The sequence below is a fragment of the Dermochelys coriacea genome, chromosome 2 (assembly GCF_009764565.3).
Source record: "Dermochelys coriacea isolate rDerCor1 chromosome 2, rDerCor1.pri.v4, whole genome shotgun sequence".
In the NCBI taxonomy this organism is placed as follows: domain Eukaryota; kingdom Metazoa; phylum Chordata; order Testudines; family Dermochelyidae; genus Dermochelys; species Dermochelys coriacea.
In genome coordinates this window covers 3180094-3247421 of record NC_050069.1, presented here as the reverse complement: position 1 = coordinate 3247421, position 67328 = coordinate 3180094, and the positions used below count along the sequence as shown (strand labels likewise).

Genomic DNA, 67328 nt, shown 5'->3' with positions numbered 1-67328 from the left:
GCCGAACCCCAGTGTGGGTGCTTCCCTTTGGCCCTGGCTGCAGCTGGGATTTATCTGGGCAGTGGTGCTGTGGCCCTGAGCCAGTTGCCCTGACCCACCCCAGAGGTGGCTGCATTTCAGTGGTGGGCACTGTGAATCCTTCTGGGAGAGCTGTGGGCCCTGCGGTGCTGTAGCCCCTGACCGCGTCGCCCACACAGTGCAGGGCTGCTGGGGCCACGCACCCCAGGCTGGGGCTCCGTACCGGGCACGGTGGGTGCAGGCCCTGCCCTAACCCCCCTTTCCCTTCCAGCTGCCAACCATGATGAACGTGAAGGACAAGCGGCCTTGGCTGCTCTTCGCCCTGCACAACCTGGGCCTGTTGGGGGGCTGGGCCATCCTGCTGCTGCTGTCCCTGTATGAGGAGAACTTCACCCTGCTGTGACCCCTGCCCGGCCCCCCATGGAACTGAGCCCACAGGGGGAGGTGGGGCTGCCTCCAGGGGGGAGGGGCACAACCAAGCAATGGGCATGACTGAGGGGGGGCTGCTCTTCACTGATGCCCGTGGACTGTCTGCAGAGCATCCTGTGCCCCTGTCTGTTTGTGCTATTTATTGGGAGAGCAACAACCCCTGGGCCCTGCGCGGGCACTCAGAGGGATGGCACCCTTCACACCCAGCTTCCCAGGCCCTGCGCGGGCACTCAGAGGAATGGCACCGTTCACACCCAGCCCCCCAGCCCCTGCATGGGCACTCAGAGGGATGGCACCGTTCACACTCAGCCCACCAGGCCCTGTGTGGGCAATCAGAGGATGGCACCATTCACACCCAGTCTACCAGGCCCTGCGCAGGCACTCAGAGGATGGCACTGTTCACACCCAGCCCACCAGCCCCTGCACGGGCACTCAGGGATGGCACCATTCACACCCAGTCCCCCAGCCCCTGCACGGGCACTCAGGGATGGCACCGTTCACACCCACCCCCCGGGCCCTGTACGGGCACTCAGAGGGATGGCACCGTTCACACCCAGCCCCCCAGCCCGTGCGTGGGCACTCAGAGGGATGGCACCGTTCACACCCAGCCCTCCAGGCCCTGTGCGGGAACTCAGAGGGATGGTACCTTTCACACCCAGCCCCCCCAGCCCCTGTGCGGGCACTCAGAGGGATGGCACCGTTCACACCCAGCCCCCCCAGCCCCTGTGCGGGCTCTCATAGGGATGGCACCGTTCACACCCAGCCCCCCAGCCCCTGCGTGGGCACTCAGAGGGATGGCACTGTTCACACCCAGCCCCCCAGCCCCTGCACATGCACTCAGGGATGGCACCGTTCACACCCACCCCCCGGGCCCTGCATGGGCACTCAGAGGGATGGCACCGTTCACACCCAGCGCCCGGGCCCTCCCTAGGGCAGCCACGCCAAACACAGATCTCAGGGACACTCTTCCCCCACCCCAGGGATCGCCCCTCCCACAGCACTGCTCACCCAGCGCAGCCCAGCTCCCTGGGGCTTGGCTCAGGTCCTGTGGCCCTGCCCCCACCCCCCAAACTACCCCAGGTGCCCTGCAGGTCATGCAGCTGGGCAGCCCCTCTGGACAGGGATGGCCTGGGGCTCTCTGAAAAGGCCCGTTGTTTGCTTAGTGCCCAGCCCAAGGGGGCCCGATTTCTGCAGGGGCCTCCTGGCGCCACCACCTCACACAGCCCAGCCATAGATCCCAAACTCCCCCCACAGGCCCTCTGCCCCACGCTGATCCCACACGGCTGCTCAGTGAGGGAGCCACGTGGGGCGGCTACCTGCTCACACTCAGCCCTGCCTTGCAGGAGTGGGGAGAGCGGAAAGGGCTGGGAGGAGGCTGGGGGATCCGTGATGGCTCATGCCAGGCCTGAGTCCCCCAGAGATCAGCCTGCCCGATGGACAATAAAACGATGCGTCTCCCAAGCTCTCTCTGCCTTGCTGTGGTGAAGGCTGGAGCTGTGATGGGCCCGGGGCAGGGGGGTGGGACGTGCCCAGGCACCTGTGCCAATGGGGCCCGTAAGTGGCTGAAGGTTCCAGCCCCCTCTGGCTGCTGCTCAGAGGCCGTGCTAGGGGCTGGCAGGTCACGGGGCCGGTCCCTGGGAAGGGGCACAGCCTACGCAGGGAGTTTTCTTTTCCCCCAAGGGGTGCTCCACCCCTGCTCTGCTCCTGGCCCAAGGCCTGTGGTGCTGGGGATTGGGGCCGTGCCCCATATGCACCAACTCCATGGGTGCTCTGCACCCCTCAGCCACAGCTGTTGAGACAGCTTGGGAGGCACTGGAGGGAGCCCTGGCAGCCAATGAGCCCTGGCTGAACACACACGGTCCCTCTGTGTGCCCAAGGGCAGCTGGGAAACCAAAGCCCCCTCCATGGGTGTAGTTTGATATCTATTTAGGGGGTCAGGGGGGTTAATAATATATAGAGGCTTAATTTCTGGATTTACCAAATGTTAGTGGTAGTTACATTATAATGGACTTGAAATCACAAATACAGTTTACATTATTTAATCACCTTTTTTATTTTAACATAATTATTTGCCATGTTTACCAGTTACCACTGAGAAATCAACATTAGCATAGAAACAAATTCTTGAATAAAGAGAACCGAGCATGCTCATGTAATTATGAATCACGTCTCCTGGTTTGAGAGTCACATAAACATTGTCTTACTATAGAAATACTGTCTTTATCTTCATGTAGAAGCAATCGTCTTTCCCTTGGGTTAGCTTTTCTTGGTTTTCAAGTAAAATAATTAGATGGGCCTAAATTAAAACAGAACATTATTTTACTCAAGTTCAAACTTGTAAAGGTCACATAGTCACTTCTCTATAGGTACTTTGCATCACCCTCTAGAATCTAATCTATCCCTGCCATAGGTTTTTAAAGGTTTCAGAGTAGCAGCCGTGTTAGTCTGTATTCGCAAAAAGAAAAGGAGTACCCGTGGCACCTTAGAGACTAACAAATTTATTAGAGCATAAGCTTTCGTGAGCTACAGCTCACTTCATCGGATGCATTTGGTGGAAAAAACAGAGGAGAGATTTATATACACACACACAGAGAACATGAAACAATGGGTTTATCATACACACTGTAAGGAGAAAGAAAAGGAGTACTCTTGGCACCCTAGAGACCAACAAATTCATCAGAGCACAAGCCTTCGTGAGCTACAGCTCACTTCATCGGATGATGATGTCCATCTGTTTGCATTTGGAGAGGAAGATGATGTCTGTCTGTATCTGTGTGAGTTTTTTCATGAAGTTGACAGATTTCCACTCTATACGGCTAAATTCAGTGCCTTGCATAATGACAGGTTTCAGAGTGAGCTGTAGCTCACGAAAGCCCACGCTCCAACAAATTTGCCAGTCTCCAAGGTGCCACAAGTACTCCCTTTCTTTTTGCGAATACAGACTAACACGGCTGCTACTCTGAAACTGTAAGGAGAGTGATCACTTAAGATAAGCCATCACCAGCAGGGGGGGGGGGGGAGGAAGGAGGAAAACCTTTCATGGTGACAAGCAAGGTAGGCTAATTCCAGCAGTTAACAAGAATATCAGAGGAACAGTGGGGGGTGGGGTGGGAGGGAGAAATACCATGGGGAAATAGTTTTACTTTGTGTAATGACTCATCCATTCCCAGTCTCTATTCAAGCCTAAGTTAATTGTATCCAGTTTGCAAATTAATTCCAATTCAGCAGTCTCTCGTTGGAGTCTGTTTTTGAAGCTTTTTTGTTGAAGGATAGCCACTCTTAGGTCTGTGATCGAGTGACCAGAGAGATTGAAGTGTTCTCCAACTGGTTTTTGAATGTTATAATTCTTGACGTCTGATTTGTGTCCATTTATTCTTTTTCATAGAGACTGTCCGGTTTGGCCAATGTACATGGCAGAGGGGCATTGCTGGCACATGATGGCATATATCACATTGGTAGATGTGCAGGTGAACGAGCCTCTGATAGCGTGGCTGATGTGATTAGGCCCTATGATGGTATCCCCTGAATAGATATGTGGACAGAGTTGGCAACGGGGCTTTGTTGCAAGGATAGGTTCCTGGGTTAGTGGTTCTGTTGTTTGGTGTGTGGTTGCTGGTGAGTATTTGCTTCAGATTGGGGGGCTGTCTGTAAGCAAGGACTGGTCTGTCTCCCAAGATCTGTGAGAGTGATGGGTCGTCCTTCAGGATAGGTTGTAGATCCTTGATGATGCGTTGGAGAGGTTTTATTTGGGGGCTGAAGGTGATGGCTAGTATCGTTCTGTTGTTTTCTTTGTTGGGCCTGTCCTGTAGTAGGTGACTTCTGGGTACTCTTCTGGCTCTGTCAATCTGTTTCTTCACTTCAGCAGGTGGGTATTGTAGTTGTAGGAATGCATGATAGAGATCTTGTAGGTGTTTGTCTCTGTCTGAGGGGTTGGAGCAAATGCGGTTATATCGTAGCGCTTGGCTGTAGACAATAGATCGAGTGGTATGATCTGGATGAAAGCTAGAGGCATGTAGGTAGGAATAGCGGTCAGTAGATTTCCGATACACGATGGTCACATAAACACCACCCTATATTAGCACCGTAGTGTCCAGGAAGTGGATCTCTTGTGTGGACTGGTCCAGGCTGAGGTTGATGGTGGGATGGAAATTGTTGAAATCATGGTGGAATTCCTCAAGAGCTTCTTTTCCATGGGTCCAGATGATGAAGATGTCATCAATGTAGCGCAAATAGAGTAGGGGCATTAGGGGACGAGAGCTGAGGAAGCGTTGTTCTAAGTCAGCCATAAAAATGTTGGCATACTGTGGGGCCATGCGGGTACCCATCGCAGTGCCGCTGATTTGAAGGTATACATTGTCCCCAAATGTGAAATAGTTATGGGTCAGGACAAAGTCACAAAGTTCAGCCACCAGGTTAGCCGTGACAGTATCGGGGATACTGTTCCTGACGGCTTGTAGTCCAACTTTGTGTGGAATGTTGGTGTAGAGGCTTCTACATCCATAGTGGCCAGGATGGTGTTTTTAGGAAGATCACCAATGGACTGTAGTTTCCTCAGGAAGTCAGTGGTGTCTCGAAGATAGCTGGGAGAGCTGGTAACGAAGGCCCTGAGGAGGGAGTCTACATAGCCAGACAATCCTGCTGTCAGGGTGCCAATGCCTGAGATGATGGGGTGTCCAGGATTTCCAGGTTTATGGATCTTGGGTAGCAGATAGAATACCCCAGGTCGGGGCTCCAGGGGTGTGTCTGTGCGGATTTGTTCTTGTGCTTTTTCAGGGAGTTTCTTGAGCAAATGCTGTAGTTTCTTTTGGTAACTCTCAGTGGGATCAGAGGGTAATGGCTTGTAGAAAGTGGTGTTGGAGAGCTGCCTAGTAGCCTCTTGTTCATACTCCGACCTATTCATGATGACGACAGCACCTCCTTTGTCAGCCTTTTTGATTATGATGTCAGAGTTGTTTTTAAAGTAATTTTAAAGTAATAAAATAGGTTTTTAAAGTAATTTCTCAACGTGCTGGATCTAATTCCCATGGAAGTCAATAGGAGTCTTTGGCAAAGTCTACACAACACACTTGCTGTGGTATAATGACATCACTCGGGGTGTGAAAAATCCACACACCCCCATGCTACATAGTTATAGTGACCCAACCCCCCGCAGGCACTGCTATGTCAGGGGGAGAGCGTCTCTCTTCCATTGGCTTAAAGCATCGTGACAAAGTGGGACCGTTCTTAATGTTTCCTCTGAATACTGTAGGAGTGCCTCTGTTTCCCCTATGCATTTCTTAGGTCTCTAAGTGGTGGGATAAGGGGGTGTAATTGTTGCAAAGGGCCAGTGTACGTAAATGGCCGACACTCTGTCTCCTGGCAGCTGATGGCCTGGTCCCTTCCCTTCCCCCCTGCCAGGTGAGAGCTAAAGGGTTGGAGAACAAAGGAATCAGGTGCCCTCCTGGCCCGGGAAAGGGACAAAGCCCAGAGGAGGGGGGGCTGGAGAGAGTCAGTTTGGGGCTGGCTGGGGAAATGGAGTGAAGTGCAGATGGGGTTGTCTGGCTCACTGCCCCCCAAAATGGACCCGGCTGAGGGGTCCTGTTCTCTGCACCTACAAGCTCTGTTTTAGACCATGTTCCTGTCATCTAATAAACCTTCTGTTTTACTGGCTGGCTGAGAGTCACGTCTGACTGCGGAGTTGGGGTGCGGGACCCTCTGGTTTCCCCAGGACCCCGCCTGGGCGGACTGGCTGTGGGAAGCGCACGGAGGGGGCAGAGGATGCCGAATGCTCCGAGGTCAGACCCAGGAAGGGGTAGCTGGGAGAGCTGTGTGTCCTGCAGACAGGCTGCTCCCAGAGAGGAGACTCCCCAGAGTCCTGCCTGGCTTCATAGGAAGCAGCTCCAGAGCATCGCCCGGGGACCCCGTGACAAGCATCTTCTCCAGACCCCTACAGCAGTGCAGCTCCATCTGTGAAATTGACAAGAATGGGCATGAATTTGGTAGAGTCCTACCAGGACGTGTCTAAAGACCCCTCTTGATTCTGTACAACTGCTCCATTTGGGTGTCCAGCAAACCTGGATCTGCTTGAGAGCGAGGACCTGAAATCCCAGGAACTTCTGTTGAATTCAGCTTTCAGTTTGGCCCCAGACTCTGGCCAAGCAGGCGGGAAGGGAAGAAAAGGGAAAGCAGCATCTACAAAACAAGATTTGTATGGCCCACTCCAAACTGAGATCTCTAGCTGCACATACGTTCTCCTTATGGTACCCATATCTTACCCTTTGCATGAAGCAGATGCGTCTGCATCGCTTTCCACAGAGTTAACGGTATTTTTAATAACCATATTATATTAATTATCCTTACAAAATGGAAATATAACCCTTATATGACCAAATAGGTCTTTCAGAAAGACCAGGAGCTAAATTTTCTCTTTCCCTCTGTCACATTCTCCTGGGATGGGAGGGCTGCTATCTTTTGTTGCTGTTCAGTAAAACAAGTCTAAACTGTATTTTCAGCCCAAAACAGACCATGCCCAGTGTAACGATGCTGGTTTTGACGGGACCCAACTGAGTGCCAATTCAGGACAAATTGCTTCAAGCAGGGCAGTTACAGCCCAAGGCTGGGGTTTCTATGCCCACCAAGGCAAACCAAACCAGCCAGACAGAGAAGACTTTGGTTTTACCCCACTGGCTAATCACAAGTCACACAAGCAATTCCCTTAGGCACTCCAGTTTTCCCAATATCACCACCAGTGCCACTCATTATGGGGACGAATGGTTATGAAAACCAATACCCCAGTAAAAGAAAAAAGGTTCTCTCGATCCCAAAGGACCAAGCCCCAGACCCAGGTCAATATACAAATCAGATCTTACCCACAAATCATGCTGTTGCCAATCCTTTAGAATCTAAAACCGAAAGGTTTATTCAGAAAAGGAAAAAGATATAGATGAGAGCTAGAATTGTTTAAATGGAATCAATTACATACAGTAATGGCAAAGTTCTTGGTTCAGGATTGCAGCAGTGATAGAATAAACTGCAGTTTCAAATCCAGTCTCTGGAGAACATCCTCAGCTGGGATGGGTCATTCAGTCCTTTGTTCAGAACTTCAGTGTAGCAAAGTCCTTCCAGAGGTAAAAGCAGGACTGAAGACCAGATGGAGGAGCTGCAGCAACTGTTTATATTCTGTTGCCACATGGTCTGTGTTTCTTTGTCCCAAAGACAAGCTGTCTATAACATGGCCTGGAAAAACCTCAGAGTTCTGTCCATAGGCAGGTCCCTGCATACCTTGCTGTATCCCAAGGCGTGTCTGCCTTCTCTCAATGGGTCAGTTGTATAGAGTTTGGTCCTTAATGGGCCATCCAGCAGGCTAGGCAGAGCTGACACCAACTTGTCTGGGGTGTCACCCAGAAGCATTGCATAGGTTTGGAATACAAACAGTATAGAGCCAATACTTATCTTTAAATACAAAAATGATACATGCAAACAGATACCATAATTCTAACCAGCAAACCAAAACCTCGTCTTAGATGCCTTTGACCCCCTTTATACATGATTTGGTGCCACTACAGGTTCTTGGTTGCAAAAATGTTCTATATGGTCCCAGTTCAAGTCAATAACGTCACACCCAGTAATTATGCTTTGCTTCAGCACATGCAATGCCCACATCAAACCATTGCTAAAGCCTGTCCCCTGCCCCTCCATGCCAGGGGCACCAGGATAGTGAGCAAGAGACACAGTCTCACAGGCATGCCCAGCCGTGCCCTCCAATCCAGATATGGGGCAGGCAGGCTCAGCCTGGCAGGATTCAAGAGCTCAGATGTGGGGGGGATGTGGATGCACAGGGGCTCAATGGAGGATTCTGGGTAAAGGGGGAATGGGACTCTACAGGGGGGATCCAAGTGAAGGTGGTTGGAGCTCAGTGGATGGGTATCTGGGTGCTGAGGGGAGGGCTTAGCAGATGAGGTCCAGATGCATGAAGGCTGGGCAGAAGGGGGGGGGGGGAACTTCCCATACAGTGACCCCTCCCCCCCATGGGTAAGGAGCGATGGGGGCAGGAAGCAGGGGGGTAGTGCGAAGCTTCCTGCAGCCGGGGGAGGCTCCTGGGGGTAGGTCTGACCACCCCAGTGGCTCCCTGCAAGGGAAGTCCTGTCCCCCCATCTAGCAGCTGAGTGCTCCCCTGGGTTGGGAAGCAGCCCGGCTCTCCTCACTGAAAATAGACATGGTCCATGTGGGAAACTGACCAGAGGGAACAGAGCGCCCCCCACACCGCACATTCCTCCTGCCCCCCTAAGGGCCTGGCAGGAGGGGGCAAGCAGTGACTCCAGGGGCTCTGTGCCTGCTGGTCACTTTCCCCACGTGAGCTGTGAGGGAGCTGATCCCTGCCCTTCCCTTAGGCAGCCCACATGGGCAAACTGATCAGCAGGCATCTGGCATCCCCGCCCCCCCAACCCCCGTCTGACGGCTCCTCCGTGGGGGGACCAGGGCTAGGGGACAAATCTGGGTGCTCCCCTGCACATCCCCCCTGCAATGCACCCAGTGTGTGGGGAGGCATGTTCCCCCATAACATGCCCATAATCTCCTCCCATGCCACTCAGTGAGAGCCATGCTACGGGTGGCCCCTCTGTGATAGCCCGGTGCGCCCTGCCTACTGCTCCTGGACCCAGCCCTGCACCCCCACCTGCAGGTCCTAGGCTAAGCCCCCTGTGCCTGCCCTGCACCTACTCCCCCCGGTCCCGGGCTCAACCCCTGTGCCTGCCCCACCAGTGGTTTCCCCAGGAATTGAAATTGGGGGGGTGTTTGAATTTACAGGGGGTATGTGTCAGGGCCGATGAAGGGTGAGACCGTGAGGGTGAAGGTGGGCTGTATGGCACCATAGTAAAAACTGAAAAAATGTTTCATGACCATTTTATTAGATTTAATTCATGTTTTAAAATCACACAAATTAAAGTTGGCTACTCAAGCCTTCTATGAAGCACAACGTCTACATCCTTCTTGGTTTCTTGTTATAATTTTGCACAACTCTGTTAATGAACTTCTTGAATGCAATGCGCTCATCTTTGGTGGCTTCTCATGCGTCCAGTACTTCCATTCCTTCAATTGATATGCTCATTAGTTCATTCACATGATCAGGCAGAAGGCGACTTCTTTCAGAACACAAAATTCTATTCAATGATGAAAAAGAAGGCTCAACTGTAGCTGTTGTGACTGGAGTAGCAAGAGATTAATTCCTACTTCTTTCAGCCCAGGAAAGAGAGCACAAAGATCAGGTCGAGCTACTAGTGATGATAAAAAAAAAAGAAGTTGAAGTCAAATCTTTATTCATTTGTTGTATGATATTCCACTGTGTGTTCAAGTTCTCTATTCTGTCCTGAGCAAATGGCAGCCCCATTGCTGGTAGTGCCTCACTCCACCCAACTGTCGGTGTTTTATAGGACAGGCATCTGTAAAAGCTACGTAGAGGTCGAGTAGAATCTAGAAGTTGCTGTTGTAGATTTTTAAGAATCAAGGCTGTGTACTTTTTCAGTTGTCTTAAACGCTTCTTGTCTTCTTCACTTAAGGATTCAACATAAATGCCTTGATTGGTCAACTTCTGGACTGAAGTCTTTGCTTCTTTCAGTACTTTTTCAATGGATAGCTCTCTGATTGATCCAAATGTAGCCTCTCTTGCTGGACAAAGATCTACTACTGTTGTAGCAGATGCCTGGATGTCATTGTTTAATGACCCAAGTGGTTTCAACAGTAGACTTACGAGAGAGAGAATGGCAATAGTCTTCTTTGAACGTAGTAGCAAAAGTAATCCACCAGCCTCACTACTTAGATCCATCCCATCTTGGTAGATACTTTCCAAAGCCAGTAATAATGGCTGGAGTAATTTTAAGACAACAGCCAGGGATCGCTCATGAGAAAGCCAGAGGGTTTTCCCAGGTTGGACTAATTTGAACTTCAGTCCCAGTGCATCTTCTATATTTTCCAAGATATTCAGTCTTTTTGGACTCTTGCTGAAAAAAGAATATAATGAAGACATTAAATTTATAAAAAGAAAAGGAGTACTTGTGGCACCTTAGAGACTAACAAATTTATTAGAGCATAAGCTTTCGTGAGCTACAGCTCACTTCATCGGATGCATTTGGTGGAAAAAAAACGTTTTTTGTTTTTTTTTTTTTTTTTCCACCAAATGCATCCGATGAAGTGAGCTGTAGCTCACGAAAGCTTATGCTCTAATAAATTTGTTAGTCTCTAAGGTGCCACAAGTACTCCTTTTCTTTTTGAGAATACAGACTAACACGGCTGCTACTCTGAAACCTGTGATTAAATTTATAGCTTTTTTTAATGTCTTTTGAAGATTTTGCAGCTCGTACTAGTGCTAGTTGGAGTAGATGGCCTCTGCCATGTGTATAGGAGAGATTAGGGTTACACTTTTCTCTGAGCAAAGCTTGTACTCCACCATGTCTTCCAGAGAAGTTTGCAGCTCCATCAAATGCACAAGCAGCCATCTGTCTGGGATCCAATTGACAAGCATTTAACTCTTCTAAGATGTGGGTTGTCACAGATGCAGCCGACGTGTCTTCTATAACTTGAACATCTAGAAATGCATCTACTGGCCTATCCCTGACATCAAGATAACGCACACTTGATTTAACACACTACGACTTAACACTTGATGCCCATTTGCATCGGTGCATTCATCAGCCATGGATGCAAATTTTTTGAATGTGGTGAGAGAGTTCTTCACTTTTTCAACTGCTGAGTCTTTCACTGTTGCACCGCATGCTTCTAGCCAGTCAGTTGAGTTTCTTACAGAAAGACAGTGAGCATTTGCTGGTCTTGTTTGGAACTGGTGTTCAACTACAGGATGAACAAGTGACAATGCACTTAACATTGGCCTCCAGTTTGTAGTGTGTGGTATCTCTTGCTTAAATAGAAAGTAGGATGCCATGTTTGTTCCCATGAACTGTGTTGTGTCTCCAGCATTCTTAACAGCCTCATTAAGTACGTCTAAAATTGGCTTTGAAAGGGGGGCTTATAAGGCTTTCTGCATGTTGATGCACTCCAGAGGCCTGGTGTTTTGCAGCCTTTTCACGTAGCTTGTCAGCACTGGCTTTGCTGATCGGTCTGACAAACCAAACTCCTCCACTTTTACCAATTGTAGCATTGGGAAGCGTTCCTCCTTCATAAGCTTTTTGCAAGAGGGCACCAGTAGCCATCTTTTGTAACTTCAATAAATAGGAACACTTTGACAGACAAACATCAGGAACTGCCTTTAGGTCTTGGAGACACCGTTTCTTCAGTAGGTAGCTGTATTTGTGCTTTGGGCTGGTCGGATATAGATACACCACTTGAACCTTCAGATGACATGTTGATATATTCTTGGTTCTTCATGTGTTCTTCACCTTGGTTAGTTTTTGAGGCCTTTGAGTGGAAAACTGTTGTATTGTTTTTTGTCTTTTCATTTTCACTTTGACCTGCAACATATAAAAGAGATATGAATAAACTAAATGTTGTGTTAGGATAATGCAAATTTAACATCATGATAATGCAAGTTACACCAAAACACAAAACAGGTCTAGATTTCTAAAAAAAAATATAAATTTAAAAAAATGTATTTAATTTAAATTGACTTTTGAAAAGTAAGCCATCATGGGATAAGAGGGAAGGTCCTCTCATGGATCAGTAACTGGTTAAAAAATGGCAAACAAAGGGTAGGAATAAATCATCAGTTTTCAGAATGGAGAGAGATAAATAGTGGTGTCCCTGAGGGGTCGGTACTGGGACCAATGCTGTTCAACATATTCATAAATGATCTGGTAAAAGGGGTAAACAGGGAGGTGGCAAAATTTGCCGATGATACAAAACTACTCAAGACAGTTAAGTCCCAGGCAGACTGTGAAGAGCTACAAAAGGATCCCACAAAACTGGGTGACTGGGCAACAAAATGGCAGATGAAATTCAATGTTGATAAATGCAAAGTAATGCACATTGGAAAACAATCTCAACTATACATACAAAATGATGGAGTCTGAATTCGCTGTTACCCCTCAAGAGAGAGATCTTGGAGTCATTGTGAATGGTTTGTGACAACATTCACTCAGTATGCAGCGGCAGTCAAAAAAAGCAAACAATGTTGGGAATCATTAAGAAAGGGATAGATAATAAGATAGAAAATATCATATTGCCTCTATATAAATCCATGGTACATGCACACCTTGAATACTGCATGCAGATCTGGTCACCCCATCCCAAAAAAAGATATATTGGAATTGGAAAAGGAACAGAGACGGGCAACTAAAATGATTAGGGGTATGGAACAGGAGGAGAGATTAAAATGACTGAGAATTTTCAGCTTAGAAAAGAAACGACTAAGGGGGGATATGATAGAGGTCTATAAAATCTTGACTGGTGTGAAGAAAGTGAATAAGGAAATCCTTCACATAACACAAGAACTAGCAGTCACCCAATGAAATGAATAGGCAGCAGGTTTTAAAAAAACAAAAGGAAGTACTTCTTCACACAATAAAGTCAACCCGTGGAACTCTTTTTCAGGGGATGCTGTGAAAACCAAAACTAGATAAATTCCTAGAGAACAGGTCCATCAGCGGCTATTAGCCAGGATGGGGAGGGATGCAACACCATGCTCCGAGTGTCCCTAGCCTGTTTGCCAGAAGCTAGGAATGGGCAACAGGGGATGGATCACTTGATGGTTATCTGTTCTGTTCATTCCCTATGGGGCACCTGGCCTTGACCACTGTCGGAAGACAGGATATGGGCTATACGGACCATTGGTCTGACCCAGTATGGCTGTTCTTATGTAAACATTAATTATAATAATAAAAATGTTTAGTACAGAAACTCCCCAACATAATGACCTCTCAAGATAGCAATGATGTGAGATAACAACCTGGGCAAATAACGCATTTTAAAAATCTTGGCCTACTAGGAAACATATGTATATAAATTTCCATTCCCAGTCACAAATCTAGCATTCTGGAGCAAAGTCATTAAAATATAGTCCAAAAAACGTTTATTTAATGTGCCCCTCACTTTCCCCTCCACTGCACCCCACTCACCGGTGTTGTCCTTGGTCAGTGGAGACTCAGAGTTCAGAGCTGCTTTCACACGAGTTCACCTCCCATGTGGGGGGCAAGAAGGCACCTTGCTCGTTCCTCCAGCTGCCCACTGTTCACTCTGGCCATTGCTGTTCGTTGTTCCATCGTTTACGCCACTGCTCTGTTGCCAATGGCCCTGCCCCGTCACCATCTGCTGCCACCAGCCCCTGTGCCTGCCCCATGCTCCCCCCCGGTCCCAGCCCCTGTGCCTGCCCCACGCTCCCCCCCCAGTCCCAGCCCCTGTGCCTGCCCCATGACCCCTGCCCCTGTGCCTGCCCCACGACCCCTGCCCCTGGGCTCAGCCGCTGTGCCTGCCCCATGCCCCCCTGCCCCTAGGCTCAGCCCCTGTGCCTGCCCCACGCTCCCCCCCCGGTCCCAGCCCCTGTGCCTGCCCCACGCTCCCCACCCAGTCCCAGCCCCTGTGCCTGCCCCATGCCCCCAGCCCCTGTGCCTGCCCCGCGCCCCCCTGCCCCTGGTCCCAGCCCCTGTGCCTGCCCCACGCTCCCCCCCGGTCCCAGCCCCTGTGCCTGCCCCGCGCCCCCCTGCCCCTGGTCCCAGCCCCTGTGCCTGCCCCACGCTCCCCCCCCAGTCCCAGCCCCTGTGCCTGCCCCATGCCCCCTGCCCCTGTGCCTGCCCCACGACCCCTGCCCCTGGGCTCAGCCGCTGTGCCTGCCCCATGCCCCCCTGCCCCTAGGCTCAGCCCCTGTGCCTGCCCCACGCTCCCCCCCGCTCCCAGCCCCTGTGCCTGCCCCCCGCCCCTGGTCCCTGCCCCCGGCTCGGTCACGGCGCGCGGCCGGCGCTCGTGGAGCCGGGCGGGGAACCCAGGCGTCCTGGCGCTGCGGGGCGGGAGGCTCGGAGGGACCCGGGTTCGAACCCCCGCTGCCGGGGGGCGGGGGCGGGGGCGCAGGCGCAGTCTACCCCTTCCGCGGCGGGGCCAGGGCTGGCCCTGTCTCTATGGTCCCGGCTAGCCCCGCCCCCTCGCGGCCACTCTAGCTCTGTCGTCGCTGCGCTCTATGGTGGCCTGAGCCCGGCGCGGGACCCGGCGCTTCCGGCGGCTGCAGGAGGAGACTCTGCCGGGGGTGGGGGGCAGGTGAGGGGCTGGGGGGCCTGGGCCGAGCCGAGCCGGGGAGCGGGGCCGTCCGTGGCTGCAGAGGGGTCTCGGGGGGGCCGATCCCGGGGGGGAGGGGGTAGCTGTGTGTGGAGGGGTCTCCGGGGAATGGGGCTCCCTGGGGGGGTCTGTAAGGGGAGGGGTCTCCGGGGAATGGGGCTCCCTGGGGGGGTCCGTAGGGGGAGGGGTCTCCGGGGAATGGGGCTCCCGGGGGGGGTCCTTAGGGGGATGGGTCTCTCGGGGATGGGGCTCCTTGGGGGGTTCGTAGGGGGAGGGGTCTCCGGGGAATGGGGCTCCCTGGGGGGGGTCCGTAGGGGGAGGGGTCTCTCGGGGATGGGGCTCCCTGGGGGTGTGTGTGGAGGGGTCTCTACCGCTTCTGTTTCCTGGGGGTCAGGCCCCTGGCAGGGGGCTGCGGTGCAGATCCCTGGGTCCCTCCAGGGGGAGGTGGGGTGCTGCCCCCCAGGTGACAGGGCTCCCTTGCTACATTGTTCACATCTTGAGCCGATGGGATCTGCTGTGACGCCGGGGGGTGGGGGGTAGCAGACTGGCATAGCCGCCCTCCAGCCTGTGTCCTGGGCCCCAGGGAAGGTGTAATGCCGAGCCATGAACATGTGGGACTGTGCCCTGGGGAATGGTCCTTCCCACCCTGCAGCCTGGGGGTTAACAGCCCCCCTCGTTCTGTCCCAGCATCAGGCTCTGATTGGCGCCGGGAGATTCCTTGGCTAAGGTGTTGTGGAGGGTTTCATTGAACCAGGTCTCAAATCTCGCTTGGGAAATTTGGCTGCCATAATGTCTTCAGCCCAAGAGCCAGTGACTCCCCCAGAGGAGCAGGGTGAAGATGTTCCCTGGGGGAAACATTTATCTCACAGTTGGCAGGAGGCTCAGGCTGCCAAAGCAGGGCCTGTTCTTATGGCCAAGGATCTGGTGTGCGTACGGGAGAAGAATTGGTCTCTGGGATGTCACCCTTTTGCAGTGCTAGGCTCTCTCACCATCTCGCAGGGCCTGGGACAGCAGTAGTCTCTCTGGCAACCCTAAGGTTATCAGTGGTTCTCACAGCCGATTTGTCTTTCTCTTTCCTTTGTGTCCCTGGGCAGGTTCCGCGGGGATGTATGCGGTGTACAGACAAGCCCACCCCCCGACCGGGGTGGAGTTCTCCATGTACTGCAACTTCTTCTCCAATGCGGAGCGCAACCTGGTAGTGGCAGGAACATCTCAGCTCTATGTGTACAGGCTCAACCATGACTCAGAGGTATCTTGTCCTCTCGCGAAACCATCCAGCAATCCCACCCAGCCTTCTGTGTCTGTCTGTGCTGCAGTTGTGTTTACAGATCCTATCTATGTGCGTCTACGGCTTGCCTGTGATACCAGGGACAGGACTCAGTGACTCAGGAGATCCCTTACAGTCCTGTGTTCCTAACTCAAATCCAATTTGTGTTTTAATCAAATTAAAGCATTATATTTTTTGACCCCTGGGACCTCAGAACTAATTCTCCTCTGAGTGGAGGTGCATAAACATAAAAGCTTTGGACACCTTCCATGAAATTTTATTCATAAATCACAAAGGAGAGAGGAAATCTGGAACAGTGTTTGTAAATTATTATTATTATTGTTGTTGTTTATTACTTGTATTTCCATAGTGCCTAGGAGCCTTAGTCATGGACCAGGACCCCCTTGTGCTAGGGTCTGTACAAACAACAAAAATGCAGCTCCTATCTCAGTAAGCTTCCTATCTAAATATAAGACAAGATACAACAGATGGATATAGACAGACGGAGGAGTACAAGGAAGCACTGAGACAGCATTGTTGAGCATGATAGGCTGTGGTCTCAGCCCACCAGCAGCCTAACTGTTAAGATTTTTGTAGGCCTCATGGCAAAGGAGAACTTTGAGGAGGGTTTTGAAGGAGGGTGATGAGGTAGTTTTGTGGATGTTTACAGCGAGTGCCTCCCAAGCATGAGGGAAAAGCAGGGCAAAAAGCATGAAGGAGCTTGTTTGAAAATTACTTCTGAGGGAATTCTGCACCAAAAAAATAAAAATTCTGTGCACAATATTTTAAAATTCTGCAAAATTCTGCATATTTTATTTGTCAATAAATGTGGAGGCTCTGGCATGGCAGTGGGGAACACAGGCTGCTGGCTGCACTGAGGTGGGAGAGTACCCTGCAGTCTCCCCTCCCCCTGACACAGATTTGGCAGTGGGGCTGCACCTGACCCTGCTATAGTGCAAGGGCCGGGCCTGTCCCAGAAACACCCTGGGGCCCTGCTCCTCCTACACCTGAGGGCATTCTGCACCAAAAATATAAAAATTCTGCACACAATATTTTAAAATTCTGCAAATTATATTTGTCAAATAAATGTGGAGGCTCCAGCATTGCATTGGGGAGCACAGGCCTCTGGCTCTACAGAGGTGGGAGATCACTGTGCAGCTCATCCCCGGGACATGGACTCAGCAGTGAGGCTGCACCCAATCCTGACACAGTGCAAGGACTAGGCCTGCCCCAGAATCACTCCAGGGCCATGCCCCTCTGTGCCAAGTGCACGAGGTGTGGACATGCAGGCTCAGCAATGCAGGACCCAAGTGTGGAGGGGTTTAGTGTTGGGGGTGGGGGATCGAGCTGTGGGTTGAGATGGTTCTGTGTGGGGCAATCTGGGTGCAGGTAGCTCAGTGGGGGATGCAGGTGTGGGGGGATCTGGATGCACAGGGGCTTGTTGGTGGGGGGCGTTCTGAGTGCAACGGTAATGGGACTCTGCAGAGGTGTCCAGGTGAAGGTGGTTGGGGCTCAGTGGGGGGGTGTCTGGGTGTGGGGGGAATAGAGCTTGGCAGGAGGTATGGGTGTGTGGGGGGGCTCAGTGGAGGGTCCAGGTGCAGCTGGTTGGGGCTTGGTGGGGTGGGGATCCAGGTGTGGGTTGCTCCTCAGGGTGGTCCAGGTGCAGGGGGTGTGGGGCTCATTGAGTGGGGGTTTTCTGAGTGCGGGAGTCTGAAGCTCAGTGAGAGGGTATGAGGGGGTCTGGATGCACAGCAGATGGGGGAGCAGCTCCCTGTACAGGGATCCCAGCTCCTGCAGCTGAGGAGCGATGGGTGCAGGAAGTGTGTGTGTGGGGGAGAGTTTGCAGAGCTTCCTTCAGCCAGGGGAGAAATCTGGGGAGGGGTGTCTGACCCAGCCCCAGATGCTCTGCAAGGGAAAAGGAAGTTCCATCCTCCCCAGCCTAGCCAAGACTAGCAGCTAAGCCCAGTGCAGGGTAGAGCCACCAGCCGGGTCTTCCCGAGAACTTCCCGAGTTCTGCCTCAGTGATTTACCTCTCTGCTGGTTGCCCTGGGCCCCCGAAACATAGTGCTGGGGAGGGTCGCATGACCACTCTTGTGGATTCCCTTTGCTTCCCCCTCAGAAAGACATTTTTCTGCAGGGAAGCAAAGAAATCTGTAGGGGACATAAATTCTGCGCATGCACAGTGGCACAGAATTCCCACAGGAGAATCCTCCAGACCAGGTGCACCAAGATAGCAAACAAGAGGGACAGAGTCTCACATGCACACCCAGCCCTGGCCCCCAATCCAGGTGTGGGGCAAGCAGGCTCAGCCCAGCAGCTTCCAAGTGTAGAGAGGCTTAGTGTGGGGGGATCCAGGTGTGGGGTGAGAGGATTCTGTGTGGGGCACTCTGGGTGCGGGTGGCTTGGTGGGAGATCTGGATGCATAGGATCTCCTTGGGGAGTTCCAGGTGAAGGGGGAATAGGACTTTGCATGGGGATCCAGCTGAAGGGGGGGGTCTGGGTATGGGGGATTCAGTGGGGGATGGTCTGGGTGCAGGACTGGGGAGCCACATGCAGATGGGAGGGGCTTGGCGCGGGTCTGGTTGTAGAGGGGGTGGTGCTTGGAGGGGCGTGGTCAGGATGCAGGGAGTGTGGCTCAGTGGGGGGTGCTCTGGGTGCAGGGGGGCTCCAGATGCAGGGGGTGAGGTTCAGTAGGGTGGGTGTTCAGCCATGGGGAGCTTGGTGAAGAGGGGGTTCTAGATGTGGGCAGGGTGGGGCTCGGCAGGGGTTCTGGGTATGGGGGTTCAGGATACGCAGGGGTTGGACAGATGGGGGAGCAGCTCCCTGAACAGTGACCCCTCCCCCGTGGCTGAGGAGCAATGTGGGCAGGAAGTGGGGGGGAGGTGCAGAGCTTCCTGCAGATGGGGGAGGTTTCTGGGAGTGGGTTGGCCCCAGCTGCTCCTTGCAGGGGAAGAGAAAGTCCCATCTCCCCAGCCCAGCTGGGACTAGCAGCTGAGCCTGGTGCAGGGCAAGAGCCACTGGCCAGGGCATCCCCAGCCCCACAATGATTACCTCTCCGCTGGCTGCTCTGGGCGCCCGAAACAATGCACCCATGCTGCTGGGGAGGGGCGCATGACCGCTCTTGCGGCTTCCCTTTGTTTCCCCCTCAGAAAGGCATTTTTCTGCGGGAAAGCAAAGCAATCTGTGTGGGGCATGAATTCTGCACATGCGCAGTGGCGCAGAATTCTCCCCAGCAGGAAGAGAGAGCTCTGGCCCATTCAACGTGGCAGGCTAGGGTATGGGTGGAGCAACGCCAGAGAGAAGGAGATTGTGGTAATCAAGATACAAGCTGATGAGAGCTTGCACAAGAGATTTAGCTGTGTGGATGGATGGGAAAGGGTGGATCTTAGAGAGAGAATCTGTGAGACATAGACATAGACTCGGTGGAGAACCTAGAGAGGTGCTTGTGCTCGGCTTAGCTTGGTTAGCCTGGGTTATTAGAGTGCTTAGCACTTACATCACTTCTTATTTTCAAAGGGGTTTAGGTGCACGTACCTGGGGGCTGGGCCTTGTGGGTCAGGCTTGAGAGGCATGGGCAGAGCCTGGGGGTATAGGGGGAAGCCCAGGAATAACAAGGGGATCTGCTGGCCAAGATTGAGGGGCAGCGGCAGAGCTGTGGGGGAAGGGGAGCTTCTACGTCCCTTGCCTGCTCTGGAGCTGCCACTCTGACTAGGATCAGACCCTCTCGGCCTCAGGAGCACTCATGTCATTCTGGCGTTGAACTGAGAGATGCCTTGGCCAATTGCCCCAGAGGAGGGCAGCAGCTGCCTCTGCTGGGCTCGCTGGATCCAGGCTGTCTGGTTGCAGCTACTGATGTAGTTCTTTCTCTTCCTTCCAGCCCTCCACTAAAGGAGACAGGAACACAGGTACGTGGGACCAGGGCATCAGGGGTGGGCCAGTCTGGGCTCTGCTGCAGCTCCTGGGATCGCCCCGGGGCGGGGTTGGAATTTGGGGGGTGAGAGCAGGGAGGGATGGAACCCAGGACAGCCTCTGTTTCCTGTTGAGGTTACGAGCTGGTGGAGAGGCCGTGGCCCAGCGAGGTGATCACACTGGGGCTGGAAGGAGGGCTCGTGGGTGGAATGAGAGGGGGCAGTATGGAATGACTATCTGGGGGTGACATCTGTGAGGCCATTGACTCCTCTCTGCAGGGAGGGGGTGGAAGTGGGTCAGGCGGAGCCCTGCAGAGGATGCCGGGCCTGCCCTGACCCAGGGGCAGGGCCCAGCCTCAGCGCCTCGGCCTCTCACCCCTCTGTCTTGCTGGCCCATGCAGAGGGCAAAGGTCACAAGGAGAAGTTGGAGCTGGTGGCCTCCTTCTCCTTCTTCGGCAATGTCATGTCCATGGCCAGCGTGCAGCTGGCAGGAGCCAAGAGGGACGCTCTGCTGCTCAGCTTCAAGGATGCCAAGGTAACTTCCCGGGTCGGTGGAGGGGGAGGCAGGCTCCTACAACGGATCAGCAGCTACATCCATTCCTCCAGCCTAGCTGGGGGAGGGGTTAGATCCAGTCCCAGTTCAGAGGTCTGGGACTGGAGTAGCTGCGGGGGACTGCAGGCCTGGAGTGAGGGGCAGTGACTGGTCAGGCCTGGGATGAGGGGCAGAGACGTGGGGAGTAGCTTGGCGTGCTTCAGGACAGAGCTGGGTAGTGTCTCGGGTGCTGTTCTTTAGTCTGTCCATACCTAGGCAATGCCCCAGGGGGTGCTGTGCCATGGGGGCCCATCTTTCAGCCAGAGCATGAAACCAAGGGGCAGGTGAACTCAGCTGGCCCTGTCCTATGCCCTGTCCAGGAGGGCCGTGGCACTCCTCTTGGGAGGTGGCTGCATTTCAGGCCTGGGCGAAGTGCTCCCTGCAGGCCTTTGAAGTCCATGGAGATGCTGTATCCGTGGATGGTGCCCACCTGAACCGAGGGGCGCCATTTCATTAACCACTTTCTCTTCCTCCTCTGTAGCTGTCGGTGGTAGAATACGACCCTGGCACCCATGACCTGAAGACCCTCTCCCTCCATTACTTTGAGGAGCCTGAGCTAAAGGTTGGTCCTTGTGTGCTGGCTGTGGCGGTCAGCACCTTCCTGTTCCCGCTGCAGCACGGAGGCAGCTCTGGGGGCTGTTTGGTGGCAACCACTAGCCCTGTGGTGTCGTGCCCAATCAGTGCTGTGAGCTCTGTGCTCCTTCCTATCCCGATAGCCCTGCCCTCCGCTCCCGAGGGATGCGTGTGAAATATGGCCGGGAAAGGGCCCAGCCCAGGTGTTTGGGCAGGTGTCCGATCCACGGGGCTGGCTGTTCTCCTCAGGCTGCTGTGTGTCAGGAAGAGGCGGGACCCTGGTCTTGGTGCTGGGGTGTCTGTGAAAGGAGGAGGCTGAGCTGTGCTGAGGATATTGGGGAGAGTACCTCCAGGCCTAACCTCAGAGGAGATGTGGGTGATGGCCCAGCTCCTGGAGATGGGGCAGGCCCCCTCTCCCAGCACAGCTCTGCCACCATGGCCACCAATGATCCAGTCTGAATCTGAGCCACCAGTGCAGACTGAGACTCTCTGCCGTGCATCCGAATGGAGACAGCCTGTGTTCCCCAGGCTGAGACCACTGCTTGGGCATCCCAGAGCTAGAGGGGGAGTGGGGAGTGACCCCCACATGCCCTATCCAATCCCCTCTCTCTGCCCTTGGAGGAGAGAGATCCAGGAGCTCAGTGCCAGGGGTCCCAGCGAGCATCAGAGCAGGCCTGTGCTGTCTGGCTGGGTTGCCTGAATGAGACCCGCCATTCAAGGTGGCTGTGAGGGGGGGTGCCAGCCCCCCAGCTCCCTGTGAGGCTCCATCGTGGGCTGCCCTGGGTTGGCATGTTTGCTCCTGGGCCCTGGCAAGGCCGGTGTGGTTCATTCTCTGTGCTATCTCTGCTCTCAGGATGGCTTTGTGCAGAACGTTCACATCCCCAAGGTGCGGGTGGACCCGGACGGGCGCTGCGCAGTCATGCTGATCTATGGCACGCGCCTGGTGGTGCTGCCTTTCCGGAGAGAGACACTGACGGATGAGCACGAGGGGGTCATGGGAGAGGGGTAAGGTCCCAGAGCTAGCCCTGGCAGGACTCCCCTCTGCACTGGTGGGCACAGGGTGAGAGCCTATGAACTGCCCGGGCTAGGACATGCCCCTTGTCCCATTCCAAAGCTGGCAGCGTTCCCAGCTCCCTGCTGGCTCACGGGATCCCGTCATTCTGCTCGCCACCTAGCTTCCCTGCACTTGAGCTCTGTGATTGCAGTGAGGCCTCGCAACAGCCCGGCTCCCAGCTTTCCCCCGCAGGACACCTCGGGGTGGACTCTGGCACTTTGTGAAGTTGGCCACTGGAGTCATGTTTTCGGGGATGGAAAAGGCAAGAGGGCGGTGGGATCTGAAAGCCCAGGATCTCCCCCTGGAGGGAGGAGGGGCTGCACTTTGGCTGGGCCATTCCCAGTGCTGGCTGGGCCAGGAAATGTACCAGAACGGGTGTGAGAATAGGCGGGGAACCCTGTGGCTGGAGTGGAGACGGGACGCTGCTGCGTGAATGGAGCCTGCCATCTCCTGCAAGGTGCATGCGCCCAGCACCGGATATGCCCGGGGTGGCCACAATGGCAGCGTGCTGAGGATCCAGTGCACGTGTAAAGAGCCGATTACCTGCAGACATCAGGGTGCAATGTTCCACCTGGAGCGGTGCTGCCACGCCTCTCTGGTCAAGGAGCTGAGACCTGTATTCCCCACGGGCCTTGCTCCACCTCCGAGAGGACGGCAGCCAATAGGGCTCTGGTCATGCTCCAGCCACCAGGTCTCAGGCCCCTTCCGAGGGAGTGTGGCCAAGCATGGGGTGCCAAGGAGCCTGCCCGGGAGCTGCCTGGAGGCTGTGGGGAAGGTGCCGCGGGGGTGGCTGGGCTGGAGCGGGGCAGCCTGCTAGGCTCGGCCTCCCAGACTCTGTGTGACAGTGTTTTCCCTCCTCTTCCCCCCCCCCCCCATTGCAGCCAGAAATCGAGTTTCCTGCCCAGCTATATCATTGACGTGCGGGAGCTGGACGAGAAGCTGCTTAACATCATTGACATGCAGTTCCTATATGGCTACTATGAGCCCACCCTGCTCATCCTGTTCGAGCCCAATCAGACCTGGCCAGGGTGCGTCCCTCCTGCCCCCCGGGTTGCTGCCAACTTGGAGTCCCGGCTAGCCCACTGTGGGCACTGAGCGGGTCGGGCCCCATGCAAGGCTGGGCCTGCGAGGTGCTGAATGGAGGTGCTGGAGGGCGACTCGGCAGGGGATGCTCTGGTCTGAGTTGGTGCTGGGGGGGCACTGTGCTGTGTCTTGGTGGTGGGGGAAACGATTTCTGTTTGCAGGGGGCTCTGGGCTGCCAGGGGCGGCTGGTGCAGCCCCTGCCGAGCTGGAGTGCAGATCAATTCCAGCGAGTGCTGTGGCACGACTCGCTGCCCGGCATGGACCCACAGCACTGGGGTAGCTCTCCCGGAAGGAAGGGGCTCACTGGTGCAGCGTGGAGGGGCTGGGGTGGTGGCACCAAACCTCGCAGGACCCAGCAGGGCAGACGGGTTTGCAGAGGTGAGTTGAGCAGTAGCAGAGACAGACGTAGTCACTGTGGAAATGGAGGACGTGGGGGTTGGTGGAGAGCACGTGACCAATGATAGTGAAGCACAGGGCAGCCAGCTTTCTGGGGGAGACCCCACCCCAACCGTTCTCCCCTTCCACCCACTTCCCGTGGCATCTCTCCCTGCTCGCTTCTCACGCTGCTGCGGCCTGTCTTGCTCCGGGCTCCCTGAGCAGGCCTGGGGGCGGAGTGTATCCGAGCTGCCGTCTCTCCTTCCTCTCGGTGCAGGCGGGTGGCTGTGCGCCAGGACACATGCAGCATCGTGGCCATCTCTCTGAACATCATGCAGAAGGTCCATCCGGTCATCTGGTCCCTCAGCAACCTGCCCTTCGACTGCACGCAGGCCCTGGCTGTGCCCAAGCCAATAGGTAAGATGAGGTCTACTTTCCAAGTGTGGAGTGCGACCTGGTGGCTACAGCATGACTCTAACATGACTCCTGGGCTCTGTCCCCCCTCCGCTGCTGACCCTTTGTGGCCTTGGCCAAATTGCTCAGCCTCTTCGAGACTCTGGAAGACTAGTTCAGTGGTTGCCTACCCCTGGGACTTGGGCAGCAGCATGGGGCTTTGCGTGTGGCTCATTGGGTGGCGGTAAGTGCAGGATTGTAGCATTATTACCGCCTTGCTGGTTTGGCCAGCCCAGTGTCTGGCTAATGCAGAGCACTGGCTAACGCTCGCCACCCATACGGACAGAATGGCACCTGCTGTGCGGGGCGCTCACTCCCCTGGAGCGCAATATGGGGGGGGCTGAGGGTGGACCTAAAGGACCCCCATTTCCTCCCAGACTCCTCTCTGACCATCTGCTGTCCCTGGAGCTCAGATGTGAGCCTGCATCACCAGCCCCGCCAGCTCCCCCCTGGGTTGGTGCAGAGAGACCCCTCGGTTCTGAGAGGAAGGGGTCAGACCCAGCCCGATCCCCAGGAACTGGTGCCGTGAGTTCTGCAAATCCTTCCTCGCCCAGCCCCAGGGGAAGGGTTTAAAGCAGGGCAAGGATCCCGGGTAGATCTAATTTACCCAGCACAGGAACCTACCCCAGTTTGGCCAGGTGGGAGGGTGCCTGGGGGTGCCTCGTGCTGGGTCCTATGAGCAAGAACTCCAGGGCTGTCCTCTGCGCAGTGTCCTTCCCTGCCGCCAGCCCTGGCCCTGTGTACGCCGGGGAACGTGAGCCCAAGTCCCGACAAATCTTCCCTGAAGAATGGGCTGAACTGCAGGTCTAGTGAGGGGTGCTCTGGGCTGGGGTCCGGAGCCCTTCGCCTTCAGCTCACTGTGCCCGGGCTGGCCCGGACAGCTGCATGGGGCCGTGTGTGCAATGAGTCTATGGGTCTCACGCTAGCTGCCCACCCCGCAAACTGCCCTCCAGTCAGCACTCGTGTGGATAGCATGGAGGAGCTCTGTCCCCAGGGCAATCCCTGCTCCGCCCTGGTGTCTGCGCCTCTGACGCCTACAGCTGGGCTCATTCTCTCTCTAGGAGGCGTGGTGATCTTTGCAGTTAACTCCCTGCTGTATCTGAACCAGAGCGTCCCACCGTACGGAGTGTCTCTCAACAGCCTGACCACCGGGACCACGGTGTTCCCCCTGCGTAAGCCGGCGTGCCTTTCCTCATCTTCGCAGCTCTCTGTCCTGGGCCTGGCTCAGTGTGGGACGGGCATCTGGGGCTTCTGGAGGGGCAGCTCTCTGGGCAGAGCTTAGGGGCTGATGGGCACCAAGGTGGCGAGATAGGCTGGGTGATCTTGGCCTGAGTGGGAGATGCCAGCTGCCGAAGCGATGGCAGCGATGCTGTTGAGGGCTTTACTGACTCTGGCCCGGTTGGGAGCCAGGGTCTGAGCAATCCGATGGCCGCGGCATGTGTAGCCCAGAGAACAACTGTCCCCGGCCGCTCTGGGTGTGGGGAGTTTGCTGCCGACAGCCCGTGAGGGGGCCTAGCTGTGGGCTGCTGTCGCTCAATGATGCATGTGAGACGAGCCAGGGGCTCAGGCCAGCTCCCGCCAGCTGGCCCCTGCATCGTCATCAGACGGTCCAGCCCTCAATGGCGACTCCACTGCCAGTTCTCCAGTGGCCTGTCTGGGTCCGGCTCGAGGCCTGTGGGCAGCTGGAGGGATGTGGAGGTGTCCTGTTCCCTGAGCTCTCCACTCCGAGACCTTTCCCCAGCGCTGAATTCCCACCCGTTCTGGACAGCCGGATGCTGCACCCACCTGCCCGACGGTCAGGTCCCTGCAGAGTGCTGCTTTCCCCAGAGTGTGTGCAGCAGGCTCGCCCTGGCCCCGCGAGGGAGCAGAGCGCTGTGCTGGGAAAGGGCCGTGCTGGGAAAGGGCTGCGGGGACAGTAAAAGTGACCTGCCATCGGTCCAGCAGCTGTCAGGCTAGAGATGACAGCTCTCGTTGTGGGGCTGGGGGTGTGAACCTCCCCTCAGGACTCGGGGTCTGCTCCAATTGGAGGACCTGTTCTGGTGCCAGCTGCAGACGTGCTTTGTGGGGGGTCATTAGTCTGCAAGGGACCGGTGGGTTAGAGTGGGCTTGCTCACCCAGGGAGACTGCAGCAGTGCTCATGGGATGTCCATCGGTGCGCTCCTTTGCCCTCTGATAGACCCTGCATCAGTGTGTGCCACAGAGGCCCCTGCATTTGTGGTGCCGCGGGGCGTGGAGGGGGCAGCGTTCAGAGCAGGGGGCCGCAGCATAGGTGCAGCCTATAGGCCCGATGCAATGCAGTGCATGGAGCGGTGCGTGCTGGGACATGTCGTCTGTGTGGGCTGTGCTTGCCAGTTAGCTGCCCCGGTTCCTTTTCCCCAGCTCAGGCACAGCCCTGGGGGTCGTGGTGGCGTGGCCGGCTGAGCTGGGCCGTGGGGCTGCGTCATGTCCCTTGACTGCCACTGAGTGGGGCCCTCTCTCCGCAGGCGTTCAGGACGGAGTGAAGGTCACGCTGGACTGTGTGCAGGCAGCGTTCATCTCCTACGACAAGATGGTGATCTCGCTGAAAGGAGGGGAGATGTAAGACCCCAGCAGCGGCCCCGGGAGCTTGGCCCGGCTCTCCTGACCTTGCCTTTGGGAGCTGGGCCTGTCCCAGGGAGCTGGGAGCTTAGAGCTGCTGCTGTTCCCTCCAGCTCCTAGTCGAGGGGTGGTGGGGAGGCCACGGATTCTGAATAGCCAGGGTTTGAAAGGAGCCCGCCCCCCCAGCAGCTGCAGGGTCGTAGGAGCTGTTGGGGGGTACTGGGGTCTAGGGCTAGAGTGGAAGACTGGGAGGCAGGACTCCTGGGTCTGTTCATTTCTCCTCAGCGGCCCTGGGCAAGTCCCTGCCCTGTGTGTGCGTGAGGCAGGGATGGTGGCACCGGCTCGTTGCGTCGGAGGTGCTGCTGGGTGGAGAACCTGTGACAGTGCGGCCAGCCCCTGAGAGGGAAGGGATGGGCGAAGGGCCATGGGGTGGGCTCCACACACGCTGCTTGGAGTGCCCTCTGGGAGTCCCCGGGGGGCAAGAGAGAATACTAGTGGCTAGGAGAACTGCTAGCAGGTGCCTGCGGTTTTGGGGAGCTCATGGTTTGACTCGCTTTCCTGCCAGTCTCCACGGAGTCCCCCTGAGCCAGCGTTAGAAACTCACCTGTGCGGAGCTTTAAGCCCTGGTGCTCTTGCTGTGACTTCGCCAGCATGATCCATGCCCATGCAGGGCTTCCTCCTCCCCCGTCCATTGCCCCCATGTGCTTCCCCTGCCTCTGCCACGCAGGGCGTGAGCTCTGATCTGCTGTGGAGCTTGGCCCCTGGGTGCTGCCCTCCCGGTGTGGTGCGCAAGAGCTTGCCCTGGCCCCTCCCCAGGCTCCTGAGCCGTGCCCGGCTCCGCAGCGGGGGCTGATCGCAGAGCCTCTCTCAGCAGAGCTTCCAGCTGGCCCAGAGCAGCCCTGCGGGACCCGGGACAAGCTTCTGGCCTCACCGCTCTCCCTGTCTCTCCTTAGCTACGTCCTGACCCTCATCACAGACGGGATGAGAAGCGTCCGCTCCTTCCATTTCGACAAGGCAGCAGCCAGCGTCCTCACCACCTGTGTAAGCCGCTGGGCTGAGGAGGGGTGTCCTGGGGGGCCTGTCACGGGGGTGCTAGTAATTGCCTGGGGACTCTCCTGGACCTGGCTAGGTGGGATCCCAGCTCTTGCCTTGTGCCAGGCTAGTGCTTTTCTCTTTGCCAGGGTAACTGGGCTACAGAGACCCTAAGCGGGCAGATGGGGGCCATGGGGTTAGGTGCCATGCTTCCCAGGGATCCCTGTCGTGTGCCTGGGGATGAACTGGTGGCCCAATGTGGAGGAGCAGGTGTGGGCGGGACACTGGTGCCAAGAGCGATGCCGACTCCGCATGAGGCCAGTCAGCAGGGCTGAGCCCAAATGGGCAGTCAGAGGGGCAGCTGTGGGGCCCTTACGCACTAGCAGGTGGCTGCTGGGCTGCCAGGCCAGACCTGGGTGGATCAGTCACTGACTATGTCAGTGTCCTGCGAGTGACCCATGTGGTCCGGGGGCTCGGAGGAGCTCGGGTTTCACTGCCAGGCCTGGTTTCACTGCCCTCTGCAGGGCACGTCTACACAGCCAGTGACAGCGAGCCGCCGAGCCTTGTGCTGCCACTCTAAAAAGAGCTGTGTAGGCTTGACAGCAACATCTACATGGCTCTGGTAGTGCCAGTGCGGACCGGGCCCGGGTGCGGGCGGGTTGGCTGGCAGGCGCGGGCCACGTGGCCGGGCCTGGGACGCGGGCTGGCTGGCTGGCGCGGGCCGCGTGGCCGGGCCTGGGACACGACGCGGGCTGGCTGGCTGGCGCGGGCCGCGTGGCCGGGCTGGCTGGCTGGCGCGGGCCGCGTGGCCGGGCTGGCTGGCTGGCGCGGGCCGCGTGGCCGGGCTGGCTGGCTGGCGCGGGCCGCGTGGCTGGTCCTGGGCGCGGGCAGGCGGGCAGACTGGCAGGCGCGGGCCGCGTGGCTGTCCCCTTTGTGTCTGAGTCCCAGAGCGGGGCAGGGGTGGATCTGTTGAGCGTCCATTTCTCTGCTCCCCTCAGATGATCACAATGGAGCCAGGTTACCTGTTCCTGGGCTCGCGGCTCGGTAACTCCCTCCTCCTCAAGTACACAGAGAAGCTGCAGGAGCCCCCCGTGAACGTCGTCAAGGACCCCGCCGACAAGCAGGTCAGGGCAGCCCAGAGCCTGCGGGTGCTTCCTCCTCTACGAGCTCTTCGCCCCGCCCTCCTCTCCTGGGCTTCTGCTGTGGCCCAAGCCAGCCTGGCTGCATTTCCTGCATTGGTGCTGCGCCGTCCTTCGGGGGATTGGCCCAGCGGCTGCTGCGGGTCAGCGTGGCGAGGGGCTATGGGGTATGGATCTGTGAGCTAGTAGCCGTTAGCCCCACGTCCCGGTGGTCTCCCGCTGGACAGCTGCGGACCTGGAGGTGATGAAAGCTCCAGAAGAGGTGCCAGGCTCAGCCCTGTCCCAGACCACGGACAGCCCAGCGGGCAGCCGGGCAGGCAAACCCCACCTGCCCACCCTTTCTCTGCCCAGGTGTCTGTCTCCAGCTGGTCCCTGGCCTCTCTGGAGGCTGCCAGTGTAGGGTCTGACTCATACCCATGTGCTGTGGCTTCCCTTAGAGCAGGCCTGAGAGCCCCCAGCTCCTCCCACTGAGTGGCTATTGCTGTGGGTCACTGCTGGCCTGGCCATCAGCACCAAACAGCCCCATCCCTCCTCCCATTCGCAGAGTGAATGGAAGGGTTGGAGCCCCCTAGCTCGGGGCCAGAGGTGGGGAGTCACTGCTGGCTTCTCTGTTCCCCACAGGAGGAGCCCCCTGTCAAGAAGAAGCGATCGGAGTCGTCCGGGAACTGGGCTGGTAGGTGGGCGCCTCCTCGGGGTCGGGGGGCAAAGGGGTCCGACTGAGCCAGTCTCTGCATCCCAGGATTGGCCAGGGGTGCCTGGCAGCGGTTGCCCAGCCCTAGGGCCGGACCCCCATGCACCACAGTGCAGGGGAGCTGGGGGTACAGGGTATGCGGGGGACACATGAGGCTGGTGTGGCTCAGGGTGGGGGAGCTGGGGCACACAGTGGGGTGCAGGAGGCTGGCGTGGCTCAGGGCAGGAGTACAGGGGGGCGCAGCGCTGCCCCCAGCTCTGTCCCAGGTTCCGGCTCGCTGTTGTGTTGCAGGGGGGAAGTCGGCCCCGCAGGACGAGGTGGATGAGATCGAGGTGTACGGCAGCGAGGCCCAGTCAGGGACCCAGCTGGCCACCTACTCCTTCGAGGTACGCACTCTGCGGAGCTGCCTGAACACCCTGGACCTGCCGTTCTGGCCGGGGGGGCTGGCTGTGGCTCCCTGCCCAGCGGCCTGGGGGGGCTGGCGGCAGCTAGGTGGGACCCAGGCCCCTGCTGCCCCCAAGGGACTGAGCTCTGCCATGAGCCCAGCTCTCCCTAGGCTGCTCCGCTTGCTCATCGGTGTCAGCCCAGAGGGTGAGTCCCCCACACTTCCCGAGCAGCCTGACACGCCCAGGGCCCCGGCTAGGCAATGGGGGCTCTGTTTCCCCTCCCACGCTGATCCCCTCTCTCATGCCCCTCCCTTCTGATGGTCCCCGGGAGGGGCCAGGGCCAGTGACTTGGTGGTGCTGACCCTTCTCACTTAGGAACCGGGCTGATCCCCACCAGCTCCTTGGTGGCTGGGGCCAGGCTGGAGCTGGAGCCCTGGGGGGCAGGACCCTGTGTCCCGTTCTCCTGGCCGTGGGGCTGGGTTGGAGCTGCTGCCCCGAGGCTAAAAGCTCCGTTTCCAATCCCTTGACCCCTCCCCCGCGAACTCCCCCAGCCTGGTCTATGGCGCAGGGCGCTGACCCCCTCTTGTATCTTGCAGGTGTGCGACAGCATCCTCAACATCGGGCCCTGTGCCAACGCAGCCATGGGGGAGCCGGCCTTCCTGTCCGAGGAGGTGCGTACCGCGCCAGAGCCCACGGCGCTCTGCTCCCCTCGCGTCCACATGCTGCCTACGGGTCCCAGCAGGCCATGCTCCAGGTGGCCTGGCTGCAGTGCATGCTGGGATCTGGAGTCTCCCTGGGCTGCTGCCTGCTACGGGAGGGCTGTGCTCTTTGCAGCTTGAGCCAGGGTGGCATTTGACCTGAGCTGACAACGCTTTCCAAGACCCCCCAGTCCTTCCGATCCTCATTCTTCTCCCTCTGCCCCCTGAGAACAGTCAGCACGTGGGCTGCTTTGGGAAGTTCAGTCCAGCAGCTCCCTCCTGTCCTGTCTGATCCCCCACAAAGCCAAGTCACTAGCAATGGCCGTTCCCAGCTCACTGCCTGCCTGAGTCCCCATCGCTGCAGGGCAGCTGGGCGGGAGGTCGGGACTCTGATAGGATGGGTGCAGGGGCTGGAGTAGGGCTCCCTCTGTGCTCCGTAGAGCCGAGGTGGTGAGGGCCAGTGGGGTGAAGGGGGGGTGGCTACTGGGGGTCTGGGGACTGTGGAACCATCAGCATGCAGGAGCAGCAGCCCCAGGGCTGGGTGCCAGCCCTCCAGCACAGGGCCCGCAGGAGGTGGTGGCACTTCCCCTTCACGGCAGCCAGTCCTAGGTGGGGGGGACAGGGGGCTTCCCTCCCTTTGGGGGTGGGGCAGCTCCTGACATCCGGTGCTTGTCTCCATGGCTACAGTTTCAGAACAGCCCGGAGCCAGACCTGGAGATCGTGGTTTGTTCAGGCTATGGGAAGAACGGGGCCCTTTCTGTCCTGCAGGTGAGCACAGTGCCAGCGGGGTGGGGAGCATCTGTGCCGGGAGGAGCCTGGCCCTGATGGGCGGGAGGGGCGGGCATCTGTGCCGGGAGGAGCCTGGCCCCGATGGGCGGGAGGGGCGGGCCTCTGTGCTGGGGGAGCCTGGTGCCAGTGAGCGGGAGGGGTGGGCATCTGTGCTAGGGGAGCGTGGCGCCAGCGGGGGGGGTATGTCTGTGCCCTGGAGTGAGCCCGGCACAGGCAGGGGAGGTGGAGTCTGTGCCCTGGAGTGAGGGTGTTATGTGAGCCCTGGCTGGTCCAAGTGTGGCATGGGGAGGGCTGTCACTGTGCGAAGGCCCCACATCCGGGCTCTGGGCTTCAGACATCCCCGCCCTCTGCCTCGAGGCTATGGGAGGGGTGGGGTGGGGTGCCTGGCAATCCCTGCAGGGGGAGCGCCCAGTGGGGCAGAGACGGGCCCTGCCTGAGGGAGGGGGGTGGGGAGGAGCAGACAGAGCCGGGGGAGTGAGCTCTGCTACCCCAGGTCGCTCGGTGGAAGGGGGCGTCTGGCGCTTGTCATGGCAGGGCTGGCTGGCGCGTGGCCCCTTCTCTCCAGTCTAAAGGCGCAGCCACATGACCGCATGCAGTGCTGCAGCTGCTGGGCAGGCAGGGCTGCGTGCTCTCTGCGGGCTGCTCCCTTGGCTGTGCACATGGCGAGGAGTGGCCCGCGGCTGGGCAAAGTTTGGGCTCCGTGCCAGTGTTCAGGAGCGCTGGAGGTCTCCGGGGAGGGAGTCTTGGGTCTCGGCGCTTCTCCCACCAGGGCTGGGGGGACTGGGAAGCTGCAGTTCTAGCCTCCACCTCTTCCCAACAGAAAAGCATCCGCCCCCAAGTGGTGACAACCTTTGAGCTGCCCGGCTGCTACGACATGTGGACCGTGATCTCGCCCCAGAAGAAGGAAGAGGTCAGTGGGTGGCTGCCTGCAGCTTGGAGGAGGAGGCTCTGGGTTGGCCCATCAGCCGCCTGCCCCTAGAGCTCCTAGCACCTCCGCTGGCTTCCACCAAGCCCCAGTTCCTTCGGGCTGATCCCAGCATGCCAGGGACTCGCTTCCGGGTGTGCTCCTTAGCTGTGTCTGGCCTGGCGAGGCAGGAGATGTCTCTTGGGGGAGCGCCCCCGTCCCATCGCTGGGGTAAAGGCCCCTGGCTGGGCTGGTTAGCGCTGTGCCCCATAGTACCCCATCGCTGTGGGCTCGGCTCCTAGGGACTGGGGGTTGCTGTGCGTTCCCAGGGCCCGGCTTCATTCTCTCCTCCTGCAGGACGAGAGTGCCAAAGGGGAGACTGCAGAGAAGGAGCCCAGCCACCCCGAACCTGAGGACGATGGCAAGAGACATGGGTTCCTGATCCTGAGCCGCGAGGACTCCACCATGGTAAGGGCCCTGGCAGTGTGATGCCAGCCAAGGCAACTCTCCCCAAGGGACCGTGGCACTGGAGCGTGCATGGAGTCAGTTCCGTCTCTGGGGAAGCGCCCCAGCAGCAAACCGCCTCAGAGGCCAGGTGGCGGGACCCCGGGTGCGCTGTGCTGCTGGAGGGGCCGTATTCGGGTGAGAGAGAACAAAGGCCCTGGCCCTTTTCCCGGCACGTGGGGTGTGAACCTCCCATCCAGCCTGGATCGTTCTGTTCCAACTCCCTGATTTCCCAGTGGGTTCATCGGGACATGGGGAGCTTCGTCTCCTGCCTTCCCTGGTGTTGCTGGGCTCTGTTAATCAGCTGGCAGGCTCCACCTCAGAGGTAGCTGCATTGGAGGGGTGAGCGGTCGGTACCTGTCCTGTTTTTAAAGGGGCGGGGTTGGCTCCTTGTATGCCTGCTGAGGTGACGGGCAGGCGGGTTAGTGTGGGGCTCGGGCAGGGTTGGGCACTCTCCACGCTGACTGCCCTCTGGTCTTGTGCCCCTTAGATCCTGCAGACGGGTCAGGAGATCATGGAGCTGGACACAAGCGGGTTCGCCACACAGGGGCCCACCGTGTTTGCTGGCAACATAGGAGAGAACCGCTACATCGTGCAAGTGTCGCCCCTGGGCATCCGGCTGCTGGAAGGAGGTGGGCACTGTGGGTGGGCAGAGCCGCCACATCTCTTCCTGCTGACCCCCTCAGGCCGGCCTGCCTACCCCAGTCACCACGCTGGGACCGAGTAGCTAGGGCCATCTGCAGTGGTGGTGCTGGCGGGACTGGTGCATGCTGGGGACCTTCATGGCCCCCCATTCTGATCTGGGAGCAGGGCCACCTTGGTCTATTCCCCATAGGGGGATGCAGGGCTGGGGGAACGTGTTGCTCCGATCTGAAGGGGTGTGCTGGGTTGTCAGGCTGGGGCTGGGCCTTGTGGCCATGGGTATGGCCGCAGCTCAGCCGGGTGGCTCTGTTTTCCAGTGAATCAGCTGCACTTCATCCCTGTGGACCTGGGCTCCCCCATCGTGCACTGTGCCGTGGCCGACCCCTACGTGGTGATCATGAGCGCCGAAGGCCAGGTGACCATGTTCGTGCTGAAGAGCGACACGTACGGGGGCAGGACGCACCGGCTCACCCTGCAGAAGCCCCAGCTGCACCACGTGAGTCTGAGCAGGCGGTGCTGCTGTGGGGCACAGGCTGCCATGCCCCCGCCCTGATGTCTGTGTGACACTGGGGCTGTCCATCGAGGTGGGGCTGGAGGGACATGCTCAGGTGCTGTAGGTCGGGGTGGGCATGTGCGACATACCAGGGTACAGTCCAGACCAGTGGGGAGCTGTGTCACTCCAGCCCTGCCCTGCAGCCTTGGCGGTTTCACAATGTCTTGCTGCTGCAGCTCCTCCCAGAGCTGCCCACAGCCAGCCTGCCAACATGTGAGCCACCCCCTGAATGTGTGTGTGTGACAGCAGCCTGCCAGCCACACCTGGGTCACCAGCCTGGGTTACGCTGCAGGGTGACCCCAACACCCCCCCCCGTCCCGGATCCCAGAACGTATGTCCTGTAACTGCCCAGCCCACTCCTGGGCAGGACAAATACTTTCCTTTAAGGGAAGAATATGCCAGTTTATCTCGAATAGTTATTCCGACGCTTCGGTTTAAACACACGGGATTAGATAAAACAGTAAAACAATTTATTAACGATACTGAGAGAGATTGAGTCCAAATAATGAGCCTTAAAAGTCAGAAATGGTCTCAAGAAAATAAAGACCAGACATTTACTAATAATTAACTTAACAAACTATATTGGATTCAAGCAAAGTTTCTCAGCACATGCTTCAGCAGGTTACTGACCAACCCCCTCCCCCAGAGTCCAAGGCCTGCTTCCCTTGTCTCTTTGGGAGCAGTGAATGCGATGGGCAGGGAGAGAGAGGCTGGGGGTGTTTGTCCCTCAGTTCTATAGTTTCAGGCCCCCTCTTGAAAAATGATTCCAGCTGGGCACCAGGAGACACAGTGTCTGTGTGGAAGGATGTTCCCTGCTGCTTTTCCTCACCTATTTGAACTTACTTTGTTCTCCCTCCCTGTTCGATGACTCTGTTTACCCTTAAATGCAAATTAAGTGACGCACCCATTCCTTGGTGTAGGACAGGCCTGTTTGCCAACTTCTGCCTGGGCAGGGCTGTGGGGTTTGGCACATGTGTAAATCACACCAGACAGGGGAATCTTACCACGTCACACAATGTTGCCACACACGTTACCAGGCTGATACTGACCAGCATGTGATGAGTTTTCAGTGGTCCCTCACCAGGTGTACCTTGTACCGAGATGGTTACAGTAGCGTGCAGGGTGTGAATGCAGGGGCATGTGCTGTCATATGCACAGAGGGCTCAGGGCTGGGGACAGCCTGGGCGTCTCCTTGCTGTGCAAGGTGGGACCTGCAGCTCCTCTCCCTTGCAGCAATCCAAGGTGATCGCGCTGTGCGTCTACCGCGACGTCAGAGGCATGTTCACCACGGAGAGCAGGACGACCAGTTCCAGGGACGAGCTCTCCCTCAGGAGCCACTCAGAGGTGGAGACCGTCATCCAGGACATCAGGTGCGAGAGAGGCTGGGGCCTTTCCCTGGCCATCGGGGATGGGCCGGTGGGTGGGGAGAAGCACACACGGCAGGGGGGCTTTAGCGCCGCTTGTCCTGGCCCAGTGGTCGGGAGCGGCAGTCGAGCTGTGCCCAGCAGCCCGTGGCAGAGGAGAGGAGCCGTGTCTGCATGAACGGCATAGGGAATGACTGTGTGACAGGGCACATCTGGGGGCACCCCCACCCCCCTCCAGGCTGCTGCTTCTGTGCCATGTGAGCCATCGGCAGTAATCCCTACATCCTGCGCCTGCCGCTCCCGACCAAGAGAGGGTGCATGAGTCTTCCCCCAAGCGTGGGCGTGTCCCTGTGCGCACAGGGTGGGAAGGAGCTCAGGACTCCCCATAACAGCCTCTCCCTGCTTCCCCCGCCCCGGCTGCCCGGCACAGTAACACAGTGGACGACGAGGAGGAGATGCTCTACGGGGACTCCAGCTCGCTCTTCAGCCCCACCAAGGAGGAGCCACGCCGCAGCAGCCTCCCACTCTCTGACAGGGACCCCCACCAATACAAAGTGGAGCCCACGCACTGGTGTGTGCTGGTGCGGGAGAATGGAGCCATGGAGGTAAGACCTGGTCCAGCCCTCCCTAAGGACCCTGATCTGGCACTGCCTGGAGGGCAGCCCCTGCTCACCTAGTGCTGAGCCCCTTGGATCTTGTAAGCTATGCAAGGTTCAGTCTGGTCGGGGCTTGGATGGGAGACCTCCGGGTTCAAAATGGCCTGCAGGGAGTGGGGTGGGGGGCTTAGTACGAGGTGTCCTCCCCCCTGGAATCAGTGCTGACTAATGCCCCAGTGCGGTACTAGGGGGCGCTGTGGCATTAGTGAACCTGTGGGGGCGCTGACCCCAGGGGACCCCCAGGAGGTGCTGTACTGCTGGTGGGTGAGGTGTGAAACCAAGGCCTCGTTAGTGTTTACCCCCAGAGTTGGGCAGTGAGTCCCAGCCAGATCCCAGCTCTGCTCTGAATCCCCCGGCGAGTTGGCTGGATACAGGATTCCCACAGAGCTGTGACCCCATGCTGCTGCTGGGCCTGTTCTGGGGCGTTTCTAGTGCTCCCCCTTGCATGAAATTGCTCTCTTGGTCCAGTGTGCAGAGGCCCTAAAGGGGAGCAGCTAAACTGAGACAAGGAAATAATGTTGACCCCCACGTGTGATTAACCTGTGGAACTTCTGGCCACAAGACTGAAGCCAGAAGCGTAGAAAGGCCATGACATTCACATGGCTAATAAGAGTAACACCGGCCATCCTATTCTAGGGTCAGTGCCAGGCCGAGGGAGGGGGCTTGGGAGACATTTCTCCATGGGCTGTTATCTGGGGATGGCCCCTGCAGGGTTCCCTGCAGCTTCCTAGGGACAGCTGGGAGTGGGCGAGGCAGACCATGGTCTGACCTCGTGTGCGGATTCCTATGAGGAGCCTCCATGGGCCCCTTCCTAGCTCAGTCGCTGTCTCTCTCCCTGCAGATCTATCAACTGCCCGACTGGCGCCTGGTCTTCCTGGTGAAGAACTTCCCCATGGGCCAGCGGGTGCTGGTGGACAGCTCGTTCGGGCAGCCTGCGGCCCAGGGTGATGCCAAGAAGGAGGAGGTGACGCGACAGGGGGAGATGCCCCTGGTGAAGGAGGTCCTGCTGGTGGCACTGGGCAATCGCCAGAGCCGGCCGTACCTGCTGGTGAGCTGGGTCGTGGGCGCTCACTGCTGCACTTGGAGCAGTGCTGCTGCCCGGGCAGGCTTCCCTGGCGCTGTGTGCATAGACCAGGCAGGGGAGCAGCGAGGGGGCTGCAGGGCGGGGTGCAGATGGCTGCTTACTGCAGCAGGGGGGGAGTGCAGAAAACCCTTCCCAGAGAGGAGTTATCAGTGGTTCACAGTCATGCTGGAAGGGCAGAACGAGTGGGGTCCTGCAGGGATCGGTTCTGGGTCCGGTTTTGTTCAATATCTTCATTAGTGATTTAGAGAATGGCATAGAGAGTACACTGATAAAGTGTGTGGGCGATACCAAGCTGGGAGGGGCAGCCAGCCGGGCAGTGTGAATGTGCTGCGGGGGGCACAGCAGGGGATGGGGTCTGTAGCGCTCTGGCTGGCCAGTGTGTGTGTGTGTGTGTGTGTGTGTGTGTGTGTGTGTGTGTGTGTGGGGTGGGGGGGTGGCGAGCAGGGGATGGAGCAAAGGGAAACGTAGGCTGGTTGGGAATTGACTCTCCAGCGCAGTGTGGGAGCCCATCCCTGGGGTGTCTGTCTGAGGGGTACCGTCCTGCCCTGCCCTGAGGGTTGAACCCACTGGGGTTACTCCAACCCTGTGATCGCTGGGTAGGCTTCCTTTCACAGCACAGCTTCACACGCCTCCTGCCACTGCCCCGGCTCCGCTGCCTGGAGCTGGGACCTAGTGCGACCTGTGGGTACGGGGTGGGGTGGGCTCTGGGTGAGCACAGGAGGGGCAGGAGTCTCAGCTCTTCTCGTCCTGTTGGCAGGTTCACGTGGACCAGGAGCTGCTGATTTATGAGGCTTTCAGCCATGACTCCCAGCTGGGCCAGAGTAACCTGAAAGTCCGGTTTAAGAAGGTAACAGGAGTGTTTGAGGCAACCCATGTGTCCTCCTGCCATCACGCCCAGCCGATATAGAGCAGGGGGGCCCAAAGCAACCCACAAAGTTCTGCTTCGTAGTCACCCTCTACGCCAATGGGAATGTGTCAAACCAACTGATAGCTTTCTGTGACAGGGTTTAGCCTGGTGGATAGTGGGGGAGTGGTAGACGTGGTAATCTTGACTTTAGTAAGGCTCTTGATACTGTCTTGCATAATAAACAAACTAGGGAAATGCAATCTAGATGGAGCTATTACAAGGTGGGTGCAAAACTGGTTGGAAAACTGTTCCCAGAGAGGAGTTATCAGTGATTCACAGTCATGCTGGAAGGGCAGAACGAGTGGGGTCCTGCAGGGATCAGTTATGGGTTCGGTTCTGTTCAGTATCTTCATCAGTGATTTAGATAATGGCACAGAGAATACACTGGTAAAGTTTGTGGACGATACCAAGCTGGGAGGGGCTGCAAGTGCTTTGGAGAATAGAATTAAAATTCAAAATGATCTGGACAAACTGGAGAAATGGTCTGAAGTAAATAGAATGAAATTCAATAAGGACAAATGCAAAGTGCTCCACTTAGGAAGGAACAATCAGTTGCACACATACAAATGGGAAATGACTGCCTAGGAAGGAGTACTGTGGAAAGGGATCTGGGGTCATAGTGGATCACAAGCTAAATATGAGTCAACAGTGTAACACCGTTGCAAAAAAAAAAAAAAAAAAAGCAAGCATCATTCTGGGCTGTATTAGCAGGAGTATTGTGAGCAAGACACGAGAAGTAATTCTTTTGCTCTACTCTGTGCTGATTAGGTCTCAACTGGAGTATTGTGTCCAGTTCTGGGCGCCACATTTCAGAAAAAATGTGGACAAATTGGAGAGAATCCAGAGAAAAGAAACAAAAATGAGTAAAAGTCTAGCAAACGTGACCTCTGAGGGACGATTGAAAACATTGGGTTTGTTTAGTCTGGAGAAGGGAAGACTGAGAGGGGACATGATAACAGTTTTCAAGCACATAAAAGGTTGTTACAGGAGGAGAGAGAAAAATTGCTCTCCTTGATGGCTGAGGACAGGGTCAGAAGCAATGGGCTTAAATTGCAACAAGAGAGGTTTAGGTTGGACATTAGGAAAAACTTCCTAACTGTCAGGGTGGTTAAGCAGGGGAATAAATTGCCCAGGGAGGTTGTGGAATCTCTGTTGTTGGAGATGTTTAAGAGCAGGTTAGACAAACACCTGTCACGTGTGCAGGGGACTAGACTAGACGACCTCTCGAGGTCCCATCCATATGACTTCAGCTCTCAGCACACAATGCACCATCTTGACCCAGTGGCAGGTAAAACTCACAAGCAGCTTGTTCCTTTCTGGGAGGCTGGTTTGGGGCGAGTGCCCTGGTTTAAAGTGTGTGTCCTAGGTGCAAAGCAGCTGAATGGCTGCAGCTTGGACTGTCCCCAGCCACTTCCCTGGGGGCCAGCACTGGGCAGGGCCAGGGGGAATTGGGGTGTGGTCTTCAGTGCCCTCTGCAGGTGACGTGCCTGTGGGCATGGAAAGGTGGGGACCCCCCCCACCTGTTCATGTGGGTTCCCCGCTTGGTGCTTGCCCCTCCCAGCCTCAATTGCAGGGCTCTGATCCCATTGGTGCCTGGGGGCCCTGGCTCGTCTGTGACCATCTTTCCTCCCTGTCAGGTCCCCCACAACATCAACTTCCGGGAGAAGAAGCTGAAGCTGTCCAAAAAGAAATCAGAGAGTGCAGGGGGCGAGGAGTCGGGGGGAGCGCGGGGCCGGGTCGCCCGCTTCCGCTTCTTTGAGGACATCTACGGCTACTCGGGGGTGAGCCATGGGGGCAGGCCTGCCTCAGAACCACTGCCAGGGCTTGTCCTGGGGGCTGGCAGGGCAGCAGGGGCTGCCTCTGGGTCAGTCCCTCACTGTTCAGATTGGCCTCAGGCTCAACTGCTGGTATCGGGGGGCTGGGTGACAGCAGGAGAGAGCCAGTGGGGCAGCCCCACTCGGGCATGTCCCTGGGGCAGTTAGACCCTGCAGGGTGCTGGTAGGAGGTTGGGCACTGCGCTGTCTGTGGCCGGCTTTGGCTGCTGCACTCAGGAAGTGACGCCGCAGGATTTCCCGACCTCCTGCTGCAGGCTGCCATCCTGTGAGAGCCCAGAAGCTAAGTGGGGCTGGCTCGGCTGGCACTTGGAGGGGAGACCTGGGTAGGGCTGGGGCTGTGGGTTGGTGAGTCAGCTCTGTGTTGCAGCTGGCGTGCTGGCCAGGAAAGAGCCCGTGGAGAGTCCGAGCGGGAGCCCCTGGTCCGAAGCGCCCTGGCAGCGGACCCTGGGATCCCCACTCTGACCCTAGTGCTGGCTCTGCTCCCAGGTGTTCATCTGCGGGCCCTCCCCGCACTGGCTGCTGGTGACAGCCCGGGGGGCCCTGCGCCTGCACCCCATGACGATCGACGGCTTGATCGAGTCCTTCGCTCCCTTCCACAATGTCAACTGCCCCAAGGGCTTTCTCTATTTCAACCGGCAGGTATGTGGGGCATGGCTGGCTTGGGGGCAGAGCCCAGGGCCCCACAAGGGGCAGACAGACACTGCCTGGGCTCTCTGTGGAGGTGGGATGCAGAGGGCCTACAGGTCCCAGCACTCACTGCTCCATCTGGGCCCGGCTGTCTGGCCAGCAGCTCTTCTCTCGGGGTGTGAGGGAAGGGGGGCTGAACTGAGGGGAGGGGCTGACAGTGGGCTCTGCTCGCAGGGGGAGCTGCGGATCAGCGTCCTGCCCGCGTACCTCTCTTACGACGCTCCGTGGCCTGTGAGGAAGATCCCACTGCGCTGCACCACACACTACGTGGCTTATCACGTGGAGTCCAAGGTACCAGGGTGCTGCTGGGGCAGCCCTGCCGTGTGGGAACGGGCTATGCTTTGGGGATCCCCTTGTGGGGCACAGCATCCCCCGAGAGCTCAGATCTGCCGGCCCAGGACCCGCCACTCTGCAGGTAGTGCTGCCCGTCCCCCATCCTGGTCAAGGGGTATCCGGCCTTGTAGGGCACAGCCCCCAAAGGGGGTGCTTCAGACCTGTCCTGCCTGGCTCTGCTCCATGCCCCATGCTGGCAGCCTGCACGATGCCAGCCGAGGGGGGGGGGGGGAGCCCCCAGGGAGCAGCTGGTGTCTCCTGCGTCCACACTGCGTGGCTGGAGGATTGCAGCAGTCAGGGAGGTCAGAGAGGGGGCCCCTGGTCTTTGTGCTGCGCCCTGGTGGCCTGTTAACGGCTGCATGTCTCTGGCAGGTCTACGCCGTGGCCACCAGTGTCGTCAACCCCTGCACCCGCATCCCCCGCATGACGGGAGAGGAGAAGGAGTTTGAGAGCATCGAGCGGGGTGAGTAGAGACCTGCTCTGCAGGGGCCCCTCCCGCGTCCCCCCCAGGCCCCATTGAGTGGGAGGGATGCGTGGGGAGCGCATTGGAACTCGGTGCGCAGCGCTGGCAGAGGTTCCTGCGGGGCGGTTACGGGCCAGGCTCGGGTCGGCACTCCCTGTCCTGTGTGGGCCCCATGGCCTGGCTCCTGGCCCCCTTTGGCACAGGTCCCAGTGGGCTCCGCAGGGGCCTCCCCATTGTGCCCATGGCTGTGAAGGTCCCCCCAGCCCACAGCGTCCTGCGGTGGGGTCCCCGGGGCAGAGCTGTGTCCTCCCATGGGGCAGAGCTGTGGGATGGGGGGTGCCATCAAACCTTCCTGGGCTGGGTCGGTGCGTGACATTGGCGGGGAGGCTGCTGTGTCTGCACCAGCCCCATACCCTCTCCTGGGGGCCGGCTGGGGACTGGAGCTGTGTTGGTCTCTCCCCCAGACGAGCGCTACATCCACCCTCAGCAGGAGGCCTTCTCCATCCAGCTGATCTCACCGGTGAGCTGGGAGACCATCCCCAACACCCGGTAAGGGCCCGCGAGCGGGGCAGGCGGCTGGGCTTGGCTGGGCCCTGGCACTCCTCTCCTGGAGACGGGCTCCCGGGCTCTGCCAGGCAGGGGGACAAGGAGGCTGGCCCTGGGAGTGCTGCATGGGCAAGGGCCCGCCCTGCACCGGGAGGGCAGAGGGCTGGATGCAGGCGCTGGCCTCCCCTTGCCCCCCACAGCAGAGGGAGATGGTTTGGGGCAGGACGCTGGCCCGTGAGTGGCCTGGGAGGAGGAGCCTGGTGCCCTGGGCCAAAAGGGCCAGTTCCCATCCTGGCCCCGGCTGCTCTGGTGTGGGGCTCCCTGCTGCCCTGACCTGTGCCTGCCTCTCCCGCTTGCCCAGGATCGAGCTGGAGGAATGGGAGCACGTGACCTGCATGAAGACGGTGTCGCTGAAGAGCGAGGAGACGGTGTCGGGGCTGAAGGGTTACATTGCCGCCGGCACGTGTCTCATGCAGGGCGAGGAGGTGACCTGCCGCGGCCGGGTGAGTGCGGGCTGGGCTGGCTTTGCCCCAGCAGCCCCCTGGGGGGCCTGGGGCTTGGCCTCCCCCATCCTCTCCCTGCACTTCCTCCCACCAAGCCCCCGCCGCACTCCCTGCATCACAGCGCCCCCTACTGAGCCCATCCCCCTGCCCTCCTGGCTGCCCCCTCCACCTTGCACCTTGATGGGGGCTGGACTGTGCTGCCCCTGCCCTCCCTCGGTGGAGCCATCATCTGCACCCAGCACTTGGCCAGGTCGCTGTGTGGGAACTGCTGGACTGTGCCCAAGTGGTATCTGCTGGGGGGGCAGGAGGGCAGGTGTCACTTCCCAGACTCTCTCCATGGAGCTGGGCTCCTTGTGGGGCATGCTCTCTCCGCGGCTCTGACGGGCCCTGGGGGTGGGGCCAGCTCCCTCCCTCAGCCCAGGCCGGTGTGTGGAGCCTGGCGTGGGTGGCCCTGAGGCCGGGAGCTGCCCCTCGCTCACAGCCCCCGTCCCACCCGTCTCTGCAGATCCTCATCATGGACATCATCGAGGTGGTGCCGGAGCCGGGGCAGCCGCTCACCAAGAACAAGTTCAAGGTGCTGTATGAGAAGGAGCAGAAGGGCCCGGTGACGGCACTCTGCCACTGCCACGGCTACCTGGTGTCGGCCATTGGCCAGAAGGTGAGGGGCCCCTTCCCCATCTGGGCCTGCTGGGGGTGCCAGGAGCCTCTCATTGTCCTCCCCAACCGCAGAGAAACTGCACAAAACTCTGCCAAGGAGCTTGGTCCAGAGGGGGCTGTGGGCAAGAAACGGGCCCTTGGGTGCCACCCCATCCCACCAGCTGCCCAGCGGCTAATGATCCCGATTCAGGGAGAGCACCACCTGGGGAACAGAGTCCCGTCTCCTCTAGCTGGTCTTGGGGACCAAGCGCCCTGGGCGGTGGGGTCTGAGCATGAACCAGTGCCAGCCTGAGACACCACAGGGCAGCCGCTGCCTTTAGGGTGGACTGGCAGGGACTGGGGTATAAGGCCTGTTCCCTCTGGGGAGCGTTGGTTCTGATCCAGCCCTAGGGTGTGTGTGTGGGGGGGTGGTGAATGGCTGGCTCAGGGGGTGCGGTTATGGGGTATGGGGCCTGTCCCCTCTGGGAGCCCTGGCTCTGACCCAGCCCTGGGATAGGAGCGGGGTGGGGGATACTCCAGGTTACTGGTTCCAGTCGGGCCCCATCTCAGGCAGTCTGCCCCCTGCCGCATTGCCTGTCCATGGCCGTGAGCCTGGCGCCCTTGCCCCCTGCAGATTTTCCTGTGGAGCCTGAAGGACAATGACCTGACGGGCATGGCCTTCATCGATACGCAGCTCTACATCCACCAGATGATCAGCGTCAAGAACTTCATCCTGGCGGCTGACGTCATGAAGAGCATCTCACTGCTGCGCTACCAGGAGGAGAGCAAGACGCTGTCGCTCGTCAGCCGGGTGCGGGCTGGGCCCAGGGGAGCTGGGAGGGTGGAGAGGCTCTGCGGGAAGGAGGGCCCTGCCCAGGGCCAAGAGCAGGGCTCAGCCTGGCACCTTAGTCGCTCCCTGACGTGGTGCCGGGGGGTGCTGGGTCCCCTCCCGTGGCTGTGTGCACTCCCCCTGACCACTGCTTCTCCTGCCGCAGGATGCCAAGCCCTTGGAGGTGTACAGTGTGGACTTCATGGTGGACACCGACCAGCTGGGCTTCCTGGGTATGTAGTGCTCCTTCTCCATGCCCCGCACGTAGGGCTTGGCTGGGCCTCCTGCCCGGAGCCAGGGAGGCCAGCAAGGGAGGGAGACCCCCATGGGCAGCCCCAGTCCCGGCTGGTCGAGCTGGTGGTGCTGGAACTGCTTGGGGCCCCTCTGCTCAGTGTGGTGACCATGCCGAGAACTGAGAGCTGCAGGGGGTGGGGGATGTGGAGGGCAGATTCAGCAGCCGTGGGCGGATCAGGATGGGGGCTGGATCCTGGTTTGGACCCGGGGCAGGGAGGCTGGAGCATGCCCACCAGGGCGGGGGGGCTCTTGGGTAGCTCTGTGTTTCTGGTGGGGCTGAAAAGCTGCCCAGAGCAACGTTGTTGATCTCTGTTGTCTCCCCGCAGTGTCAGATCGTGATCGCAACCTCATGGTCTATATGTACCTGCCTGAAGGTAAGGCCTTCCACACCCTCTGCTTCTAAGCCAGGCCCCTGCCTGCGGGGGGATGTGGCTAGCACACAGGACCAGGGGTAGCCCCAGCTCTCCCAATGACTCGCTCTGGGGCTGTGAGGGGGCCAGTGCCTTCCCCTCTAGCACAGACACTATGACACTCGTATTTGTCTGGTGCTTTGGGAGCCCAGCCAAATAGGCTGGAGAAGAGCCAAGTCCGTCGGTGGCTGCTGGCTGAGCTGTGTCAGAAACACCAGGGGGGAGGGAACAGCTTTTATTGGGCCAGCTTCTGTGGGTGAGAGCCAGGCGTTCCAGCTACACCAACTACTGTGGTTCACCCACCTTGGGCCTAATTAGCCAGGGACACCCCCCACGAGCCTCCAACTGCCAGAACCAGGGACTGGCTCATGGGACGAGTCACTGAAATCGCCCCATTCTGTTCGTTCCCTCTCAAGCACCTGGCACCGGCCACTGCTGGAAGGCAGGATACTAGGCCAGATGGGCCATTGGTCAGCCCCGCTGTGGCCGTTCCCCATCTGGCTCTGTTTCTGGCCTGTTGCAGTGACGGATAATAATACTGTAGGGCTGCATGTAAACAAAGAGCAGCATGGAACCCACAGGAACATCTAACAACCTGCGGCCTGGAACCCCCTGAACCTGGGGCTGGAAATTCCTTTCTGCCGGCGCAGCCAGAGCCATGTCGGTAGCTGGGTGGGAGCCTGAGGACTCCAGCTAGTCCAGCCCCTTCGGGAGTGCGGCCCACGGAGACTCCAGCACTCAGCATGCCATGCTCCATCACCTGCGGAGCGGAGCATTCTGGGAACTGTAGTCTCCATAGACCACACCTCGCCCTGATGGAGTTGCTCCTGCTCCTTCTCTTAGCCAAGGAGAGCTTTGGTGGGATGCGGCTGCTGCGCAGGGCTGACTTCCACGTGGGCGCCCACGTCAACACCTTCTGGAGGACGCCGTGCCGCTGGGCCACCGATGGCGTCACCAAGAAGTCCAGCGCCTGGGAGAGCAAGCACATCACCTGGTTCGGTAGGTTGGGCTCCGGCCTGCAGAGGGCAGCGCTGCGCCGTTCTGACCCCACCCCCATGCTGGGGGAGCAGCCGGGCTGGACCCCCGTTGTGCCGGGGGCTGTACAAACTGAGACGGCGCCTGGGCCGAGCAGGTTGCCGTCTGCAGAGGCAGTTGCCATGTGGTGGGGGAGTGAAGGTAGTGGGCGTCTCCACCCTGGCCCTGCACCTCTGCCCTCCGCGGGGCTGTGCTCTGGAGGCTTTGCCCCAGAGGCTTGCAGCCGGGTTGGGGGTAGGCCCGGAGAGGGGCTGACATGGGCTGGGGAGGCAGGCAAAGCAGGAAGAGACGTGGGCGGACCAGTGTGGGGCGCAGGTCTGCCGGGGGAAGGGGTGGTGGGGGAGCTCGTGTTCAGTGCCGGGAAGCAGAGGAGCCACGCGGTGGCTTGTGGGGAGAGATGGGGCCAGAGTGGGCATCAGGTGCATCTATGGGGCCAGGGGCTGGCCAGGTCAGGACCATGGGGGACGTGCACAGCCTGCGATGGGAGCAGAGGCTCGCCTGGGGCCGTGGGTCCCAGCACTGGTGTCCAGAGTAGGACACGGTGGGGCCAGCGGGCGGGGAAGGCGCTGGAGCTGCCGGCCTCGCTCCGGGTTCTGCAGTGAAAGGTGTTACCTTGCAGGGGGCACCTGAGGCCCATTCCCTGTTACCCTGAGCTGCCAGGACTCGCTGCTGGCCCAGCCCAAGGAGCCTCCCCTCGCAGCGGGGCGTTCGGGGTTTCCCTAACTGGGCTGTTCTCTCCCCAGCCACGCTGGACGGTGGGATCGGCCTCCTCCTGCCCATGCTGGAGAAGACGTACCGGCGCCTGCTGATGCTGCAGAACGCCCTCACCACCATGCTGCCACACCATGCCGGCCTCAACCCCCGGGCCTTCAGGTACCGCCCCGCTCCCCACACACCATCTGCTCCCAGCCTCTGCCTTGCCCCTCTCCCCTCCTGGCGTGCGCCTGATGGCTGTTCTCCACCCGAGTTGGATGCATCTGGGCTGAGCTCTGTGAGACCCTTAAGGAAGGATGGCATTTAGCCTGTCTGACCCTGGAGGGGCAGGGATCAGCTGCTGGGTGCCAGTACCCTGTACCCTCGGTCAGGGGGAAGGGCTGTGTCCTACGGGCATGACCCTGGGCTCAGCTGCCCCCTGCCAGTAGCGGGGAGATGTGGTGAAGTGTCTCCAGGGAGGTGCTGGGTGGGCCTGCGTGGGGCTGCACTCAGCCCTGGTGCCCCCCCAGCTCTCCAGCAAGGGGGGATAGACCTCAAAACAGGCTGTGGGGCTCCTGGGGCAGGGCCAGCCTATTCCTAGGACTCCATGCAGGGTGGGAGGCTTTGATGCAGGGGGGCATCCTCCACTGGGGCAGGGCCCAGGAGGTGCTAGGGCCCTTGGGGAGAGGAGCTGGGGCTCCGTGTGGTCCCCCACGGCCTGTTGGCCATAGCACAAACCTGCCATCCCAACCGCCTCACCAAGGTCAGCGAGCTCCCCCAGCTTCTCCCTTCAGGGGGCTTATCACCCGGTGCCTTTCCCTGGGCCATCTGAAGTGCCCTGAGACCATGGGAAGGGCAGCATGGGGGGGACACGCCAGCCTGGGCCACTGCCCCGCCTCAGCTGGCTGTCCCTGCTGGTAGCTGCAACTCCTCTCCCGCAGGATGCTGCACGTGGACCGCCGGACCCTGCAGAATGCCGTGCGCAACATCCTGGACGGGGAGCTGCTGACCCGCTACCTCTACCTGAGTGCTATGGAGCGCAACGAGCTGGCCAAGAAGATCGGCACCACGCCAGACATTGTGAGTCGGGCCCCTGGGCTGTGGCAGCGGTGGTTGCCCCACCCCAGAGGGGTTAGCCGCCCGCTCCCCAGTCAGTAACCCCTCCCCTAACTTGCCTGCTTCTTTCCCTGCAGATCTTGGAGGACTTGTTGGAAATTGACCGCGTCACGGCTCATTTCTAATGGACTCTGGGCAGACGGGGCCACAGGGCCAGCGCCTGCCCCAGCTCTTGTAAATTCCTTGGAGCCCGGGCTAGGAGTGCCCGGCCCAGCTTTGTACGAACTGGGAGGGGTTTGTAAAGAAAAAGCACAATGCGCTCGTGGCTGTGGTGTTTGCTGGGGGCTGATGCTTACAGGGCAGGGCCCTGCTGGCGGCTGGCACAGAGAGAGATGCTGGCCTGCCAGGCTGCAGCAGGCTGGGGGCCAGGCCAGGGCAGAGCATGGCCCTGGCTGCAACCCCAGGGTGAAGGGGCAGGCATGCGCCTCATCCCCTGCCCTCCAGTCCCAGCGCTGGCCAGGAGGGGCCAGGGCCTCACAGGCAGCCTGTCTGGAGAAGTGGGTGTCCCCGCCCCACCGTACAGGCTCCCTAGCATGGAAAGCCATTGAGGGAGGGGGGCCTGGCTCCTTTTCTCCCCGCCGCTCCCCTTGCAGCACCACTGACCACCTGCTGTGGGGTGACCACAGGTACACACACCTTTTATTAGTGCAAGACCAGGGTCTGTGCGGCCCCCGGAGCTGATGCAGCCACAGGGAAAGGCCCAGGCTCCCGCTGGCAAGGCTCACTGCCCCTGGCGTCCAATCCGGCCAGCCAGCGAGGCCGCAGCAGGCCTGGGTCTGCCCTTATCTGCGCTGGCGGCTCAGCTAGGCCTGGAGGTACTCGTAGATTTGGTCACTCTCTGAGAGGAAGCCCACGTCGGTGAGGAAGCGAATGAAGGAGGCCATCAGCCTCATGGAGAGCGTCTCCAGCCTGGGGAGGAAGAGAGAGACCCTGTGAAGCGTGCGCTGGCAGCACCCCTGCTTCGAGTCAACACCCCGGTGCAGGAGCCCGCACCCGTACCCCCCCCTACCTGAGGGCGATCTTGAACTTGAGGCTCTCCCATTTCACCCGGAGCCAGCAGAAGAGGCTGCTGCTGCGAATGCCTGAGGATTTGTGGCCAGCGATCCTGCTCCAGCCCTTCACGGCACTGCAGGGACAGAGGAGCCAGGTCAGGCCAGGCCCAGGGCTCCCCTCTGCGCCCATCACCCTCTGTACTGGGCACAACCCCACCCTGGCATAGCGGGGCCGGGCAGGGCTGCATGCTGGCTCCGCTCCGTTGCTGCAGCCAGTACCCGGGAGCTGGGGGGCAGCCCCGCTCACCTCTTGGCCATGACGAAGTAGCGGTCGACGGGGGCGCCCAGGGCGATGTTGATGCTGCGCACCGTGTTGATGTTGCGGAAGACGAGCAGCATGGGCCGGGGCAGGTCCTTGAGCACCTGCATGATGCGGTCGAAGTGGTGCCGGGCCATGGCCTGCATGTAGAGCGTCTCCTCCCGCGTCAGGATGTTGGCCAGCCTTAGCTGCCCCATGTGGATGGGCCTCTGCATCAGGATCTCGCAGAAGAGGAAATAATCTGGGGCGAGGCCAGGCCTGGCCGTCAGGGGAGCCAGGGCAGAGCCCAGGGGCCCAGGCTAGCAGCTGGAGGGTCTGAGCCACTCAATCCTCCCAGCCTCTGCGCCCCCCCATCCCCGGCGATCGAGGTGGAGACAGCTTAGTGCAGTGAACCAGCCCCCAGCATGGGAATTGCCTGGGGCCCCTCTCACCACGTCTCCCATGCCCAGGCCAGAGCCCCCCCCCCAACCCCCACTCACCCTTCACGCCCAGATCGGCGGAGCAGGCCTTCATGGCCATGTCGTCCCGCAGGATGATGGCTCGCCACAGCTTGCACAGCGCCGTCCGGTCACTGCCACGGGGAGAGGGGCTGCGTCATGCAGGGCTGCCTGCCCCATGGGGGTTGTAACCACATGCCTGCAACTGCAGGGGTGGAGACATTGGGCCCTGGTGCGCTGCCCCCCCATCCACGAACCCGCAGCCCCACACCCGGTCCCTACCTCTCACTGAGGAACTCGTAGAGGCCGTGATCCAACAGCACCAGCTGGGCCTTCCCGTCAGGACCCTTCCGCACCAGCACTGCAACACAGAGTGGGTCACTGCACGGCACCCAGGCGTCCCCTCAGGGCCCTGGGCACAGGCACCAAACCTGCTTCCACCACTGGCGCCTCCCCTCGGCGCTCTGGGCAGAACCCCTGGCCCCGGCCCAGCCTGGGGGACACTAAGGCAAAGGTGCCCATGGAGGGGAGAGGGCAGTGCCATTATTGCAGCCTCCGTGCTGGGCTTTCCCTGCTCCCCCTGCCCCCCGTACCGTTCCCAGGGTGCGGGTCCGCGTGGATGAAGCCCGTGTAGAAGATCTGCTCGGCAAACATCTGGATCAGCTTGTCTGCGGTCTGCAAGAGGACGAGACGGGTGAGCCACTGAGTGCCCCAAGGCAGACACCCACCCCACGGGCAGCAGATGGGCCAAGCCTGCAGACACTGTGCCTGCCAGCCAAGGGCGCTCGGGGCAGGGTAGCACTGGGGCTCCACTGAACAGGGAAGGCCCTTCAGCAAGTGCCATCATTCGGCCATTCTGCAGTGCTCGTGCGGAAGGGCAGTGCTTTGCCTGCCAGTGAACGCAGCCGCCTCTGGGGTGGACTGTGGCAGCTGAGTCCCAACCTGCCAGAACGCTACAAGCGGCTGTGTGGGGGGCGGGGCGCTTAACCATGGCAGCCCTATGCCCAGGGACAGGTTCACAGAATCCACTGGGACTCTGCCTGTTGGGCCCTACTTCCCGGTCCCCACTTCCCGGTCCCCAATCACCCCAGGGAGCTGGTCGCAGCCCGGGAAGCTCCCCCTTTACCGAACAGCAGCGCCTCACTCACGTCCTTCAGGCCCAGGCCCTGCGCCCTGATGCTCTCCACATTGTTGATTTTGCAGCCTTCGCAGTAATCTGCCGTCAGGACTCTCTGCAGGGAGCAGACGGGGATCAGGAGGGGGTGGGCCGGGGCTGGGGCCAGCAGAGAACTAGGGTCAGAGAACTAGCAGAGAACCAGGGGCCGGGGTACAGGCAGGTCCCTCCCCTGGCGTTGGGCCCAGTTACCAGGGAGAGGGGGTCTCCTGTGCCCCCTTGGGGGGAAGGAGCTGGTCTCCCTGGAGGCCACGTCTGGGGTGAGGGGGTGACCCCAGCTGCCTGCTGGGGCTGGGGGGCTAAACCCACCCCAGCCACAGGAGAGGAGGGGCCTGTGCAGCTTAGTCTGCAGCCAGGCATCCCACCCAGCTGGCGGCTGGAGATGTGGCTGGGGCCCCGCGCCCAGGGCGCAGCGTGGGCAGCTGGAGCCATGGCCGGGGCATGGCCATCCTGTGTCCCCACCTTGCTGCACTTGTCCCAGTGCACCTTGGGGACCACAACGTATGGGAAGTGGCGCAGGTCCCGGGCACAGCGCTCTGCGTTCCGGCCCTCGTTCTCGAAGTCCAGCTCCTGGGCCAGCGTCCCCTTCAGGTCCTGCGGAGGGGGAAGGAGGGCAGGGGTGGGCAATGGCATGGCCAGGGGCCCCTTTCAGCTGGGCTACCCAGTGTGTTCTTACGCCCAGGCGGGCACACATCCCGCAGCATAGGACACCGATTGCCCTGATTTCCGCTCAGTGCCTCATCCTGCTGGCATGAAGGGAAGCTCCTGGCCTGGGGCAGGGCCCGCGGGCGGGTGCTAACAGCCCAAGCCATGGGCTGGTGCCCGGGGCGAACGGAGCCTGGAGCGCCAGTGCCCGCACCCGGCACATGGCAGCTGCTGTGGCACCAGCAGGGTATCGGTCCAAGGGGCTCGGGCGGCGCCGGTACCTTCAGGACCCAGCTGAACCCAAAGCTGGGGTGCATGAACTCGATGATGTGCAGCAGCAGCTCCAGCGTGCGGATGTCCCCGTCAAACCTGTCCCTCAGGTCGATGTACTGCACCTGGGGAGGCAGAGACCCCCCCTCAGCCGCTGGCTGCCCTCAGAGACGACACGTTCCAGAATGCAATTCACCACCCCCAGCCTGGGGCCAGGCCCCCCCACCTGCTGCCCTGTCTGCCTGCAGAGCAGGGGGCCTCGCGTTGGCAGCAGCCCCTGCAGGGCTCAGACTGCAGCCCCACGGAGCCAGCAGCATCCTGGCTCCTAGTGCTGAGTATCCGTGCCCAGGAGGCTTCCAGCAGGGATCGGGGCTGCTCCATGCTGGGCACTGCACACCCCTGCCTGGGGCAGAGCCGCCATCTCCCTCCCGGCCCCAACCCTAGGGGAGCAGCTGCTGGAGATTTCCCATGGAGGCAAGTCTTGGGAGTTGCCTCAGGTCCTAGCCTGTCCTCCATCCTGCAGGCCCCCTCTGTTAGCCTGAGCTGCCTGCCCCTGCTCCCACCCAGTAACGCAGGGCTGCTTTCAGCCCAGGCCGGGGCCAGGACTGTGGGGCTGAAGAGGGCTGCAGCTGGGCCCCTCTGGCTCCATGACCCCAGCCCGGCTGTTCTGACTGGGACCGCAGGGGAGGCAAGGGCCCCGTATGGAGCCAGCCCCAGCAAGGGAGGTCAGCCACACCCGCCCTTCCGGCTCACGCACCTTCACAGCCACCAGCGTGCCGTCCTGGAGCCGGGCCTTGTGCACCTGGGCCAGGCTGGCTGCGGCCACGGGCTGGTAGTTGAACTCCCGGAAGAGTGTGTCGGCTGTGGTTTTGAAATCTTCCAGGAACAACTCATCCACCTGCAGCAGGGGACAGGGAGGGCTGGCCATCAGGGAGCTGCCCTCCGGCACCGGCTCGTGCCCAGAGTGGGCAGGGGCAGCCAGGAGGGCTCAGCCGCTGGAGATGCCACATGCGGGGTCTTTCTGAGCGGACCCAGGGCAGCAGAGACCAAACCAGTTTCCAGCTGTGCTCCGTGTGCTGTGAGTTGGGGGGGGGGTCTGTTGGGCAGGGGTCCCCCTCACCCAGCCTGCAGGAGCAGCCAGCGCCCATGCTCCAGAGGGTGGGGGGGCCGGCGGGTGCTCAGTCAGTGCACCCACGTGCACCTGGAGCAGTCAGTGCTGTGCAGAATGGAGAGCTCTGCCCAGCCCCCCTGGTGCAGCTGGGGGAAGCTAGAGGCAGAGGGGGCTCCAGCCTGGCCCCTCGCCCTGGGGGCAGTGGTGGTGCCTGAAATGATGCCCGTCTCCAGGAGCCCTGCAGCGCCGGCACTCACCTCCCCGCAGCCCCTCTTGAGGGCCTGGTCCTCCAGCACGCGCAGGGTGCTGATGTACTCAGGCGGCAGCAGGTGGTTGAAGGCGCACAGGCCCTGGCCCAGCTTGATGTACAGGCCCCCGCTGCGGATGGCGCCCTGCACCAGGCAGTCGGCCGCTCGCTGATGACAGGCTGACATCGCCTCCTTGTACTCCGGGCTGTTCTGCCGACAGGGACACGTGGCGGGGAGCAGCCGTTAGCACCGGCAGGGCACGGCCGGCAGGGGGCGCGGGCATGGCAAGTGGTGCGTGTCCAGTCATGGCCAGCAGGGGGCACAGGGGCGCGTCCAGCAGGGGGCACGGGGGCGCAGCCAGCAGGGGGCACGGGCGCCAGAGTGCGGCCAGCAGGGGGCACGGGCACAGGGGTGTGGCCAGCAGGGGGCACGGGCACAGGGGTGTGGCCAGCAGGGGGTGTGGCCAGCAGGGGGCACGGCCAGCAGGGGGCATGGGCGCCAGAGTGCGGCCAGGAGGGGGCACGGGCGCGGGGGCATGGGCGCCAGAGTGCGGCCAGGAGGGGGCACGGGCGCGGGGGCATGGCCAGCAGGGGGCGCGGCCAGCAGGGGGCACGGGCGCGGGGGTGTGGCCAGCAGGGGGCACGGGTGCCAGAGTGCGGCCAGCAGGGGGCACGGGCGCGGGGGCGTGGCCAGCAGGGGGCACGGGCACAGGGGCATGGCCAGCAGGGGGCACGGGCGCGGGGGCGTGGCCAGCAGGGGGCACGGGCACAGGGGCATGGCCAGCAGGGGGCACGGCCAGCAGGGGGCACAGCCAGCAGGGGGCGCGGCCAGCAGGGGGCGCGGGCGCGGGGGCGTGGCCAGCAGGGGGTGTGGCCAGCAGGGGGCACGGGCGCCAGAGTGCGGCCAGCAGGGGGCACGGGCACGGGGGCGTGGCCAGCAGGGGGCACGGGCACAGGGGCATGGCCAGCAGGGGGCACGGCCAGCAGGGGGCACAGCCAGCAGGGGGTGTGGCCAGCAGGGGGCGCGGCCAGCAGGGGGCGCGGGCGCGGGGGCGTGGCCAGCAGGGGGTGTGGCCAGCAGGGGGCACGGGCGCCAGAGTGCGGCCAGCAGGGGGCACGGGCGCGGGGGCACGGGCGCAGGGGCATGGCCAGCAGGGGGCGCGGCCAGCAGGGGGCACGGGCGCGGGGGCGTGGCCAGCAGGGGGCACGGGCGCGGGCGCGGGGGCGGGGGCGTGGCCAGCAGGGGGCACGGGCGCGGGCGCGGGGGCGTGGCCAGCAGGGGGCACAGCCAGCAGGGGGTGTGGCCAGCAGGGGGCACAGCCAGCAGGGGGCATGGGCGCCAGAGTGCGGCCAGCAGGGGGCACGGGCGTGGCCAGCAGGGGGCGCGGCCAGCAGGGGGCACGGGCGCCAGAGTGCGGCCAGCAGGGGGCACAGGCGCGGGGGCGTGGCCAGCAGGGGGCGCGGGGGTGCGGCCAGCATAAGACATGTCCCAAGCAAAGGGGTAATGGGGCTTCGATAGAGGGACACGCCCACCAGCAGGGGGCGCTGTGCCCAGCCCAGGACGCCAGCAGCAGTGGCAGGAGAGGGGCTTCCCCCTCTGAAAACCCCTCCAGGCAGCATCTGTGACCCCCTGCACACTGACCCCATGGCCCATCACTGTGGGAACGGGCCGCCTGGCAGTGACCCGTCTGGCTTGGGAGGGGACTGGCGCTGGGTCACAGCCAAGGGGCACACGAGTCCCCATGCAGCAGGGAACATACCTCGTCCACGCCCCGCAGCACCACGTGGGCCATCCACCAGTAATCCAGCGAGATCCGCATGCCCAGGTACAGGGACCTGCAGGGACAGGGCGGGACAGCTCAGCACGGCCCCGGGAAGGACAACTGGCCTGGAGAGAGCCTGGGGCCAGCAGAGAACCCAGGAGACCCGATTCCCCCTGCAGTGGGACCTGGGAGCTCGCTCCTTCCCTAGAGTCGCCTGGGCGCCCGTGCAGAGGGAGCCCCTTGTACCGGGGGAGGGGGGGTGTGACACCGCCGACACCCACCTGCCGAAGCGCCCAACGCCCTCCACCAGCAGCCGCATCTTCCTCCGCTCCTGGGCGTCAGCCAGGCCGTAGCGCGTCCCGGCCGCCAGGGGCAGCCCCAGCCCCGCAGCCAGCAGCACTTTCCACAGCAGACCCCTGCGCCGGCCCCCGCTGGAGGGACAAGGGGACAGTGGTGAGAGCCCCCCCATGACCTCCGCCCCCTCCTGAGACTGCCCCACCCCACCCCGGGGTCACCACGCCTCTCTGGGACTGCCCCATGTTCTTGCGACTTCCACAGCAGCTGGGACCGCCCTGCCCGGCCCCACCCCACCCTCCCAAGACCCCCACTCCCAGTGCCCGCCATGCCCCCCCAGTGCAGCAGAGCCAGGCCACACCCCCTCCAAACAGGCCTCAGCTGGCGGCCCAGCAAAGGTGTACCGACGGCACCTGCTAGCGGAGGGGCAGTGGGGGGGCTGCCAGGCCTGGGTAGTGCCCAACCCCCTGTGACATGGAGCCAGACAGAGTCATGCCACTGGCAGGCGAAATGACCCAACTTCTACCTTTGCAGACATATTAGAAAAGTCTGTAAATGGTCATTGGGCCCGTCCTTACAAACAGCTCCAGCCACAGCAGAGAGACCAGCGCTTGGAGACGCAAACCTGGATTGCGAGAGAATTAGCGGCAAATCCTAATTGGCTGTGTGCCTCGCTCTTGTTAGAGGGTACCCAGGTAACCAGCCGGTCCCTGGCTGGCACTGGAGTCTATTGCTCCCGAGATCAGAGGGGGACATTACCCTGGAGCTGGAACCTGGGTGGGATGATGTCTCTGGCTCTAGTTCTCATTGAAGTTTGCAAAGTGCCCAATGGAGAATTACCTTGTGCTGGTGAATGCAACAAGTTACGTGCGCATACACAGGCAACAGGAGGTTTTACGGCAAAGCCACAATGCTGCACCCGAGGAACCGTGCTGGCCAGAGGCTGTCGCAGGCTGCCAGGGATCTATGAAAGAACTCTAGGGCCCTGATCCTGTAGCTCGGATCTGCTTAAGCTTCATCAGGGGAAGCCTGAGTCACAAGACTGAAATCTCCAGCTCCAGTCTGGAGCCCCTGCTCCTCCTTGTGGAAGAATTAGAACAAACCACACATGGATGGGAACCAAGGAACTTTTTGCACTCAGCAGCTCATCATGTCTGCTGTGAGACTGCTGGAAGAGCTCTGTTCATATCCGGATGTGTAACCAGCTTTGACCCACCACCCTCTCTTGTCTTATTTAATCAGTCTTAGCGTGGTTTATAACAGCTGGCTGGAAGTGTGTGTTTGGGTAAGATCTGAACTATCCATTGAGCTGGGGGGTGACATGGCCGATCCCTGAGACTGGCAGAACTTTATTATACACAATGAACAAGATTTTCAGGCATCCTCATTGCGTCTGACTGGGCTGCGGGGGGAGAGCCCAGGGCTGGGTCGCTCTAGGGGAGTGTGTGTTTGCTCCTGGGTCACCACCAAGGTATTGTAGAAGCTGTTTTGTTGCTGGCTGGGTGAATCCAGGTATTAGAACAACCCACCAGTTTGGGGATCGTCTGCCCCATTCTCTGCAGTTTGCCCTGACTGAGCAAGCTCAGTGTGGGGCCCCTCCCAGGCACCAATGTTCCGTCGCACCCTGTTATTTCACACCCTGCCCAGAAGGCGGGTGCAGACAGGCCCTGGGTGGGGCTGGGAACCGTGGGGAGGGCTGTTTCCAACACACCCCAGTGGAAGGGGATGGTCCTGGGGACTCCCGGCTCCACGGGCGCAGGGCTTACCATTGCATCAGAGGGGTGGGCCTGTGTCTGCAGTGCAGGGCGGGTGGCTGCCATGGGCACCTCCTCTGCAGCAGGAGGGAGTGAAAGCGGCAGAGCTGCACCTGGGGGGCAAGGTGCAAAGATCAGCGGGAGCCCGATAGTGCAGGCGAGGAACGGCCGCCCTGGGCGCTGCCTGCGGAACTCACTGCCACCAAGAGCTGCCAGGACCCGTGACATTCCCAGAGCAGAACTGCGGGACACCAGCCAGAGTTTCCCCCAGCCAGAGCTTCCCCCATCCCCAGCTGCCCCCAAGGAAACCCGGTGAGGCACAGAACTGGCAGCATGCCCGTCTCACCTTGCCCAGCTGCACCCAAATCGTCATCTGGCTGCACTGCAGCGCATGCTTCTCTGCCACGCCAGATGCGCCCTGCCAAGGGCGAGGGTTTGGCACCAGCCCGCAGGGCAGCCCATGGCGCTGCTGGTCACAACCACACCCGGAACATGCCCAACGCCTGCCATTAGAACCACAGTGACCCAGAGCAGAGCACCGAGACCCCACGGCACCGGCAACTGCCTCCAGCCTTGACAGCACAGCTCCAGCCAGTGGCTGCTCGCTGACAGCACCCGCAGCTGGGCAGAGCAGGGCATGAGGACTCTCTAGTTCATCCTCCCACCCTCCCCGGGAACGACACGCATTCGGCAGGGGGGACCAGAAGTGACTTGCCCCAGGGCACACGACAAGCAGCAGAGAACAGAACTCGGGTGACCAGCTGTCTTGATTTTATAGACAATCCCGATATTCGGGGCTTTGCCTTACACAGGTACCTATCACCCCCCACCCCCGTCACCCCCCACAGTCACACTTGCCATTGGGTCACCCTACAGCAGAACCAGGAGTCCTGCCGAGCAGGCCCACTTCCCACCAGCTGCCTGCGCTAGGACGCAGTGAGACCTCGCTGCTCCCCAGGCAGGTGGAGGCATCGCGTGGAGAGCGAGCAGCCTGCTAGACCTGTTTGGATCAGCACTGCGTCGTTACGCTGTGTAAATGGGTGTTGTGTTGCAAGCACATGTCTGGGGAGCTGATTGCTTCAACCACCGGGGAAGTCAGCAAGCGGGCGCAGGCTGGGGTCTGGCTGGGCGTTTGGGAACAGGCCGCTCCCCCATGGTGTGGGCCAGCCGGCCTAGGAGAACGCTTTCCCACCCCTCCACGGCGGAGAAGCCTTCTCAACGCAGCCCGGAACAAGCTCCACGGGCGCTGAGCTGGCTCCCGGCCGCACTCGTTAGCGAAGAGGAGCAGCCGACTTGTTCTAGAGACCAAACAGCCGCCGGAGCCAAACGCTGGTGCAAAGCCCGAGCAGCCCGGGAAAGGAGAACCCACTCCCAGAGGAGACATCTCTCGTGGCCCGTCCCCTCAGGGACCTGCATTCCAGCCAGCCGGGTTCCCAGCCAGATTGCAGTCCCCAGACTGTGCCTGCCCAGGCCTGAACCTACTTCGTCCTCACCTTGCCTCCATGGCGGATGCTGAGTGCCAGCCCAGCAGGGGGCACGGCGACAGCCCCCTTCCTCTCCTGGCTTTCACAGCCTGCCTGCCCTCGAACGGCAGCAAAGTGCAGGGGACACCTGCTGGGGTGACCCGGACGCTGGGAGAGCGCAATCCAGTCGGTGAACGTCACACCCCAACTCCCCATAGACATGGGTTAGATCAATACCGGGAGCGTAACGCCCGTTCCCGTGGTGCTCACTGCGCCTTCCACAGGTGTGCTGGCCGCTACTTCTCTCTACAGTTCAATGGCATCCAGGGATGGGCAGCTGTCAGGTGGTAGAGAGCCACCTTTTGGTGGGCCAGGGGCTGTGAGCAGGAGGGTGCTGAGCCTGCCCCTGGGGGGATGGGGTGAAGCCAGGCGAGGGAGGGGGTCGGGTCCTGCCCCCAGGGTGGATGGGCAGGTGAAGCCAGAGGAGGGGGGGTCAGATCCTGCCGCTGAGGTGGATGGGCGGACGAAGCCGGGGGTGGGGGTGTCAGGTCCTGTCCCCAGGGTGGTTGGGCAAAGCCGGGAGAGTGGGGTCGGGTCCTGTCCCCAGGGTGGGTGGGCAATGCCGGGAGAGGGGGGCTCGGGTCCTGTCCCTGGTGGGGGTGAGCGAAGCCGGGAGAGGGGGGATCGGGTCCTGTCCCCTGGTGGGCGGGTGAAGCCGAGAGAGGTGGGCGTCGGTCCTGTCCCCAGGGTGGGTGGGCGAAGCCGGGAGAGGGGCGGTGGCTGAAGCTGGGGGAGGAGGGGTCAGGTCATGCCCCCAGGATGTTGGGTGATGCTGGGGAAGGAGGGGTCGGGTAGGGGCCTGTCCCACAGGGCTGGGCCTGGCTCTGGCCATTGGCTGTCACCACAGCATCACATGATACACACGGGTGGGGGGCCTCCCCCCGCAGCACCCCTTTATCGCCTTAGGCCCTGGCACCACCAGACTGCTGCTCCACCCTGGGCTGTGGTGGGCCAAATAAAATGATCTGGGAACCCGACGTCGCCCTGGGGCTGCCCGCTGCCCATCCCTGGCATAGAGTCCCCTGGTACAGTGGCCAGTCCAGGCAGTCCTTGCCCCCAGGAGCCAGCAGGCAAAACCAGCTTCACCCCATGGGTGCTGACTGCACAAAGCCTGGCTGAGCTGCGGGCACACCACCCTGGATCCTGCCTTCGCGCCCTCCCCCATGCCACCCAGTGGGAGGAAAGGGGGCAGATCTGCCACCCTGACTGCTCCCTGCCAGGCTGTGCACAGCTAGGCCGCCCCAGGCAGCACCATGGGGCACCCCAGTCCCTGTCTGGGAGCCCAGCACGGGACTCACATGGAGCGGGCGGCTGTTTCCCCATTTCCAGCCTCAGGCTGGATTAACAACTTGTCCTTGAGGGAGGGAGGAAACATGAGATCAAGGGGCCTCCCACTAGTCCCATGGCGGAGGTGGTTCAAGGCTGCAGCTGCAGCCCCCTCTCCTCTCCTCCACCCCCAGCCCAGCACAGCCCCCCAGCCGGCCTTGGCAAGTCGCCTTCAGGAAGCTGTTTCCTAATCAGCCTCGGGGTGTTTTTCCAGCGCCAGGCACACTTGGTGGATCTGGTGCCCAGGCGCAAACGGCCTCCCTTGTCCCGGGAGTGAGCCACCAGCCCTGCCTGGCCAGGGTCCCCAGTGCGATATCCCAGCTGGGGCACATCTGGGGCAGACCAGGCCTGGGAGCAGGTAGCCACTTCCCCTGCCCCGGCCACCGAGCTGGCCACAGGGGCTGCCTGTCGTGGTCAAAGCCAGCCCGGACCGGGTGCGGCAGAGACCGACTCCCAAGGGCATCTGTGCCAGCCCTGCCAGGATGGGGCAGGGGGAAACTGGCAGCACAGAGCTTGGGGCTCTCCGACTATGGGAGCCCCGGGCCAGTGCAGCACCTGGCACCATGGGGTGTGTGTGTGAGTGCACCATGGGGGGGAGAGGGGGGTACCGTAATGTACATAACAACGAGCACTCAGGAACCACAGGTGGAGGGGGCGGGATATCGTAAAATCCACATAATACCCAACACTGGGGAGGGCGGGGGGAGGGGCGGTACCGTAATGCACACAGTAATGGACCCACTAACCAGACCTCGGGAAGCAGGGCGGGCGGGACGGACGGTACCGTAATGCACCCAATAACGAGCGCACAGAAAACACTGGGGCGGTACCGTAATGCACACTATAGCCAGCCCGAGAAAAGCACAGGGCGGGGGGGGGGAAAGGAAGGTACCGTAATGAACCCAATAACGAGCCTGCGGGAAGCACGGAGGGGGGTGGGCGGGGGAGGGAAGGTACCGTAATGAACCCAATAACGAGCCCACGGGAAGCACCGGGGCGGTACCGTAATGCACACAATAGCTAGCCCGCGGAATGCACGGCGGGCGGGGGGCGATCCCATAAACACAGTAACCAGCCCGCGGGCGGAGGAGGAGCCGGAGCCGGAGCCAGCCCCAGCCCCAGCCCCAGCCCCGGCCGCCCCGCAGCCGGGTGGACCCAGGCCCCGGGGTCCGGTCCCGGCAGCCCCCGCCCAGGCGCGAGGCCCGCAGTTCTCCTCACCGTCCGTCGCAGCTCCATGACCGCCGCTGTCACCGTCCGCCACCGCCGCCACGGGCCGCCGAGACCCCGCCCCCTCACTCAGCCCCGCGTTGATTGGCCCGCCCGCTCCCAGGCTCCACCCCCTCGCTCACCGCGAGCGCCGATTGGCCCGCCCGGATCGTGGCGCCTCTCTCCTGCCCCGCTCTGACGGGACCCTGCGGATCCAGACCCCGCCCCCAAACCGCATAGCGCTCGCTGATTGGCCCGCAGGCCCCTGTCGCCGTAGTGGGCAGAATGGGCGGGGCCCTGATCTGGCCCCGCCCCTGAAACGATACTGGGCGGGGCGGGGGGCGGGGCGGAGAGGGCGTGTCCGCACACAGTGTGGCGGGGAGTTCCGCAGGTCGGGGCTCTGGCGGCTCGTGGGGGCTGGGCCCAGCGGAGGCTCAGGGTGGGTGGGGCTACGGCTGGAGGGGACAGAGCAGCGAGAGCCCTGCAGGGTGCGGGTGTGTATCGTACCCTGGCCCCCCATACGCCCCAGCCCCCCGGTGTGTGGGGGGGGGCCAGGGTAGGATACACTCTGGGGGGCTGGGGCATGTGAGGAGCCAGGGTACAATACACACTGGGGGGCTGGGGCATGGGTGGGGCCAGGGTAGGATACACCCCCGGGGGGCTGGGTGTGTGGGGAGCCAGGGTATGATGCACACACACACACTGGGGGACTGGGGTATGTTACACACTGGGGCCTGTGGGGAGCTGGTGTAGGATACACACACCGGGGGGCTGGAGCATATCGTACACCAGCTCCCCACACGCCCCAGCCCCCTGGGGTGTATCCTACCCCAGGTCCCCAGTGCGCGTATCGTACCCCACCTCCCCATACGCCCCAGCCCCCTGGGGTGTATCCTACCACAACCCCAGCACGCCCCAACCCCCCACACACCCCAGCCCCCCGTGTGTGTCCTACTGTGATGATGGTGCCCGTAGGAGCTAGCTGAGGTCACTCAATCAGGTTGAACTGCAAACAAAATGGGGCAAACAAATCCCAAACGCTGGTGGATATCCCAATACTTAGATTTACCAAGACAGCCCAAAGCAGCTTCTGTATCACCTCACCGGTTAGTCAAAAGTCCAAACAACGCAGTTCTCTTAAAATGCCCAGCCTCAGACCTCCATCCAGACACACATGTCAGATATGATGATGGTTACTGAAAATCTTATATAAAAGAAAAGGTTCTGATCCCAAAGGGTCAGCCACACACCCAGGTCCAATTATAACTTAGATCTTACCCAAAATACATGCTTATAGCCAACTCTTGTTAACTAAACTAAAATTTATTTAAAAAAAAAAGAGAGAGTGCGTTGGTTAAAAGATCAATATACAGACAGACTTGAGTTCAATTCTTGAAGTTCAGATACACAGCAGAGATGAGCTTGTAGTTGCCAAAAGAGTTTTTAGAAATAGTCCATAGGTTATAGTCCAATGGCCATATTCAAGGTGACTCCAGTCAGTGACTGGGGATCTCAATCCTTATGGCTTAAGGTTTCCCCCTCTTGAAACCCAAAGCAGATCTGAGATGAAGAAGGATCGTGTCCCAAGGTTTCATATATTTCCTGCATCCATTTGGCCTGAGAAAACAATAGGCTTAACTTTCCTTCTCCTAAACATCATGGCAATTAGCACAGGATAATTTATCCATTAAACAGTTCAGACACAGGTTATCACAGCCTTCAGGGAGACATAGACAATAATACTATGTCACTCAAGTGTCTTCCTAAATGTTAATACTCCTTTTTTTTTTTTTAATCTTTGAATCAAAGCCATAGCAATAGACAAGACTTGTTTGCTTACATCACAAAACCTGAGCAAACATTACTGTCTATCTCTAACAATGCAGACTTGCATTTCAAAGCTCTGTTCATTTCCATCTCTTCCTAACCATAATCACCTTCAGCCCCCAACTAAAACCTCTCCAACGCATCATCAAGGATTTACAACCTATCCTGAAGGACGACCCATCAATCTCACAGATCTTGGGAGTTAGGCCAGTCCTTGCTTACAGACAGTCCCCCAACCTGAAGCAAATACTCACCAGCAACCACACAACAGAACCACTAACCCAGGAACCTATCCTTGCAACAAAGCCCATTGCCAACTCTGTCCACATATCTATTCAGGGGACACCATCATAGGGCCTAATCACATCAGCCACACTATCAGAGGCTCGTTCACCTGCGCATCTACCAATGTGATATATGCCATCATGTGCCAGCAATGCCCCTCTGCCATGTACATTGGCCAAACTGGACAGTCTCTACGTAAAAGAATAAATGGACACAAATCAGACGTCAAGAATTATAACATTCAAAAACCAGTCGGAGAACACTTCAATCTCTCTGGTCACTCGATTACAGACTTGAGAGTGGCTATCCTTCAACAAAAAAACTTAGATTCATAGATTCATAGATACTAAGGTCAGAAGGGACCATTCTGATCATCTAGTCCGACCTCCTGCACAGCGCAGGCCACAGAATCTCACCCACCCACTCCTATGAAAAACCTCACCCATGTCTGAGCTATTGAAGTCCTTAAATCATGGTTCAAAGACTTCAAGGAGCAGAGAAGCCTCCCTCAAGTCAACCATGCCCCATGCTACAGAGGAAGGCGAAAAAACTCCAGGGCCTCTCCAATCTGCCCTGGAGGAAAATTCCTTCCCGACCCCAAATATGGCAATCAGCTAAACCCTGAGCATATGGGCAAGATTCACCAGCCAGATACCCAGGAAAGAATTTTCTATAGTAACTCAGATCCCATCCATCTAATATCCCATCTCAGGGGATTTGGCCTATTTACCCTGAATATTTAAAGATCAATTACTTACCAAAATCCCATTATCCCATCATACCATCTCCTCCATAAACTTATCGAGTAGAATCTTAAAGCCAGATAGATCTTTTGCCCCCACTGCTTCCCTTGGAAGGCTATTCCAAAACTTCACTCCTCTGATGGTTAAAAACCTTCGTCTGATTTCAAGTCTAAACTTCCTGGTGGCCAGTTTATACCCATTTGTTCTTGTGTCCACATTGGTGCTGAGCTGAAATAATTCCTCTCCCTCTCCTGTATTTATCCCTCTGATATATTTATAGAGAGCAATCATATCTCCCCTCAACCTTCTTTTAGTTAGGCTAAACAAGCCAAGCTCCTTAAGTCTCCTTTCATAAGACAAGTTTTCCATTCCTCGGATCATCCTAGTAGCCCTTCTCTGTACCTGCTCCAGTTTGAATTCATCCTGTTTAAACATGGGAGACCAGAACTGCACACAGTATTCTAGGTGAGGTCTCACCAGTGCCTTGTATAACGGTACTAAAACCTTCTTATCCCTACTGGAAATGCCTCTCCTGATGCCTCCCAAAACCGCATTAGCTTTTTTCACAGCCATATCACATAACTTCAAAAACAGACTCCAACGAGAGACTGCTGAATTGGAATTAATTTGCAAACTGGATACAGTTAACTTAGGCTTGAATAGAGACTGGGAGTGGATGGGTCATTACACAAAGTAAAACTATTTCCCCATGTTATTTCTCCCCCCCACCCCACTCCCAATGTTCCTCAAATGTTCTTTTTTCAGAGTAGCAGCCGTGTTAGTCTGTATTCGCAAAAAGAAATGTTCTTGTTAACTGCTGGAAATGGCCCACTTTGATTATCACCATAAAAGGTTTTCCTCCTTCCCCCCCTTCCTGCTGGTAATAGCTCATCTTAAGTGATCACTCTCCTTACAGTTTCAGAGTAGCAGCTGTGTTAGTCTGTATTCGCAAAAAGAAAAGGAGTACTTGTGGCACCTTAGAGACTAACAAATTTATTAGAGCATAAGCTTTCGTGAGCTACATCCAATGCATCCAATGCATCCGATGAAGTGAGCTGTAAAGCTCACGAAAGCTTATGCTCAAATAAATTTGTTAGTCTCTAAGGTGCCACAAGTACTCCTTTTCTTCTTCCTAACCAGTCTCTACAGTCTGGCCATGGGTCAGCTCGGTCTGGGAATTCATTAACTCTTTCTGGCCCTGTCACCTTTCAATGAGATATTATATTACACTCATAACATCACACCTACGCCGGCTCCTTGCACACCCCAGCCCCCCTGGTGTGTGTCCTACCCTCACTCTCTGCATGCCCCAGCCCCCCAGTGTGTATTGTACACCAGGCCCTTGCACGCCCCAACCCCCCGGTGTGTGTATCCTACACCAGCCCCCCCCCACGCCCTAGCCCCCTGGTGTGTGTCCTACCCTGGCTCTTTGCACACTCCAGCCCCCCCAATGTGTGTATCCTATAACAGCCCCCCACATGCCCCAGCCCCCCGGTGTGTGTATCCTACACCAGCCCCTGACATGCCTGAGCGCCTCTCACATGGACAGGGCTGCTGGAGCCAAGCCTAGGTTTGGCTCCTGGTTAATAGCCACCTCCTGCACTTGGCCTCCCTGTCCGTCAGCAGTTTGATTGTCTCCGTGGGATCCGGCTGCTGCAGGGCAGGGTTTCTTGCGTTACTGAGCCAGGCCAGGGCAGGAGGCTTTGAGGGTCAGGAGGAGAGAGACCAGGACCTGGAAGAAAAGGAGTACTTGTGGCACCTTAGAGACTAACAATGCTCTAATAAATTTGTTAGTCTCTAAGGTGCCACAAGTCCTCCTTTTCTTTTTGCGAATACAGACTAACACGGCTGCTATTCTGAAACCTGTCACGACCTGGAAGGAGGCTCTGCTCAGTGCGGGGTTAGTGCTGAGGCTGGAGGAGAGGGCGAAGCTCTCACAGTAACCTGTGCTGCTGAGCAGACAGGCGGCTGGGCTCTGCAGCAATTGGAGATCTGCCAGGGCGAGCGGCCTTGTTCCCACAGGGAATGAATTGCAGCAATTCAGGCTGGAGGCCAGGAACGCAGGCGTGAGTCCATGCTGGGGGCCTCTGTTCCAGGAAGCAGCGACTCAGAACAGGATTTGGGGTGATGGTGGATAATCAGCTGAACACAGTGTGACGCTGTGTGCATGAGGGGTAATGGGATCCTACAGTGTAGAAACAGGGCAACCCCGGGGAGGAGCAGAGAGGTTTTACCTCTGCATTCAGTGCGAGCGCTGCCCAGTGGGATCCTGGGCCCAGTTCTGGTGGCCCCCAATTAAAGAAGGATGTTGATAAATTTGGGAGGGTTCAGAGAAGAGCCACAAGAATGATTAAAGGGTTAGAAAACCTGAGACTCCAGGAGCTCCAGCTATCTAGCTGAACAAAGAGAGGGTTATGGGTGATTTGATCACAGTCTGTAAGTACCTGCATGGGAACAGAAATGTAAGAATGGACTTTTCAGTCTAGCAGAGGAAGGTCTAACACCATCCAATGGCTGGAAGTTGAAACGAGATAAATTCGGACGGGAAACAAGGAGTGAAGTTTTAGCAGTGGGAGTAATTCACCACTGGACCAGCTTGCCAAGGGTCCTGGTAGATTCTCCATCACTGGCCATTTCAAAATCCAGCCTGGCTGTGTATCTAACAACTCTACTCTGGGAATAATCTGGCGGCGGGTCTCTGGCCTGGATGGTCACACTGGTCCCATCTGGCAAGGGAATCTGGGTATCTATGTGCCCAAGTCTGTGTCTACATTATGTGTGGCGCTGTGATTGCCCCAGGGGCGGAGGAATCTGTTCACTCTTATTCCCACTGAACCAGCCCCGCTGTCTGCTCACCAAGCTGAGGAGGGAAGCCGCTTGCCTGGGCACCCCCCAGACAGGGACTAGGCTGCCCTTGGCTGGAATCCCCTGGGGCCATGGCTGGTCTAAGACATTCAGGCCGGGGGCTTGGACTGGAAGCTGAGGACAGAGACCTCGTGGCGACCCCCCGCCTCCCCGCCCCAGGGAATGATTCTGTTACAATGATTCTGTGTGGTGGCAGCTGGCCCATTTCAAAGGCCAAAGCAGAACCCTGCAGAAGGAGCCCCACGGCCAGAAGGGGCCCCACAGCCAGCCCTCCATGTCCTGATGGTTTTGCTGACACCAGCAAGGAGGCAAATCCAGCAAGCAGCAGGCAGCACCCACTGCTGGAGAAGGGGTCCTGGCTGGAGGCATGGCCTGGGTTCCTGACTCATCGTCTTGTGTGCCCACTCATCAAGGCCACAGCTCCAAAAATGGGTACTGATTTTGGGTGTCTGACCCCCTCCCCAGTGCTGAGACCCTGTGGGCCTGACCCCCCCCCCCGCAGTGCTGAGACCCCGTGGGTCTGAACCCCCCCAGCAGTGCTGAGACCCCGGGGGCCTGACCCCCCCCACAGTGCCGAGACCCCGTGGGCCTGACCCCCCCCCGCGGTGCCGAGACTCTGTGGACCTGACCTGCCCCCAGCAGTGCCGAGACCCTGTGGGCCTGACCCTCCCCCAGCGGTGCCGAGACCCCGTGGGCCTGACCCCCCCGCCCAGTGGTGCTGAGACCCCGTGGACCTGATCCTCCCCCAGCGGTGCTGAGACCCCCGTGGGCCTGATCCTCCCCCCAGTGGTGCCAAGACCCCGTGGGCCTGACCTTCCCCCCAGCGGTGCCAAGCACCTGCAGTGCCCAGTACAAATTGCAGGCACACAGCACCTTTGACACTGAGCCCCACGGCATCCCATGTTGGGCACCTGCACGTCCGTGGAACTGTAGTTGTGGTCCCCCCAGAACACTGCCTGGATGCTCTCCCCTGTGAAACGCCCATCCTGGTCCGGCCCATCACCTCCCACTCCTGCCCCAGGCCCTGGGACCCTGCCCTTGGCAAAGGATGGGCTGACACCGCCCACAGATACGACTGCCCCCCCCGCCCTCCTTTGCTCCCACCAGGACACTGTGGGGGAACCAGGCCGGTCTAGTAGGGCTAGGAAGGAGAGAGGGGCCACGGCGGCTCCACAGAGCCCTGGGGCTGCTGGACAGACCCTCCCTCTAGGCACGACACCGGACTCCTAGGTCCCGGGCTCTCCAGCGAGTCAGTTCCCTGCCAGTGCTCAGGCTCATGGTCCCCTTGGAGATGCTGTCATC

General features: G+C 59.5%; 3 protein-coding genes across 5 annotated transcripts in view; 2 read left to right on the top strand and 1 right to left on the bottom strand.

The window, feature by feature from the left end:
- The window catches only part of SLC39A4 (solute carrier family 39 member 4), an 18672-nt gene extending 17494 nt beyond the window's left edge, over positions 1–1178 (top strand). The window contains exon 12 of the mRNA XM_038393537.2: positions 290–1178. Within this exon, the coding sequence (XP_038249465.1) occupies positions 290–421 (132 nt within the window). The 3' untranslated portion in view covers positions 422–1178. The remainder of the gene's footprint in view (positions 1–289) is intronic.
- Positions 1179–14483: 13305 nt separating this feature from the next.
- CPSF1 (cleavage and polyadenylation specific factor 1) lies at positions 14484–47510 on the top strand. Of its 2 annotated transcripts, none has more exons than XM_038393530.2 (38): positions 14484–14616; positions 15729–15883; positions 19779–19806; positions 20211–20344; positions 20883–20963; positions 21828–21979; positions 22910–23056; positions 23764–23903; positions 25001–25111; positions 26423–26516; positions 27470–27557; positions 28547–28672; positions 29309–29360; positions 29670–29764; positions 30361–30435; positions 31150–31230; positions 32072–32161; positions 32513–32623; positions 33150–33291; positions 33619–33797; positions 35088–35224; positions 35649–35823; positions 36716–36922; positions 37716–37805; positions 39503–39646; positions 40187–40339; positions 40562–40678; positions 41093–41183; positions 41648–41732; positions 42091–42232; positions 42738–42890; positions 43503–43679; positions 43864–43930; positions 44318–44365; positions 45245–45400; positions 46180–46309; positions 47071–47209; positions 47323–47510. In XM_038393530.2, the coding sequence occupies exons 2-38, from the start codon at positions 15740–15742 to the stop codon at positions 47368–47370; spliced, it is 4329 nt and encodes a 1442-aa protein (XP_038249458.1). In that variant the 5' UTR covers positions 14484–14616; positions 15729–15739; the 3' UTR covers positions 47371–47510. The 2 variants fall into 2 exon arrangements, with proteins under 2 accessions (XP_038249458.1, XP_043365806.1); XM_043509871.1 differs by having other exon boundaries at positions 14484–14617; positions 15712–15883.
- A 345-nt stretch (positions 47511–47855) lies between these two features.
- On the bottom strand, positions 47856–60459 carry ADCK5 (aarF domain containing kinase 5). 2 transcript variants are annotated; one of them, XM_038393541.2, is made up of 15 exons: positions 60319–60459; positions 56264–56364; positions 54485–54634; positions 54201–54276; positions 52451–52651; positions 51840–51980; positions 51094–51207; positions 50630–50761; positions 50142–50225; positions 49587–49668; positions 49276–49354; positions 49036–49127; positions 48545–48797; positions 48255–48371; positions 47856–48154 (listed from the first exon to the last, which is right to left on the bottom strand). In XM_038393541.2, exons 1-15 carry the CDS (start codon positions 60334–60336, stop codon positions 48049–48051), a joined length of 1746 nt encoding a protein of 581 aa, XP_038249469.1. In that variant the 5' UTR covers positions 60337–60459; the 3' UTR covers positions 47856–48048. The 2 variants fall into 2 exon arrangements, with proteins under 2 accessions (XP_038249469.1, XP_043365807.1); XM_043509872.1 differs by having other exon boundaries at positions 48545–48765; positions 60319–60407.
- Between the last annotated feature and the right edge of the window lie 6869 nt (positions 60460–67328).

What these genes read in the sequence shown, in the direction of transcription:
- CPSF1 (XM_038393530.2), top strand. Translation starts at nt 15,740, where the DNA reads ATGTATGCGGTGTACAGACAAGCCCACCCCCCGACCGGGGTGGAGTTC. An exon ending in GGCTCAACCATGACTCAGAG is followed by an intron (nt 15,884 to 19,778) that starts GTATCTTGTCCT and finishes TCTTCCTTCCAG; the next exon opens with CCCTCCACTAAAGGAGACAG. An exon ending in TGGCCACCTACTCCTTCGAG is followed by an intron (nt 29,765 to 30,360) that starts GTACGCACTCTG and finishes TGTATCTTGCAG; the next exon opens with GTGTGCGACAGCATCCTCAA.
- ADCK5 (XM_038393541.2), bottom strand. An exon ending in GCACGCTGGTGGCTGTGAAG is followed by an intron (nt 51,208 to 51,839) that starts GTGCGTGAGCCG and finishes CTGCCTCCCCAG; the next exon opens with GTGCAGTACATCGACCTGAG. An exon ending in AAGTTCAAGATCGCCCTCAG is followed by an intron (nt 48,155 to 48,254) that starts GTAGGGGGGGGT and finishes CTTCCTCCCCAG; the next exon opens with GCTGGAGACGCTCTCCATGA.